Source organism: Callorhinchus milii, unplaced genomic scaffold, assembly GCF_018977255.1.
Source record: "Callorhinchus milii isolate IMCB2004 unplaced genomic scaffold, IMCB_Cmil_1.0 Scaffold47, whole genome shotgun sequence".
Classification (NCBI taxonomy): domain Eukaryota; kingdom Metazoa; phylum Chordata; class Chondrichthyes; order Chimaeriformes; family Callorhinchidae; genus Callorhinchus; species Callorhinchus milii.
In genome coordinates this window covers 133,385-205,473 of record NW_024704788.1, presented here as the reverse complement: position 1 = coordinate 205,473, position 72,089 = coordinate 133,385, and the positions used below count along the sequence as shown (strand labels likewise).

The window sequence follows — 72,089 nt, the reverse complement described above, 5'->3', positions numbered from 1 at the left end:
TGTCTCTATCCCCCACACAGCACATCCGTCCCCAACACTACACAGAGCACGTTTGTTCCTATCGCCACACACAGCACATCTGTCCCCACCCCCACACACAGCGCATCAGTCCCTACCCCTACACAAAGCTCAACTGTTACCATTGCCGCACACAGCATATCTGTCTCCTATTCTGAACTGCTTGTCATTTATAGTAATGACTGATGTTGCATCCCCTTCCCAGCTCTGTCCCAAGTTAGTACCACAAACAGTCACTCACTCAGTCGTTCAGTCACACAGTCATTAACTTACACAGTCACTAACACACACAGTCACTCACTCACACAGTCACTCCCTCACACAGTCACATGCAGAGTCACTCACTCAGTCACACACAGGCACTCACTCACAGTCGCTCATGCACACAATCACGCACTCACTCAGTGACTCACTTACAGAGTCACTCATTCACACAGTCACTCATGCACATAATCACTCACACAAACAGTCACTCACTCACACAGTCACTTACTCACACAGTCACTCACTCACACACAATATCACTCACGCACACAGCCACTCATACACAGTGACTCACTCACTCAGACACACAGTCACTCGCACAGTCACTCACTCACAGTCACACATGCACACCATCATTCACTCACACAGTCACTCACTCACACACTCACTCACTACACAGTCACGCACTCATCCTCAAACACACACTAGATATTCACCCAGCAGTTCACTCCCACTCACTCACACAGCCACTCACTTATACTGTCACTCACTGACAGTCGTTCATAGTCAGTCAGTCACTCACGCAGTTACTTACAATCACTCAGAGTGTGTGCCTGGCCCGGGCGGGGGGTGGTGTTATTACAGCGGGGGGGGGGGGGGGGGCGCGGCGGGGGAGTATGTGAGTGGGGGGGGAGTGTGGCGTTGGGGGCAGATGGTCAATAATTGACACTTCTGATCCTCACATTCCTGTCATTTGCTCCAACAGGTTAGTGTGCGGACCTGTAGGTTAGTGTGGGGACATATACGTTAGTGTGGGGACCTGTAGGTTTCTGTTGGGACCTTTAGGTTAGCGTGGGGGCCCGTCGGTGCGTATGGGGACCTGTAGGTTAGTGAGGAATGGGGCAGCTGGTCACCAATTGTCATTTCTGTTCCTCACCCACCTGTCATTTGCTCAAACAGATACAATGACAGATATTTTCTCCTCTTCCCAGCTGCACAGACCTTCCAATCCTCAGACAGAGAGTATCACAGGATCGACATGAACAGAAACTGGACTGAAGCCCGGGATCACTGCCGCAGTCACTACACGGATCTCGTCAGCATCCGGAGCCCAGAGGAGAAGAGTCTCATTGATACGCTGTCTGTTGGAGGTCAATGGTTCTGGATCGGGCTGTACAACAATGACCAGACTGAGACCGGCTGGAAATGGTCAAGTGGAGACAACGTCAATTATACACATTGGGGAGATGTAGATCCGAATGATTACACATCCGGATCAGTCTGTGTCCGGGTGTACATTGGTGGAGATGCTGCTCCTGTATGGTTTGATGTTCCATGCTATTACAAACGACCATTTATCTGTTACACAGGTAATGAGTGTGTGGCTAAAATGACAGAGTGAGATGTGATCTCAGCAGCGTCTCCTGCTGTGGGGGCGGTGGCGGTGAGTGTGGGGGTGGGTCACTGATATTCTGGGACACTGTAGAGAAGGAGTTTTACTCTGCCTCTAACCTGCGCTGTAACCAACATTGTTGTCCATCAGATGGGAATAACGTACAGCAGGATAATCTAGAAGTTGCCCTCGTGTTTGGTTTATTGCTGGTAGCCACAGAGGGTGAATGTGGGGTAACAGATTATAACTGTCCCCTCTACAGGGCCAGTAACTCCCCCGTGTTTATTTCCAGAGAGAAAGACACCAACAACAGCTTTGTCCACTGCAGTTCCAGAAACCACCCCATCCACAGCCGTCAGAGACACCTTCACCCCATCACAGAGCCCAGCATCCGAGCCCTCCTCCCGCTCAGAAACAGGTCAGTGTCCATGGGCTGCCCGTTATGCGCGGTGTTTCTGACGGTGGCTCCGAACAAAGTTCATCCATGACTTCAAAGCCTCTCGTTCATTCCCAATTCTGGTCTTTCAGATCCACCTGCCCTTCCCCAGAGCACGGACTCTTCTACTCCACCTTCCAGCTTCCCTCCTCCCAACATGCCAGCACCTACAGCGACTCCCGAGAACATCTTTACCGGGACCACCAGTGTGACAGGTAAGTGTCTACCAGTGGGTTCTGCTGCTGTTTGCCGACCGGTTAGTGGGTCAGACTGTAGCTCCTGGTGTGGAGCATTATTAACATCACAACCTGTCAGACACCTCAGATGCTGGTGCTCATTCGTCAGCTCAGTGTCCCTGGGCTGCCCGTTAGGGGCTGTGTTCCTGTCGATGACAATTCACAAATCGGGGCCTCCTGTTGGACTGTGGGGCTTTGCTCATTCAGTTCTACAACTGACCTCGTGGCCTCATAGGTGAATGGCAGCCGAGCAGGTGTCTGGTCTGGTTTACACAGCGACACCCCAATTTAACAGACTACATTGGGTTGACCTGTAGGTTAGTGTGGGGACTTGCAGGTTAGTGTGGGGCCTGTAGGTTAGTGTGGGGACATGTAGGTTAGTGTGGGGATCTGTAGGTTAGTGTGCGGACCTGTAGGTTAGTGTGGGGACCCGCAGGTTAGTGTGGGGACCCGCAGGTTAGTGTGGGGACCCGCAGGTTAGTGTGGGGACCCGCAGGTTAGTGTGCGGACCCGCAGGTTAGTGTGCGGACCCGCAGGTTAGTGTGCGGACCCGCAGGTTAGTGTGCGGACCCGCAGGTTAGTGTGCGGACCCGCAGGTTAGTGTGGGGACCCGCAGGTTAGTGTGGGGACCCGCAGGTTAGTGTGGGGACCCGCAGGTTAGTGTGGGGACCCGTAGGTTAGTGTGGGGACCTGTACTTTAGTGTGGGCACCTGTAGGTTCGTATGGGAACTGTAGGTCAGTGTGGGGACCTATACGTTTGTATAGGGTTGTTTAGGTTAGTGTGGAAACCTGTACGTTGGTATAGGGCTGTTTAGGTTAGTGTGGAGAGCTGCACGTTTGTATGGAGACCTGTAGGTTAGTGTGTGGAGCTGCAGGTTAGTGTGGGAAGCTGTAGGTTACTGTAGGGAGCTGTAGGTTAGTATGGCGTTGTGGAGGATAGTGTATTGACCTGTAGGTTTGTGTGGAGACCTGTAGGTTAGCGTGGGAAGCTGTAGTTTAGTGTGGGAAGCTATAGGACAGTGTGGGGTTGTTTCCGTTAGTGTGAGGACTTGTTGGTTAGTTTGATGCCCTGTAGGTCAATGCGGGGACCTGTACGTTAGTGCACGTTAGTATGGGAACTTATAGCTCCGTGGTTAGAGCACTGGCGTTGCAAAGGCACCTGGGTTCGATTCCCAGCAGCTGATCCATTGGGTGAGTTTCATTATTCCACACGCTGTGTTTACGGATCGGTTCGATCGGTGGTTTCCTTTTCCAGGGATAATAATACTCTCCACAATTTTTAATTTTTCAAAAATAATAATAATAATTCACGACTGTTTATGGGACGTTGCTCGGCACAATTGGCTGCCGCGTTTTGCGCACAAACTACACAGTCATAAGGCGCTGTATCAAATGCAACGATTATCATTCGTAGTACTATTATAATTATAGGAACATATCCCTTTCTGATTGTGGACAACATGAAAGATCATGTAACCTGGTGCTTGGCTGCTGGACTTTAGGCTTGAAGTAATATCTGGAGTGTGAGCAGAGACGAACTGGGTAATGCTTCTCCTGTCTCCACAGATAGACAACCAACACCCTCTTCCCTCCCAATGAGGACTTCGACCATCGAGTATCAAGATTTCTGTGATGCTAACCCTGGTCAGTGCACTTTGTGTCTCAGCAATTCTCAACCAGTCGACAGCTCTTTACGCGCTCTTTTTCTGTCACCTGGACTCTCTCCCCACCAACCCCCAAAACTCCCAATCCCCAAATCCCAGCACCCCAACCCACAACTCAACCAAATACCCGACCCCAAATAGCCCCAATACTCCAACCCCCCAACCACCAACAGCCCCAACTCACTCCAAATCCCAAACCCCCAAACCACAAAACCCAACACCCCCAACCCCCAATTCTCCAATCCCTCAACCCCACGAACCCAACCCCCGACCCCAACCACCGCCCAACCACCGAACCCGTCCCTACCGCAAACCCCGGACCTGCCAGACCCCCAACCCCGCCAACCCACCAACCAACCAACCACCAACCAACTTCCCACAACCAAACACCAAACCTCCAACACGCCAACCACCCGCAACACCCCCAAAGCCCGCACATCACCGTCCCACCACACCCCCCCCATCTCACCCCTCGACTCATCCCCTCCCTCACCAGCCCAACCCCGCACCTCACTTCACCCCCAGCTCACTTCACCCACAGCTCACCTCACCCCCACCTCACCTCAACCGCCCACCTCCCATTTGAGTCTCTACGACCTCATCCTCTAGAGGTACAACACTGGGGACAGAGAGACCATTCAGCGCAGGAAGCCTGTTCAGCCAGTTTGTTAAATTGTGGTAGATCTTTTCGTCCAATTCGCTGCCTTTTCTCCACAAACCCCTTTACTTCCCAAATGATTGTCTTACATTTGCGGTGTTGAGTTTAGATGATATCCCACCAATGCCGCTCGCATTCCTCTCTCTGATCAGGGCCAGTGCAACGGGAGCCAAAAGGTTCTCGGGACTGAGCCATTGTGTTTGTTTGTGTGTGTGTGTGGGGTGGGGGTGGGGGGGGGGGGGAGGGGATCCTCTCACTCGTTTTCAAATCCCTTCATGTCCTCACACCTCCACATTTCTCCCACCTGCTTCCCCTACATTCTAATACCCACTGCCTCCGCTCTCCTGTTTGCCCCTCGTGCCCTACGTTCAATGGCCGCGCTTTCACCCACTATGCCCCAAAACTTTGGAACACGCTTCCTCTTTTCCTCCCCCTTGTCCTCTCCTACCCCATTTCCAGGTCGTACCTGAAGACCTTCATACTTGACAGTGCCTACGGTCACCTCCCCCTGGCTCACCGTCGTGCTCTGTCACTATGAAACGTTCTGGGACGCTGCCGTGCGTGAAGGGCGCTGTGTAAAGGCGAGTTCATGTTGTTCTTGTAATTCACTGACGATGCCGTCAGTTTTGTCTCTGACTCCAGCTGTGGGTCAGCAATTGAAGAACCGGTGCCTAAAACTGAGATTAAGAAGCCGTTTGTTGTTTAGAATGCCATTTGGTGCCTTTAACGCTCCACATCACGTACAAGGGAAATCCTCCGACTCCTGAAGAAATTGAGCAACTGAAGGCGTCGGCTTGGGAGCAGGTGAGTCAGTGGACCTGAATTGACGCTACACTGTATGAAACATGGGCCCCAGCCCTGACCACCCACTGAGCTACAGCTCCCTGTAACCTTCCTCTTGTCGCTGTTTCCAGTCTCAGGTGGACGTCAAAGATCCCAAGGGACAGTTGGAAGAGAGAAGAGAGTTTCTCCCTGTGTCCTGGTCAACAATCCTCCAAATAAAATTGCTCGCTCACTCCTTGTGAGAACTTGCGGTGTGCAAATTGGCTGCCGCGTTCAGCCTTCNAAAAAACACACTTTACATTATTTCCCGTGAATCCCTTTGAGACATCCAACCAGCATGAAAGGCGCGATAGCAATCGCAAGGATTGTTATTATGATCATATTAAATGGGATTGTCCCTTCACAATCCCATCAGCTTTCTGTAAATGACTGACGTCTCTCTCTCTGTCCAACCTGTCCTCTGCACTGGTCTGATCTCCATGTCAATTGGTTATTTTATTCAGTTACACGAGAGGCTGAAGAAAGCATTCCCCAAGTTGACTTTCGGGAGAGTGAAGCCCAAGGATCCTTCTGCTAGCATGAATCCCTGAGGGATGAGGCGAACGAATTAAGGAAAGGCCGGCAATGCCTGGACACAGCTTGTGTCCTGTTCTCTCAGCAGTTGCTGCCTTGCCCCTGGCTTTAGAGGGTGTTGGGAAGGCTTGTGTTTCTGCCTCATGTTTTTGAGCCAATGGTGATGGGTTAACACTCTTGTGCTCAGCTTTACCCCAATGTTGTGACAAAGGGGTTTATTTTAACGCTTCTTTATTGTATTCCAATAGTTGTGATTTTACGCATTATTTTATTGTGTGGCTAAGAAATGAGTAACGTTTCATTTTATTTCCCGAGCGGAGACGGACCTTACTTCCTGTCCTGTGATTCCCATAATACATAGTTTAGAGATAAACGCTCCTTTGATGTGCAGTTTTGAGTAGATTGACTGGCATTAGGGGTGATGGCAATACATGGAATTTGAGTATGTTTTTTGTTGTTTGAGCCTATGGAGATGGGTTAACACTCTAGCGCTCAGCTTTACCCAACGTTGTGACAAAAGGGGTATATTTTACCACTTGTTTATTTTAATCCAATAGTTGTGGATAATCTGGGGATAAAAATGGGAATCTTTCACATTGTAACCATTTGTATTGCCTCATTTCAATTCCCAATAAAGCTTGAACACAAAGTGTGGAGGGAAAGTTGGGCACATACTTTGTAAGCTTTTGCTTGCCAGGCAGTTTCTGCTCCCTGTGTCCAGGTTGTGCTAAGGCTGGTGAGGGGAATCTGCACTGATACTGACCCGGGAGTGTGGACGCACAGTGTAGAGGGAGCCTTACCGTGTCTCTAGTCCTGACCTGAGAGTGTGGACGCACAGTGTAGAGGGAGCTTTACTGTGTCTTTAACGCTGACCCGGGAGTGTGGACGCACAGTGTAGAGGGAGCCTTACCGTGTCTCTAATCCTGACCTGAGAGTGTGGACGCACAGTGTAGAGGGAGCGCTACTGTGTCTGTAACCCTGACCTGGGAGTGTGGACGCACAGTGTAGAGGGAGCTTTACTGTGTCTCTATCCCTGACCTGGGAGTGTGGACACACAGTGTAGAGGGAGCTTTACTGTGTCTCTAACGCTGACCTGGGAATGTGGACGGACGCACAGTGTAGAGGGAGCATTACTGTGTCTCTATCCCTGAACTGGGGAGTGTGGACACACACAGTGTGGAGGGAGCTTTACTGTGTCTCATTCCTCCATGTGCCTCCGTTTTCCAGCTGTCAGCAGGAACATGGTTGTTTGTCGATTGGAGGATCGTTTTTCCGAGGGTAATAATCCCTTCAAAATAATATTGATAAATGGTTCACTTGAATCCAAGACTGTTTGTGGGGCGCTGCTGCACATAATTGGCTGCCACGTTTTGCCCATAATATACACACAGTCACTACACTGTACAGCATATTGTGTGAAGCGCTTAGAGACGTTTGGACGATGTGTGATTAGGCACCGTATCAAAAGCCAGGATTATTATTATTGTTATTATATTTATTGATATTAATGTTATTATTGTTATTATTATTGTTATTATTGTTATTGATATTAATGTTATTATTGTTGTTATTGTTGGCCTGCTCCAATTTCCCCGAGCCACCCGCCCCACCATTGGCAGGAGAGCCTTCAACCACTCTACCGCCAACCTCTGGAATTCCATCCATTCCATCACTCCGCCTCGACCCCTCCTTAGCCTCCTTCCAGTCCAGCCTCAAGTCCCTCCTCTTCGACCATGCCATCGGCCACCCCTCTTCCCCTGCCTTCCCTTCTCCCACCCTGACTCTAACTCAGGTCTGAAATGCTTTAATCTGTCCTGCGCCTTGGGACGTCCTCCCGACTTGAAAGCACAATACAAATATAATCTTGTTGTTTTGGGTGCTTGTGTGTGTTTCTGTGTGTGTGTTTGCGTGAGTTTGTTTACTTGTGTGTTTTTGTGTGTGATTTTGGGTGTTTCTCTGTGATCGTTTGTGTTTGTTTGTGTGTGATTGCACGTGTTAATTTGTGTTTTTGTTTGTATGTCTGCGTTGTTCTTGTGTTTCTGCAGTGTGTATTTGTGTGCGTCTGTGTTTTTGTGCGTTTGATTGTGTATGTGTGTGTATTTTTGTGATTGCGTATGCTTGTGTATGTTTCTCTGTGTGTAGGTTTGAAGTGTGTTTATTTGTGTGTGTTCCTGTGTTTACTTGTGTGTTTCTTTGTGTGCCTTTCTGTGTGTGTGGGTGTGTGTCTGTTTGTGTGCGTTTGTTTGTGTTTGTGTGTGGTTTGTGTTTGTGAGTTGATATTTGTGTGTTTCTGTGTGTATATGCCGGTGTGTACTTCTGCGTGTGTCTCTCTGTGTGTTTCTGTGTGAGTTTGTGTGATTGTGTGTGTTTGTGTTTTTGTTTGTGTGTGTGTGTCCCTGTGTCTGTTTTGGGGTTTCTGTGTGTGTGTATTTGTGTGTGTGTCTGTTTGTTTGCTTGTATGATTGTGTATGTGTGTGTTTGTATCCACTTGTGACACTGACTGAGGCAGTGACTGTCCACACAGTCTTTTTAATACGGAATATATTCTGGAGACTGTTGTGATTGATTATTAAAGATGTTAATCCCGATTATTATCACATAAATCATCACACACCGGGGTCTCTTTCTTTTTCTTTCTCGGTCTCAGTCTCTCTCTCCCTCTCTCACTGTCTGTCTGTCTGTCTCTCTCTCTCTCTCTCTCACTCTTTCTCAGTCTCTGTCTCTCGTTCTCAGACTCTCTCCCAGTCTCTCTCTCTGTCTTTATCTCTCACTCTTTCTCTTTCAGTCTCTCGCTTTGTCTCTCTGGCTCTCTCTCTCTCAGTGTCTCCCACAAAACACACGTTTTCATATATTTTCTCCCACAGTCTCAGATTTCTCTCTTTCTCTCCCTCGCAGTCTCGCTCTCTTTATCTCTCCCACTAAACACACAGTCACCACACGTTATGCTCAGTCGCTATCACTCTCAGGCTCTCTTACTCTCTTAGTCTCTCTCTCACTCAGTCTATCTCTCAGTCTCTCTCTCACACACATACACATATAGAGACACACAGACACACTCCCAGGAACAGACACTCACACAGATACACAAAGAAACACACATAGAAACACAGTCATACACACGTACAGTGATACACACAGAAACACACACAGAGACATACACATACAGACATACACAGACACACATACACATAGATACTGACACACACAATCACAGGCGCACACAGACCCACACAAACACACACACGCGCGCACACAGATAGACAGACACACATACACATAGATACAGACACACACAATCACAGGCGCACACAGACCCACACAAACACACACACACGCGCACACAGATAGACAGACACACATACACATTGATACAGACGCACACAGTCACAGGCACAAACAGACACACACACACACAAACACACACACAGACACAAACACAAAATGATACACAGATACACAAACACACAGATACACAAACACACAGATACACAAACACAAAATGATACACAGATACACAAACACACAGATACACAAACACAAAATGATACATACACAGATACACAAACACACAGATACACAAACACACAGATACACAAACACAGAGAACCCCAATGACATACACAAACACACACAGACGCACACACCGACAAACACATACACACAACCACAATTACACACAGACAGGTACACATACACATAGATACACACACAGACACACACATACAGGCACACGCCCACATAGACAAACCAAATGGAAACAGCAAATCTCTACAGCACAAAATCAGCTTCAAACCCCACAAATAAAGGCACATATTTTACTGTAAACCCATTGAAACATCGGCTTTACCAATAAAAAGGTTTAAAGTCACTCACTTTGTACAGAGCTGTGTGTGTGTCTGTCTGTGTCTCTCAGTGTATCTATGTCTGTGGCTCTGTTTATCTCTGTGTCTCTCTGTATCTGTGTTTGTCTGTCTGTCTGTCTGTGTCACTAAGTCTCCAATCCTCAGGGTTCAAAGTGCATCAGTGCAAAATATCCACAATTCTACATTAATATTAAGCAAATAAACCGCTTTTTGCATTAACTTTGTATTGTAGTAAATAAGTCCCTCTCTGGGTGACACACGGGGCACTGGTTTGCAAAGTCCCCACATTCCCAGGGTTTAAAGAGTAGCAGTTTATTAAACCCCAATGTATAAATACATGAAGCGGGTTATAACACCGCCCCCCCCCCCCCCCCCCCCCCAGATCCCCAGGAATTTAAGGGCATCAGTGTAAAACATTGCGAATTCTGCATTAATATCAAATTTTTGCATTAACTTGTATTTTGATTTTAACCCCAAACGCAGGAAAAACACTTGCAATGAGTTTTACAATCCCCGGATCCCGGAGTTCTCAGTGCATCAGTGCAAAATATTCATAATTCTGCTTTAATATTAAACGAATACACATAGATACACAGACACATGCACACAGACAGACAAACACACAGACACAAAGGCATACACACCCAGACACACACACAGAAACAGACACACACACACAGATACATACACACGCAAACATACAGACAATAACGCAGACACACACAAACGCACGCACAGGGACTCACATGGACACAGATACACACAGAGACAGACACAGACACACACACAGACATGCACACAGAAACACACAGACATATACATATAGACGCAGACACACACATCTGCACATAGAGACTCACACATACAGACACACATACACAAACAAACACACATAGACACAAACATACACATGCAGACACAAACAGACACACACAGACATACAAACACACACAGACACACACAGAACCACATATACATATACACACACAGACACACACATGCAATGACAGAAACACACACATACATACAACACATACATAGACACACACAGAAACACATATGCACACATACACAGCCAGACACACACATATACTCATGCACACAGATCTACACTGATACACACAAGCAAGACACAGACACAAACAGAAACACACAGAAACACACACACACACAAACACACACACAAACACACAGACACAGACGCACAGGCACACACACACAGACATAGAATGCACACACAGACACACACACATACAGACACACGCGCACACAGATATACAAACACACACGCACACACACATAGATTCACGTGTTCGCACAGACACACACAGGCACACAAATACATGAACACATACACACATACGGAAACACATATGCATACACAGGCACACACAAACACAGACACAAATAGACACAAACAGAGCCAACACAAACTCTGGGTTGCCCTCGCCTTGATTCCTGCCAACCTGTTCCTAATACTCTCTGGAATTAAGTAAGCGGGATGGTCCGTCCACAGGGAGGTGCTCGTTCCATTCCAACAAGCTAACTCTGGAGATTCCATGTGTAGGTGGGAGGTATGGAAATCTCAGATTTCGTTTGGATAGTGTTAGGTTTGTTGATCGATTTTCGTGTGCGACAGACACTCGGTTAACAAAAAAATTCAGCTAAGAAACCACACTGCTGCTTAAGTGCTCTGAGATGCTACTCACGTGAAGGGCACTATATGTTTGTTGCAGCTATTGATTTTATTGCCTCTTCTGGGAAGTCTCTTTTCAATGGTGAACCTCCCTAGATTATCTAACGGTAGTTTACAACTATCCCTCCAACTCAAGAGATCAGTCTGCTCCGAATATGGAGACGCTATAGAGAAGCTGGGATATTTCTGAATGCTTCTCACTTTCCTAAACCCTGAAGGAAATAAGACTCAATTATGTTTCAGTCTGCAATCTAACCGACTGAATGCCGCCATTTTCTTTCTCTTTCCCCACAAGTGGAAATGATTTTTGACAAAACGGTGCTCATCTTGTTGACTTTTAAAGACTTTCTTCCTTGTCCCAAGTCCGGAGCCCAACCCACAGTTACGTTAACTGAAAATGTCCATAAAAGGCAACATTGAATGTTGGCAATGATAACGTTTCACTGACTATTACAACAATGAGGTTCAAAGAGCAGGAACAGGAGATTAGATACAGAGCGCAGTGGAAGCTCTGAATTGGGCGGGTTGTTAAAATGATTCAAAGGTAAATTTGAAGTGGGAGGTGGCAAAGTCACGATGGTGTTGGTCTGATGATGGATGGGTAAACAGACTCCCAACTACTCTTGCTCTGTATCAGACTGTAATAATAATAAAAATAATAATCCTTGCATTTGATATAGCACTTTTCACAGAATATACTGTAAAGTGAATTGACTGTATATTTGTGGGCGAACGCGGCAGCCAATTGCGCACAGCAATGTCCCACAAACAGTCGTAGATTGAAAATGACCAATTTATTATTGTTTTGTTTCGGAGGGATTATTATTAGACTCTGTGTGGAGTAAGGAAACTTGCCCAAGGTTTCGCCCTGACCTGCCGGGAATTGAACTCAGGTCTCTCGCTTGCAAAGCTACTGGACTCCACACTTTACTGGTGACACTCTCTGAATAGGATAATGATCAGAACTCGTCACTCATCTTCTGGTTATATTAACTTTGAAAGCAACAAAACCTACATAGAATCATAGAACGCGTGACAGAATGGGTAAAGTGAAACAAAATAAATTGAGAAAGATTGAGAGGATAGAGGAGAGACAGTCCGATTTATAGAAATGGAGGAGAGTGTGTTACAAAGAATTTGCGCATGAGAGAAAGAAACAGATCCAGGGAGAGAGAGATGGAGACAGCAGTGAATGAGTTCTCACTGTGAGACGGAGTGTTTGTGAGAAGAGTGGAGAGGTGCAGTGAGGGAGAATGATTGTGAGAGAATGAGAGAAGAGAGTGTGTGTGGGTGAGTGTGAGTAAGATAAGAGAGAACAGTGGGGGAAGGAGTGTTTGATGGACATGGAGTAAAGATAGAGATAGAGTGGGTTGAGAAGATGAAACAGAGAAATTTGGAGTGTGGGAGAAAGCAAAGAGGTGAGAGAGGGGCAATGTGTTAGTGTTTGACAGAGGGGGAGACAGATTGATTGATAGAGAGAGTGATAGGAGAGAGAGTGATAGTCATTTTGTGACTGTTTGTGGGACGCTGCTCTGCGCAATTCGCTGCCGCTTTTCGCCCACAAAATACACAGTCAGTACACTTTAAGTGTATTCTGTGAAGTGCTTTGGGATGTCTTGAAGACATATATATACGGCGATATATCAAATTCAAGTATTATTATTATTTATAGACTGTGTGAGGGTTTGCGTGAAAAATGAGGGCGAGAATGATTGACAGAAAGGGTGGATGGAGTGATAGAGAAAGACGTGCGTTGTGGGGGGTAGTGGGTTGGTGTGGGGGAGGAGAGAAAGAAACAGAGACAGGGAGGGAGTTAGCAGAGACAGGGAGTTAAAGGGAAGGATTAGTGTGTGGAAGGAGAGAGTGTTTTCAAAAAAGGAGAGTGAAGAGGGGGAGTAAGTGATTATAGAGAGGGGAGATAGGGAGAGTGTGAGAGGGGAAAGAAAGTGTGATCGGTTATGTCGTGCGGGGAGAAGGGGTGTGTGAGACAGAGTAACTAAGAGAGGGAGGGAACGTGTGACAGAAACAAAGGGGGAGGAGGGAGAGAGTGATTGAAAGAAGACACAGAAAGAGTGTGAGAGAAAAGTGAGAAAATGCGCGAGAAAATCCACATTTAACACAAAAATTTGGCGTCTCCAATAAATTTATTTCTTCCATTACCCTTTATTTTTTCGAAAAACCCCTCTGAAGCCAAAATGTTGTACCACACTGACAAAGAACCATAGAGATGTACAGCACAGAAGAAGATTACTCAGCTTATGGTGGATGTGGTGGCCCTTTTTATAACAATCCTTTCAGGCTCATTTCGCTGATCTGTTCGCAAATCCATTTTTAAATAGTTGACTCCTTTTAGATCGATATGTAGACATGTTTTCAAAACCAATATGGATTCTGCCTCAAGCACGATTCCCGCCAGGGCTTTCCGTAACCCAACAACCAAATGTGCAGAACAACAGAGTCTCCAAACCTCCTCATTTGCTAATTTGCTATCTCTCTATCTTAAATTGATGCTTTGGGAACTGAACCCCAACCAGTGGAACTTTTATAGCAGGTAAACATTCAGTTTCTGTGGCAATCTCCTCGGGAACAGGGCTTGGCTGTGATTTAGTGCCAGATATTAGCTGTGGACTCTGACCAGGTGTGTTATTACCTGTATAGCCCAGAACACTGAAGCTCATCACTGAGAGGCTCAGGAACCAGAGGCAGGAACCGGAGCTCAGTCAGTGGGGAGACAAGACGGTGAGTCTCTGAAATTGTGGCTGAAATAAAGCAGTAAAGTTACTGCAGATTTTTAGCACTTGGAATCAGAGGAGAGGGAGAGAGAAATTGCCCGAGAAATGAGTGCGAGACGGAGTGTTGGAGGGTACAGTGGTTGACACAAATCGGGAGGGAATGATAGAGAGGGCGTGGGTGAGTGAATGAAACAGAGACCGGGAGAGAACGAGAGAGAGAAGACTGTGAGTGAGTGATTGAGAGTGTGGGAAAGACTGTGTGTGTGTTAGAGGGGTGGAGAGGCGTAGAGAGCGAATGGTGGAGAGAGGATGGGTTGAGAGAAAGAAGCAGAGACAGGGAGGGAGAGAGAGTGGGAGGAAGCAGAGCAGTGAGAGAGCGGCAGTGGGTGACTTTATGGCAGTAGGGGAGAGAAATTTGTTAAGAGTGAGAGTGAGAATGTGAGTGGGAAAGTGATTGACGGAAAGGGGTGAGAGAGTGAAAGTGTTGAGAGGAAGAAAGAGAGACGGAGAAAGCAGAGGCACAGAGTGAAAGAAAGTGACTGAGATTGTGGGAGGAGATGGAGTGTGAAGGAGAGGGGGGAGTGAGTGATCGAGAGAGTGGAGATAGAGAGACTGTGAGAGGGGAAAGAGAGTATGAGTGGAAGGAGGGCGTGTGTGGGAGAAGGGGGGATAGAGAGAGAGAGAGGGGAATTGAGAGAGCGAAAGTGTGTCTGAGACACAGCGAGAAGGGGGAGCCATAGATTGAGAGGACAGAGAGAGTGTGTGAGAGAAAAAAATAGGAAATGAGAGAGAAAATCCACAACATTTAAAACAACATAAAAAACGAATGTCCCCAATATGTTTTTTTCGGACCTTTCCCGATTAGTTTTTCGAAAAATCCCTGAAGCCAACATTTTGTACCACATTCACAAACAAAGAACCATAGAGATATACAGCACAGAAGAAGGTTATTCGGTTTATGGTTACATTGGTGGCACTTTTTATAACAATCCTTTCCTTCCCATTTCCCTGCAATGTTCGCAAATCGCTCTTGAGATAGCTCACTCCTTTCAGACCGATATCGAGACATGTTTTGAAAGCGAACATGGATTCTGTCTGAAACATCCCTCCCGCCAGGGCTTTCCATAACCAAAAAACCAGCTGTGCAGGAAAAAATAATCACCAAACCTCCCTATATGCTCGTTTGTTAACAATCTTAAATTGGTGCTTTAGGTACTTAATCCCGAACAGAGGAACTTTTATAGCTGATAAGCATTTATTTTCTGTGGAAATCTCCTTGGGAACAGGGCGAGGCTATGGTTTACAGCCAGACATTAGCTGCTGGACTCTGACCAGGTGGGTTTCTTAACTGTACAGCCCAGAGCACTGATCCGGCATCACTGAGAGGCTCGGGAACCAGAAGGAGGAACCGCGGCTCAGTCAGCGGGGAGACAAGACGGTAACTCTCTCATTTGCACTGATTGCTATTGAAATAAAGCAGGAAAGTTACTGTAGGTTTTAAACGCTGGGAGATAGCACTCCATGCGAACAGCGTAAGATAACTGCAACTTGTTGTTTTGTAGTTAGTGAAAGTTTATTTCTATTAAATAAACCCGGAGCCAGCGATCATGGAATAATTTAAATATTTTTTGCTTAAAATTACCATCATGACATCGTTTAAGCTAGAAATGTTCTTTAACATCTACTCATCAACTTAATTGATCCGAAATATTGTTGATCAACGATGGGCCCTCTTGTGGAATATTAGCACCAGCCAGACTGAACGGGCTGAATGGCTTTATCCTGAGCTTGTTTAATCCTTGCTCGTAGCTGGTTCCCCTAAAACTAGCCATGATCCTGCTTGCTCTCCTCTGCACTGCTTAAAGGAGTAGAGTAGACGCTGTTTCAGCCATTGCCTCAATCCTTCCATCTTGCTCTTTGTGTACATAGACTCCAGCTATTACCCCAACACGCACCCTGGGCTCCCAAAAGCCTTGGCTCTTGCCAACCTGCTCCTAGTACTTTCCGGCAGTAGTTAAGCAGGATGGACACTCCAGAGTGAGGTTGCTTGTTCCATCTACAACCTATCGCTGTAGTGTCCACTATAGGTGGGACGCATGCACATCTCAGCTTTGTTTGGTTTGGTGATGGGTTTTCGAAGATGTTAGACCCTCAGCTGATAAAAATAATATTCAGTTCGGCAACTACACTGCTGTTTAGTTGCTCTGACATGCCATCCACGTGAAGGAGGCTATACTGTTGTTTTTTTGACTTCTGTGAGATGTCCCTTTTCGTGGCTGAAGCTCCACAGCATATCTAATGCTGGTTTAAAATTCATCCCTGTAACTCAGAGTCTATTGTGGATGTGGAGATGGTGAAGAGAAGCTGGAACTTTCTGAATATTGCTCACTAGCTTTCACTATGTGGGAAATCAGATATAATGCTTAATCTTAATCTTCCCGACTGAATTGCCTCCATTTTCTTTCTCTTTCCCCAAAAGTAGATATGAATGTGTTAAGATGGCTCTCATGGCATTGACGTTTCAGGAGTTGAATGTAGCTCGCCCGATCGTATTGGTCCCAAGTCTAGAGTCCAACACCCTGTTATATTACCTGAAAATATCCATAAAAGTCAACATTGCCTGTTTACATTGATAACGTTTCACTGACTGTTACATAAATGAGGGTTCAAAGAGCACGAAAAGGAGATTGGAGCACTGAACACAGGGAACTGAGGCTGTTTACTGAAATACATATAAGGGAAGGTTGAAGTTGTAGGTGGTACTCTCACACTGGTGTTTGTCTGATGATGGATAGGAAGCCGAGTGATTGGGGAAGAGAAATAGATACAAACATTTGGCTTTATATAGCACCCTCGTGCAGGGCAGCATCCCACAGCGCTTAAATGATAAGTGGCTATAAAAGATATATATTTAAGAGGAGGTGTATAGGGAGGAGTGAATTGTTTTATTGCTCAAATAAAGAGATTAATAAAGAAATTCAGCACCAACTGCACGTTACAGGGCAATGTCCAGCATGTGACAGCCTGGCTCAGTGCTCTCTCTCTCATCTGTAACAGAAGAGTGGGATTAACCACAAGTCTGGACCTGAAATAACATGGTCTAAGATGAGAATCCAATGCAATACTTGAGGTGTTTTGCATTATCAGAGGTGCAATACCAAAGAACTCCGGAGCAGAGTTCCAGAACTGGGAAAGAGGAGATGAAAGTTTGTCCACTGATGTTCGGGAGCATCAGGCATGGGACAAAAAGTATACATGAGCCAGAATGCACATAGCAGCTGGTGCAGTGGGGTTGAAAAATGTCACTGAGATAGAATGGGCGAGCCATGCAGAGATGTAAACAAGGGGACACGGATCCGAATTGAATCTGCAAGAGAAGCTTTCAGAACAGTGTTCCAAAGGCAAGCCACACATTTTGAGCTGGGTAAACTCCATCAATGTCTCCTATCCATAACCATACCCAATGAGGTCCCCACGCTTTGACTCTTGCCAATTTGTGCCTAATGCTTTCAGGGATAATGTTAAAAGTAGATATGCCTCTGGTACTTTCCACTCTTAAGCACAGCGTGTTTGATGTGTTGGTGGGTGGAAGCATTCTCAGTGTGGTTTGGATAATCCTTAACAAATTCTGCAGGATCGAGTGGAGCGAGAGGATGATGGTAATACAATACAACATCACATTTGTATAGCGCCATTCATGACGGGAGGACATAATGATAGAGATATGGAGACTGGTGTAGGATCGCAAACAAGCTGCAGCTTTGTATGGTCTACAGTTTGAGTAGAGAGCGCGGTTGAGTGCCATTGAGTAAGGGATTCATATAGTTTGGCCCCAATATAATAAAGATGTGTATATGTTTTTGGACACCCCAGGGGAAGGGGTGTAAGACGTGCAGCTGCAGGTAAGCAATATTATAGAGGTGAGCGAAAGCCAAGAGGGAGTGAGAGCCAGGTTACATGGATTAAAAGACAGTTCAGGTGGAATAAGACAATGATCTTCTCATTGGCACAGAAACGTGAATGTAGCTTTGATGCAGTTTGATGCCGTCAATACCGAGGGTGAGTAAATACTGTCAGGAATCAAACAGGTGAGCCTCCGTCTTGTCTACATTCAACTGAAGATAGACGGAGATCAATCAGCATTTGATGCCACCAACGCTGACACACATACTTCAACTCAGCCCCATGACACCAGCACTGACAAACACACATTTGAAGTGTGTGTTTGTCAGTGCTGGTGTCATGGGGCTGAGTTGAAGTATGTGTGTGTCGGCGTTGGTGGCGTGGGGCTGAGCTGGTGAAGTGTTTGTGTGTGTCAGTGTTGTGACTTGGGGGTTAGTTGTGGAAGTATATGTGTGTCATTGTTGGTGGCGTGCAGCTGAGATGGTGTATCAGTGTTGGTAACATGGAGCTGAGCTGGTTGTGTGTGTCTGTGTCAGTGTTGGTGAGGACACCATGGGGCTGAGCTTGTGAAATATGTTGGTGTCCTAGTGCTGAGCTGGTGAAGTGTGTGTGGCTCAGTGTTGTTGAGGACACTATGGGGCTTAATAATAATAATCCTTGCATTTGATATAGCGCTTTTAACGTCAGGAGGACGTCCCAAAGCGCTTCAAAGGCTTTGCTGGTGAAGTGTGTGTCAGTGTCTGTGGCTGGGTTGGGGAATTGGGTGTGTCAGATTTGGTTACATGGGGCTGAGCTAGAGAAGTCTGCGTGTGTCAGTGTTGGTGGCATAGGGCTGAGCTGGTAAAGTGTGTGTGTGTCAGTGTTGGTGGCAAGATGCTGGGTTGTAGATGTGTATCAGTGTTGATGACGTGGTGCTCAGTTGGGGAAGTATGTGATGGTGGCATGGAGCTGATTTGGGGATGTGTGTGCGTCAGTCTTGGTGAGGACACCATGGGCCTGATCTGGAGAAGTGTGTGTTTTTGTCTCTGTTGGTGGCGTGGAGCTGGGCAAGCGTGAATGCCAGGATAAACCCGGGAAAGAATGGTGAAACAAGGCCAGTCACACTGACGTCATTGGGAGGGAAACGTTTAGAGAATATAATCCCGGATAATATAAAGTTTCACTCAGTAAAATATAGGTTAATAAAAGACAGTCAACATTGGTTTATTAAAGACAAATCAGGCCTGAAGAACCCGATAGAGCCTTTTGATGAAGGATTGGAGAGTATGGATGAAGGTAGTGCAGTTGATGTAGTTTATATGGATTCTCAAAAGGTGTTTGGTAAAGTGCCATATAAGAAACTTGTAAGCAAACTAGAACCCCATGGTATCAAATGCACAGTAGTAGCATGGATACAGAACTGGCTGGGAGACAGAAAGCAGAGAGGGATATGTACACTGGTGTCCCCAAGGGATCATTATTGGCTCCACTGCTGTTTCTGATCTACATAAATAATCTGGACTTTGGTATAGGAGTAGAATTTCCAAATTTTCCAGTTGAGACATATCTAGGAAAAGTAGCAAACAGTGAGGAGGATTGTAGCAGAATGCAAGGGGACATAGACAAAGGTGAACCCGTCATGACACTCATCCAAACAGCTCACTGGATCCATAAAAAGCCCAGACATTTGGGCGTCAGACAAATATATTACCCATAAAATATACAGTCAGTTCCCTTCACAATATATCATATGAAGCACTTTGAGACATCTGGAACACGTGATGAGACGCCACATCAAATGCAAGAATCATCATTACTATCACTCAAATGACAATTGATTGCATCGACTACTGCACTACAGGACTCAACATATTAAATCGCTCCATACAAGTAACATCCCCGCAAACCATAAGGAAACACATATTCAAAATTTGGAAATAAATGAATAGATGTGGAAGAATGTTGTTGGAAGCTTTAGTCACTCTCGACCTTTGAACTAGAAAAAGGTTCCAGCCTGATCCAACAGGTATAAAATAGGCAAATGAGACAGGAATATTAGCAATCCCAAAACCTCTAAATATTCTACAATAAAGCATCACAGAAGTCTGATCAGTTGGGATCATATCATTTAATAATTTAATAATCATATTTGTCTTTGATACAGTGCCTTATCACGTCTTCGAGATGTCCAAAAGTGTTTCACGGATTATATTGTTAAGTGAATTGACTGTGTGGTGCAGGCAGCCAATTGCAAAAAGCGACATCCCACAAGCAGTCCTGGATCGATTGAGCAAATTATTATTAGAATAATATTTTGGGGGGAACTATTACTCCCGGAAAGTGATCCAACAATCGACTAACAAGTGGATTCGTATTTACTGCAAGTAAACAGAGGTGTATGTGTGGAGTCAGGAAACTTGCCTATGGTTTTTGCTCTGACTCACCAGGGAATCAAATCCAGGTCCTCTAGCTTGCGAGATGAGCGCTCTAATGACTGAGCGGGAGGGCTCCACGTGAAGTCCGAGTTGCAGGCAAACTGTATAATTGGAAAATCATATATAATAAATGATCCATAAATGATTGTGGAGTCCTGTAGCTCAGTGGTTAGAGCACCTGCTTTGCAAATGAGAGACCTGAGTTCAATTCCAGGCAGAGGGCGAAACCTTGGGCAAGTTTCCTTACTCCACACAGAGCCTAATAATAATGCCTCCAAAAACCAAAAACAATAATAAATTGGTCATTTTCAATCTACGACTGTTTGTGGGACATTGCTGTGCGCAATTGGCTGCCGCGTTCGCCCACAAATATACAGTCAATTCACTTTACAGTATGTTCTGTGAAGCGCTTTGGGACGTCCTCCCGACTATATCAAATGCAAGGATTATTATTATTATTATCTGCACTGTGCATGTGTAATTTAATGCAGCAAGTAAGCCCAAAGCGTGACAGGTTAAAACTACAGTTCCCCTCATTCATTGCATCTTGACCCGTCACCACATGCGCACTGACAGCCAAGAACTGGAAAGGCATTGAATCGCGGGTTTATTGGGGCTTCCAGTTTTTATGTTAGGTTCATTGTGAAGTATAAATATCTTGTGGAGTCAGTTCCTAATCATCTCCTTTCTTTGTTAGCTTTTGAGAAGAAAGAAACCAGTGAAACCCTAAACATCTCAAGGTTAGCTTTTGCAACAACAAAAACAAAGTTATATTTGTATAGCGCCTTTCAACAACAACAACAAGATTCCATTTATAGAGCGCCTTTCACGTCCAAGGCGCTGTACAGTTGGGTCAGGACCCGAGCAGGGGGGAAATGTTCAGGGTGAGGGGAGGGAAGGGAGGGGTCGAGGAGGGGGTAGAGAGTCGAGAGGGGAGCTGAAGGCACGGTCAAAGAGAAAGGAATTGAGACCGGCCTTGAAGGAGGAAAGGGAGGAAGCGGCGAAGGCACTGGGGATGGATTTCCAGAGCTTAGGGGCTGAGAGGCTGAAGGCCACTGATGGTAGGGCGGTTGGGACGGGGGATGTGGAGCCGACCGGAGCCAGAGGAACGGAGGGTACGGGCAGGTAAGTAGGGGGATAGCAGGTCTGAGAGGTAGGAGGAAGCAAAGCCGTGAATGGCCTTGTAGGCGAGGATGAGCATCTTGAATTCGAAAGGAGGACATCCAGAGGCGCTGGACAGTCAGTGTTTTGGACCTGAGATTGGCGTCGGGATTGGGGATGGTGGAGAGCAATGGGGGAAGGAGTGTTATCAAAATATGGTCGAAGTGGAGGGTTTTGAGATGGGTCTTGAAGAGCCAAGGGAGGGGGCGAGGCGGAGGTACTGCGGGCTGGAGCTCCAGAGCGTGTGGCAGAGTGGCTGAAGGCCTCCTCAAAAATTCCTCCACAAAAACCCATCCTCGATGCCTCTAATGCCTCATCCCATTTCCAACGTACCCTTCTTTGCCAAACGCATTATTGCAGGTCAATTTTGGTCAAACTTCTCCCTCCATTTCCTCCTCGAGTCCCTTCAGTCTGTTTTTCTGTCTGAGTGCCCACAGCACAGAAAAAATGTTTGTGAAATCCAAAATCGACGTCCTCCTTATGCGTGACCAGGGATGCCTTTGCCTCCCTGTCCTCCTGGATCACTTTACCTCGTTACATACGGTCAAATACGCTATGCTCCTCCAACAACTGGTTGCTTCTCGCTACCCGAAACACCCCATCCCCCCACCCCCGGTCACCTGCGGTGTGCCGCCGGGCTCCATTCCTAGGCTACCCATGTGCACATCCTGGGGTACCCCTTTTCTTTTCCTTATCTGTGTGTTCCCTCTGGGCGATGTCATCTGCAGATATGATGCAAACTTCCACATGTATGTGGACGACACGCAAATCTAATTTGTCTTCGGCAATACCAACTCCACGTCTTCCAATCTGCTATGGGATTGTCTGGCAAATATCAGGGCCTGGGTGAGTGTGGACATCCTGCAGCTGAATATGGACAAGACGGAAGCCATACTCTTTGGCTCCCGTCAACGTCTTCATTCCCGTGTATGTGAGCTCCTCAACCACCCTGGGCTCTCCCTCAGTCTCACCGAATCAGTGCACAATCCAAGCATGCGGTTCAACCCCCAGCTGTGTAAGACTATATTGTGATGTTTTTACGCTTTTAATTAACCGTCATGTATGTTTAGAAAGTAACCTAACCACAATCATTTAATAAGGTTGTTTGATTTAATAACTCGCTTAGCAGTTGGTTTGCTAAACCAGTTGAAATCTGTTTCTGATTACAATCCATATTTTGCTGGGAAGCTGTTCACGCCTCTGAGATTATGAGCAATCGGATCGTTAAGCACATATAATAATAATCCTTAATAATAATCCTTGCATTTGATATAGCGCTTTTCACGTCGGGAGGACGTCCCAAAGCGCTTCACAGAACACACTGTAAAGTGAATTGACTGTATATTTGTGGGCGAACGCGGCAGCCAATTGCGCACAGCAATAATAATAATAATAATCCTTGCATTTGATATAGCGCTTTTCACGTCGGGAGGACGTCCCAAAGCGCTTCACAGAACACACTGTAAAGTGAATTGACTGTATATTTGTGGGCGAACGCGGCAGCCAATTGCGCACAGCAATGTCCCACAAACAGTCGTAGATTGAAAATGACCAATTTAATTATTGTTTTTGGTTTTTGGAGGGATTATTGTTAGGCTCTATGTGGAGTAAGGAAACTTGCCCAAGGTTTCGCCCTCTGCCTGGAATTGAACTCAGGTCTCTCACTTGCAAAGCGAGTGCTCTAACCACTGAGCTACAGGACTCCATATGTAAGAACAATGGACCACAGACAGAAAAGGCTAACTCACAGACACCTACTCAGAATCACTGTCATTTTGCAAAGCGTGGCAGCTATTTCTGTGACCAGGGGAGGCGAAGTTAGATACTCTTATGAAACTATGATATAGTTGGAGTGGACGTGATAGTCGATGCTTCTTCCCAGTTGGACCGGTTTTATATGGTTGTTACTGTATCTGTTGTCTCAGTTGGATCACGTGTGACTTACTTAATAAACTTTGGATTATTATACAACCATATTGGTCGTATCCATCCATATCGGTTACAGTAAGTGGAAGCGGGCTACTCTGGCTTTGATGAGAGAGATAAAGGGCTAGACTGGCTGTGGAAAGAGAGAGAGAGAAAGGGCTAGTATAGCTGTGATGAGAGAGACAGAGGGTTAGACAGATCGTAATGAGAGAGATAGAGAGAGTGAGAGAAAGCGGGTTAGACCTAATGTAATAAAAGCGATGGAGAAATACAGGGTGAGACTGGCTGAGATGAGCGAGAGGGCAAGCGAGAGATGGTTAGACTGGCTGTCCTTAGAGAAAGGATTACGTTGGCTTTGATGAGAAAAAAAAGCGATACAATGGCTGTGATGGGAGAGAGAGGGGATTAGACTGGCTGGGATGAGAGAGAGAATTAGATTGGTTGGGATGAGAGAGAGAGGGTTAGAGTGGCTGGGATGAGAAAGAGAGCGTTAGGCTGTCCAGGATGAAAGAGTGAGAAAGGTAGAATGGCTAAAATGAAAGACAGAATGTTTGAATGTCTGGGATGCTGAGGTCTTGTAAGGAGACCGCTCAGAGGAGACACTGTTTGGGGGTAGAATATTCATAATTGGGATTTAAACGTTAAAGAAAATAGAACAAGAGGATATAGCTTGGGAGCTGAATAGGAAATTTCTGGACCCATCATTATGGTAATATTTCTTTTGCAAACTGCAACAAAGGTAAATGTCGAGAATCCCAGATTCGGTATCTGGTCAGTGTGAACTTTTATGTTTCATACCGATTAAAACAGTTTCTTGTTACCAACCTTTCGTTTATATGGAAATCTCCTGTGGAACAAGGTGTGGCTATGATTTACTGGCAGATATTAACTGCTGGACTCTGACCTGTACTGCCCAGAACACTGAAGCTCATCACTGAGAGGCTCGGGAACCAGAGGCAGGAACCGCAGCTCAGTCAGTGGGGAGACAAGACGGTGAGTCTCTCATTAGCTCTGATTGTGGCTGAAATAATATCGTCTTGTTATTCCAGGTTTTAATCGTACGGAGAGGCCACTCCATGTAAATTGTCTTGTTGTTTATGCAAAGTTTAATGTTACTAAAGAAACGAGGGGCAACTGAATGATAAAGAGGGAAAATAGTATTTGGTTCATTAACTGAAGATCTTCCTCTTCGATCGTGCTTACGGTTACTTTCTCACTCCCTCACGCAGTGTGTTCCACCACTGCGATATCCTCCGTCACCAGGTCCCTTCGTGACACCGTAAATGTTTTAAGGAATAAAGGAAAATGTAACATGTATCAACATAAAATGCTTCAAGGAATAAATGAAATCCATTGGGGAACTTGATTGATCTGAACCATTGTTATCCATTGTGGAGTCCTGTAGCTCAGTGGTTAGAGCACTCGTTTTGCAAGTGAGAGACCTGAGTTCAATTCCAGGCAGAGGGCGAAACCTTGGGCAAGTTTCTTTACTCCACACAGAGCCTAATAATAATCCCTCCAAAAAACAAAAGCAATAATAAATTGGTCACTTTCAATCTACGACTCTTTGTGGGACACTGCTGTGCGCAATTGGCTGCCGCGTTCGCCCACAAATATATAGTCAATTCACTTTACAGTATATTCTGTGAAGCGCTTTGAGACGTCTAGAAGTCGCGAAAAGCGCTATATCAAATGCAAGCATTATTATTATTATAACACACTGATGTTTACTGGAGTGGATTATAAGCAACAGCCAGACCAGACGGGCCGAATGGCTTGTACCTGAACTGTAATTTCTCGGCATCTATGAATCTAGGAGCCTTGGGTTATCTAAGCCTTGCGAAGAGTTCATTCCTTTAACTCTGGCCATCACCTGGTTGCTGTCCTCTACGCTGCCTTAAGGACCTGGGCAGACATCAGTTACACCAACACACACACTGAGCTCTTGCCAATCTGCTGCTAATACTCTTTGTAATTAGTTAAGCAGTCTGTTCCCTTAAGGGAGAGTGTGCATTCCATTCCAACAACATCACTCTGAAATTTCCATGTGTAGATGGGATGTGTTGAAATCTCATTTTGATTTGGATAGTGTTCAGCGTGGTGACGGATTTCCGCATGTGTCAGACACAAGGCTGAACTTCTGCCCCCACAAAAAAAAATCAGCTAAGAAACGAACCACTCGACTGGTTAGTGCTCCAAGACACTGTCCACATGAAAGGTTCTTTACCATTGTTGTTGTCACTGCTATTGCTGTCTTTTTCTCCTCTAAAACTTAAGTTTTTGTGGCTGAAGGTCCCTAACTTATCTAATACGGCCTCATAGCTTATCTGTCAAACTCGTGTTTCAGTCTAATGTGAATCTGAAGAAAGTGTAGAGAAACCAGGATCTTTCTGAATGCTGCTCGTTAGCTTTCACAAGGTTGGAAATCAGACTCAATTGCGGTAACGCTGATTCTTGCCGACTGAATGCCACCATTTTTTCACTCTTTCCCCACAAATAGAAATGATTTTAGACAAGATCATTCTTATATTATTGACTTTTAAGGAGTGAAACTTTGAGTATATTGAGGTTCAACCGAAACTGCTGCTCCCAAGTCTGCAGCCCAACCCATATTTACGTTATCCGAAAATATCCAACAAAGGCAACATTGCATGTTGGCCTTCATAACGTCTCGCTGACTGTTACACAAATTAGGTTCAAATATCAGCATCAAGAGACTAGAGACAGAGCACAGAGGATGTGCTGAATTCGGCAGGTGATAGAAATGGAACAAAGGGGAGTTGAAGTGGGAGGTGGTAATATCACACTGGTTTTAGTCTGATGATGGATGGGAAGCCCAGGAATTGTGCACAGTTCCCCAGCTATACTTGTTCTGCAGCAGACTGTACAGTTTCTGGAGAGGAGCTTTATTGGTGACACTGTATGAAATATACATTGACCAGACCGTGATCTGGTTATATGAAGTTACACGACAACAAGAACTTTATAAAGTGCAACTCAGACAGTAGATTCTTGTCAGAATAGATAGCTTGTCAGAATGTGTGAGATGGGGCAAGAGAGAGAATGTGTGGATAGAGGATAGAATCTGCCTGAGAAGTGAGATAGAGAGAGATAGGGGTGGGGAGAGTTAGGAGGACAGTGATTGACAGAAATGGGGGCGAAATTGGTACACAGAGTGTAAATGAGAGAAAGAAACAACTTCATGGAAGGAGAGAGATGGAGAAAACATAGAGTTAGTAATTGATTCAGAGTGTGAGAGGGAGAGTGTACGTGTGAGAGGGAGAGTGTATGTGAGAGTGGTGGAGAGAGGGGGTGGGGGGGAGAGGTGATAGAGAGTGATTGAGTGAGAGAAGCGAGTGCATGTCGGTGAGAGTGTGACTAATAAATAAAGAGACAGTGGGGGGAAAAATGATTAATGTACAGCTAGGAGAGACAGTGATAGAAAAAGTGTGGCATGAGAGAAAGAAACAGACAGGGAGAGCGCGAAAGCAAAGTAGTGAGAGATGGGCATTGAGCGATTGTATGACAGAGGGGGAGAGATAATGATTGAGAGAGAGAGAGAGAGTGACAGGAGAGAGGAATGTAAGAGTCTGAGTGAGAAGTGAGGGGAAGGGTGATTGACAGAAAGTGGGGAGAAAGAATGAAAGCGAATTATTAAGAGTGCGGGAGGAGAGAGCGTTTGTGACAGAAGATGGTGAGGAGGGAGAGTGAGTGTTTGATAGAGGGGAGCTGGAGAGATTGTGAGAGGGGAAAGAAAGAGGAAGAGTAAATGAGTTAGGAGGACAGTGATTGACAGAAATGGGGGAGAAAATGAGTATGAAAATCCACAGCATTTTCATACTCATGAAAGAGAAAATGAGTATGAAAATCCACAGCATTTCACACAATATAAAAATGCTAGCGTCTACACAACATCATATTCTTCATTTTCCGTTTAGTTTTTCGAAAAAAAAACTAAAGCCAAACTTTTGCACCACACCTACAAACAAACAACCACAGTGATTTAGAGCACAGAATAAGGTTACACGGGTTACGATGACTGAGGTGGTAGTTTTTATTACAATACTTTCAGTCTATTTCCTTGCTCTATTCCTAAATCCCTTTTAAGATAGTTAGTACATTTTAGATTAGTATCTAAATATATTTTGAAAGCCAATTCTGTCTCACTCCCACCAGGACTTTCTATAACCCAACAACCAACTCTGCAGGTAAACAAATTATCCAAACCTCCTCATTTGCGAATTTGCTAACTATGCATCTTAAGTTGATGCTTTAGGAACTGAACCTCGACCAGTGGAATTTTTATAGCAGGTACATATTGAGTTTCTGTGGAAATCTCCAAGGGAACAGGGCGAGGCGATGACTTACTGCCAGACATTAGCTGTGGACTCTGACCAGGTGTGTTATTACCTGTTCAGCCCAGAACACTGAAGCGACATCACTGAGAGTCTCGGGAACCAGAGGCAGGAACCGCAGCTCAGTCAGTGGGGAGACAAGAAGGTGAGTCTCTTATTAGATCTGATTGTGGCTGAAATAAAACAGTAAAGCTACTCCTGGTTTATGCGCTTGGAGATGCCACTTTTTGCGAACAGCGCAAGATAAATGCAACTTGTTGTGGTTTAGCAGTTAGTGAAAGTTTACTGCTATTAAAGAAACCTGGAGACAGTGACCAAGGAAGAGCTTAACTGTAATTTGTTTCATTCATTTTCTTATATATCGATTAAGCATTGTATAAAGTAGAATTGGTGTCCAAAATGTGCCCAAGAGCTTGAGTAATCCGAAATATTGTTGATCAACGATGGGCCCTCGTGTGGAGGTCATGCTCGATCATAGCTCATTCCACTAACACTGGTCATTATCCTGGTTGCTCTCCTCTGTACAGCCTTAAGGCTCTGTGCAGACGCTTGTGTCAGCTATTGCCTCAATCCTTCCACGTTGCGGTTTAGCCTTGGCTCTTGCCAACCTGCTCCTCATACTCTCCGGCATTAGGTAAGCAGGATGCAACCCTCCAGAGAGTGGATGTTTATTCCATTTCAACAATCTATCCCTGGGATTTCCATGTGTAGGAGGGATGCATGGAAATCTCAGCTTTGTTTGGATACTGTTAGGTTTGCTGATGGATTTTCGAGTGTGTCAGATGGTGTAGAAAAGCTGGATCCTTCTGAAGGTTTCTCCCCAGCTTTCACCGTGTGGGATATCATATTTAATGCTCAATCTGATTCTTCCCAACTGAATGCCGCCATATTCTTTCACTTTACGCACAAGAAGAAATTATTTTTGTCATGATGGCTCTTTTATTATTGACTCTTAAGCAGCTGAAAGGAACTCGCCCAAACATCCGTGTCCTAAGTCCATAGCCGAACCCACAGTTACATTGTCTGAAAATACCCATAGAAGGCAACATTGCTTGCTAGTGCTGATAAAGTTTCACTAATTATTACACAAAGAGCGGGACCAGGAGATTAGATACAGAGCACAGTGGATGCTCTGAATTGGGCAGGTTAGTGAAATAAAGCAAAAGGAAGGTTGAATTGGAGGTGGCAATATCACACTGCTGGACGTCTGATGATGGGTAGGAAGCTGAATGATTGGGGAGAAGTAACTGCAAAAATACCTTGCTTTTATATAGCGACCCTTACAGAGGGCAGCTTCCCAGAATGCTTACACTTTAACCGACTTTGCAGGATGCTAGTTGTGAAAGGAACTGTAAAGGATGCAGCCAGTTGTTTTATGGCTTGAGGGAAGAGTGTAATAAAGAGACTCATCACCATCTGCACGTCGCAGGACATTGTGCTACATGTGACAACATGGCTCAGTGCTCGCACACTCTCACCTGTGTAAGAAGACGGTGGGTTCAACCCCAAGCCGAGGCCTTGAACTCACATTGTCCAGGATGAGACTATAAGGCAGTTCTTGGTGTGTGTTACACTGTCAGATGACTAAAAAGAGGTGTAATTGTTTTGCTCATTGTAATGCCTTTATGTTCTGGAGTTTTCACAACATTGATAGTTTACAATATATTTGGGTACAACATGAAACCCGTGGTATTTATGTTGTGGAAAAAGCAGTAACAACAACAATTTTACATTTAAACAGCACCCCTCACATTAGGAGAAAGGGAGTCAAACAACTGGTTTGGTTGGGTGGGGAAGATGACAATGATGACTCTGAAACTTACTGTAAGTGCATTCAGATGGAGAGGTCTTCAGGTGGATTTACTGATGAGTTACGAGGCAGAGCGACTCTAGGATAGATTTCTAGAACTGTGATAGAGGGGATGAAAGCTCGTTCACTGATGCTTGCGAGGGTCGGGCATGGGATATACAGCAAAACTGTACCAGAAGGAAAAAAGTTCTCCTGATTTATACCAATCTTCCTATCTATTAAATACATCACTTTCACTGGTTACCTCTGGTAGCTGTTGATTCCCCTGCTGGGCCTTTCCTAACTACACTTTACAGCTTGAGTGTGTGTTACTTGTCTATGATGGTAGCACTCTGGCCTCTCAGTCAGAAGGTTGTGGTTCTAAGCCCCACAACCTATGAGGAAATCATGAGGAAATCTAAGAGCTCCTGTGGACACAAGCGAATATGATAGGAAGCACCAGCAAAACAAGGATAGTGAACACTTTAGCTGAAGATTTGTGTCACCACATGAACAAACGTTAATGCGCTCCATTTAATACTGATTTCCGTTACAGGATGGAAGGCTCCAGTTATACAGAAGCCCCTGTAGAGAGCAGCAGAGGGCAAAGCAGCCAGGCCTCAGCTTGTCTCACTGCAGGGTCTGTGGAACGGGACAGAAATCGGCCAACAGAGGACGCTACCCATGATGTTAACCGGCCAAAAGGTGGGTAAATTTATATAACCATACCTGCTTTTCAATCCAGGTTTTGCTCCTTAACATACCGCTTTTCCTCCAGCCCCTGCACTCTCTTAGGCAGCGTTCCTCGGGGCTCTGTCCTTGGTCCTCTCCTCCAATATCTACACGCTCCCTTCTTGGTGATATCTTCCATAAACATAGCAACATAAGAAGTGATAATACAAGCTCCATCTGGCTCACCTTCGAGTCGTGTGCCCTGAATTACCTCTTACTATATCCCTTATTTCCTGCTTTTGAAGGAATCAACATTTGCTGCTTCAACCTTCGCCCCAGGAAGCCTATTCCACAGGTTCACTCTTCACTCACTGGAAGAGGCTTCATAGATTCGTTCTGACTTGAACCCCATTCCATCGCAGGCCCTGTCTGTCCTCTGGTTTTACTATTCTGGACAAATTGAAGCAGCCTGCCATGATCTATATTGTTTTTCCCCTTTTGGAGATTTAAAGATAGCAATCCGTTCGCTTCTCACTCTTCTCTTTTCCACCGTGAACATGCCCAATTTACTGAGTCAATGCTTATAATCCAGGTCCTCCATTCTCTCACCATTTTCAATGGCCTTCTCTGTATCCTCTCGATTTCGCCAATATCCTTTTTCTATTGCGGTGAACAGAACCGTATACAGTACTCTAAGTACAGTCTCACCAATGATTGATACAGTGGCACGATTAATCCACGATTTAGTCTTGTTGTTGATCTTTTGATACATCCCAACATCTGGTTTGCTTTACTCACTGTCACAGAGCATTGTTGGGAGAGCTTCAATTTATTTTTGAACCACCAGATCCTTTTAATTTTTCGTATATACTATTTTCCTTCCATTCAAATAATAGTAATTTTCTGGATATTCTGCCAAATGTAAATTAGTTTACATTTCTTACATATAATTTCACCTGGAACATAGAACATAGGAACAGGAAGACTTTCGAGCCTGTTCCGACATATAGTTAGATCTTGGCTGATGTGTGCCTCAAGTCATATTTTCAATTCCAATTTTCCGCTTTCTCCTGATATACATTAATACCCTTAATAAGGCTTACTCAATACCAATAAATTTACTGTTGAAGATGTTGATGCATCCATCATCTATAGCCATTTGGTGGGAGAGAATTCCAGATTCCTACCACCCTTTGAATGGAAAAAATTCTCCATGATTTCACTCCTAAATGGCCTGTTACTAATTTTAGGGCTATACTCCCTTGTTTTGTATTCCACCACCAGAGGAAATAACTTTTCTGTATCTACCCGATCGAATCACTTTATCATCCAAAATCAATCAATCAAATAACTCCTCAAGTTTCTGAACTCAAGAGAATACAATCCAAGTTTAAGCAGTCTTTCCTCGTAACTTAACCCTTTTAGTCCTGGTAGCATTCTGGTGAAACTGCGCTGCACCCCTCCAGGGCCAAAACTGAACGCACTCACCAGATGGGTTCTGGCTAACGCTCTATACAGCTGAGGCATCATTTCTTCCCCTTTTGATTCCAGGCATCTTGAGATAAAGCCAACATTCCATTCGCCTTTTTGGTTACTTTTTGTATCTGGGAACTAGTTTTTTTTCATTTGTGGATACGGATACCTAAATCTTTTTGCTCCTCCAGAGTTCTAAATTTCTCCCCATTCAGAAAATATTCTGCTTTTCCTTTTCTCGGTCCATAGTGGATGATCTTGCAATTCCCTACATTGAACTCATCTGCCACAACTTTACCCCCTCACTTAATCTATCTAATTTGCTTTGTAACTCCTACTCCATCACCACAACTTACTGAGCCTTCTGACTTAGTGTCGTCCTCCATATCGGATATAACACTTTCTACTCCTTCTCCCAAGTCATTTATATATTATGTGTGGACAACAACAACCACAAAATTACTTTTATAGAGTGCCTTAAACGTTCTGTATATGGTGATTAGCTGGGTTATATATGGGTTATATATGGTGAATAGCTGAGGTCCCAGTACAGACCCCTGCGAGACACCAGCTGTCAGGTCTCGTCCATCAGAGAACGTCTCCTTTATCCCTACGCTCCCTGCCTCCCAATCAATTACCAAGCCACGACAGAAGGTTGCATTGAACACCACGAGCTTCATTTTTCGGTAACAGTCTTTTGTGGGGATCCTTATCAAATAACTTCTGAAAGTCCATATGAACAAAATCCATATACAATCTTTTATCCAGCGTTTTAGCGACCTCCTGAAAAAGTCGACTAATTAGTTAGATACCTACCCTTCACAAATCCAAGCTGACTCTCTTTGACTAGCTCATATCTGTCCAACTGTTCAGTCACTCTGTCCCTGATGATGGATTCCCGTATTTTTCCTACAACTTACGTTAAGCTGACAGGCTTGTAGGTTGCTGGTTTCTCCCGCCCTCTCTCCTCCCCACCTTCCTTCTTAAATAAAGGGGTGACATTCACAATGTTCCAATCTAAGGGAACAATTCGTGAATCTAATGATTTTTTGAAAAGTATGACGATTGACTGCAATTTTTTCTCCTATTTCCTTTAAAATCCTGGGTGGAAATTATCAGGTCCTGGAAATTTGTCTATCTTGGGTCCCATTGTTTTCTCTATTGCCATTTTTATTTATATTAATTTTATTAAGCACTTCACTTTGACTTGTGTTTGGGTTTCCCTGTACGGCTGGGACTTTGTCCTCATTCTCTACTGTAAATCCGGTATTAAAGTACCTATTTAACAATCCGTTTCATTATTTTCCATTAGTCTCACCTACATCTGTCTTTAGCGGTCCCACATTAACATTGACCACTTGTAAGAAAATAAAATCAGCTAAATTTGTAAGGAAATAACACTAATTCCTCTAATCAGATATTAGACTGTTTTATTGTTATTCGTTCGTTATTCCCCAATATCCCGATGGGTCAGACCAAAGGCCGGTACAATCAACAGATCTTATAACAGAATGACACCACTATAGATATCTCGAGTTCAAGAGTTCAACACTGTGTCTTTCCAGCACACAAGTTTGATTCTTCGTGCTTTCAGTCTTCTTGCTTACAGCTTTCAATCTTCCATCTGATATCCTCAGTCTTAGTGTTTCCAGCTCTCAGTCTTCCATCTCCGTACCCTTGTCTGAGTACCCTTTTTAAGTGACTGATTGTTTCTTATCAGTATCCCGGGATGGTACCAAGGTCCTCTAGTTTAAGCAACTCGCTCATTAATTGCTATTCTTGAGGGTTAGAATCTAGCGACTTATTGCTCAGTCGAGATCCTGTGTCGACTGGTACCTTGGACCGTTACATCTGTGGCTTGTTGTCATTTACTGATAAGAGGTGACCCCCGGCCCCTGTCCTTTATTCATTCAAAAACAGAGAAAACCAGATGTGTCCTATCCCATGACTGTCTGTCCAGTTGTCCCCCACACTTAACTTAAAAGTTAACCCATTCACAACATCTGTTATGATTCTAGCTGTATACAAATAGTGTATATTCTAACACTCTCTTTCTCTTAATTATATTTATGAAAGCTTTTACTATTAGTTTTAATATCCATTGACAGTTTATTTTCATATTCCCTTATTGCTCCTCTTATTACTTTCTTTCTATCACTTTTGTTGCCTTTTGTAGTTCTCCCAGTCCTCTGTCTTCCCACTTTGTCCTGCGTTTGAGTTGCCTTTCCTTTTAGCTTGATACAGTCTCTATTCTCTTTGTCCACCATAGTTGCTTAACTACACGATGTGTCTTTTGCATTTTAGGGCTACGTACCTGTACTGTATTGTTTCTTTTCTTTGAAAATAGTTTTTCCAAAACAATTCTACTCCCCGCGCTCTCCCCATAGCCCTGATCAACCCCACTCCCACGCTCTCTCCTCATAGCCCTGATCAACCCCACTCGTACGCTCTCTCCTCATAGCCCTGATCAACCCCAGTTCCCCGCTCTCTCCCCATAGACCTGATCAACCCCATTCCCCCATTTTCTCTCCCCATAGCCCTGATCAACCACACTCCGTGCTCTCTCTCCCCAAAGCCCTGCAATTTCTCCTCCGGAAAAAAATATCGACAACTCTCTTAAAAGTTGTTATGGATTCGGCTTCCACTCCTTTTCAGCACCTTGGGAAGTACTCCTGAAGTGAAAGGTGCTACACAAATGTAATCTTGTTGTTTTTGTTTCAGGCAATGCCTTCCAGATCCGAACAACTCGCTGCTTGTGTAACTCAAATTTAAAATCTTGGGTTGGGACTCTTCCTACTCCCTCTCAAATCTAATGTCGAATTCAATCATATTATGATCACTATTTGCAAGATGTTTCCTTGCTGTCAGATTGTTAACTAGTTTTGGCTCATTTCACATCACCGAATCCAGTGGCATGTTAGCACGTGGCCCGTTTAGCCATCCGGAGATTGTCCTTTTTCTTAGTTTGACCCCTAGCTCTTAATACTCCCTTAGCAGGACCTCCTACTTCCTTTCCTATGTCACTGGACAACTGGTTCTGTCCCCTCCCTTTGCATGTTCCTTTCCAGCTGCTTTGAAATATCCCTAACCGTGGAGTCCTGTAGCTCAGTGGTTAGAGCACTCGCTTTGCAAGTGAGAGACCTGAGTTCAATTCCAGGCAGAGGGCGAAACCTTGGGCAAGTTTCCTTACTCCACACAGAGCCTAATAATAATCCCTCCAAAAACCAAAAACAATAATAAATTGGTCATTTACAATCCACAACTGTTTGTGGGACATTGCTGTGCGCAATTGGCTGCCGCGTTCGTCCACAAATATACAGTCAGTTCACTTTACACCATGTTCTGTGAAGTACTTTGGACGTCCTCCCGACGTGAAAAGCGCGATATCAAATGCAAGGATTATTATTAATAACCCTATCACTGGGAAGACAACACCCTCCTGGCCTCCGACAGCAGAGTATACACTCGATCCCTTAAAGAATGCATCTCCTGTGACAACAACGTTCCTATTCACTCCTCCCCCCCTTGCACCTGCTGCTCTACGGTGCTTTGGGTAGTATTCAGGCCTCCTTCCCCACAGACTTCTCCCTCATGCAATCTAGTGATGTTATTCAATGCTCTCATGTCCTTCACGTGTACCTTGTATATTGACAGTTGATGACAAAGCTACAGTTCGGCAAATTCTGGATTGTTACAGCGACTCTGAGTTGCACATGGTGACCGTCTTCTACAGGCAGAGGCTGAAGGAGGTGACGGATGATCGTGTGGAGGACTTGACATCGATGCTGGAGAAGCTAGTAAAACTCAAAGAGTTTGCGGTAGGTTGCGCAACATTAAAATTAACTTGTGTTCTTGGTGAAAGTTCAGGCTTCACATTGATTAGGGAAATTGATTCCAACCCTGCAATCAAGTGTTCTCAATGAACATTTCACCAGACCAGAAGCCCGAATGCGACACGAACAACAATTTCTAATGATAGATTTAGCCACATTTGCTGACTATATACACCATAAGCACATAAAATATCCACATTTTATAATCGTTAATGTGAAGTGTACTGCAGTGTTTCAATGATGTGACGAACTGTAATATCAAATGGCAGGATTACTGTTTGTATAACTAAGCTATCCATGTAATAATGGATCACATTAATATGTAAGCGATTAAGATGGATACGACTGTGTAATAATCAAAAGTTTACTAAGTAAGGCGCACAAGCCCCAACTGACAGAACAGATACAGTAAAATCCATATTACCCGCCCAACTGGGAAGAAGCGTCGACTCCCACTTCAACTACAACTATTTCATGGTAACATCTGTATTTCAATAGTTTCTAACTCCGCCTCCCCTTGCTAAAGGGTTAGCCACCACACTGTGCAAGCTGCTGGTGTCCCTCAGCAGGCTCTTTCCCCTGATAGGGAGGAAGACAGATAGACAACTTTTCTTTTCCATCCTTCCTGGCCTTCTTATTTCTCAGCCTTGAGATAGGCAGGTGTCTGAGGCTGAAACCTTTTCTTTCTGAGGTCTATTGATCTTCCATCTGTGTTTAACGCCCTGGTTGTTCGTTATCCAGAGGAGTGAACATCTTCCCATTAAAATACGATCGAATCAGCAGCTGATTTTAAATGGCAAGCATCGTCCCTGCTAAGCTCGTCCTTAAATAAAACCCACCTTCATAAAGGATTATGAGTAAGTGACATGCTAGAGAGAGAGAGAGAGAGATCATATTCCATTCCCATGATCTACTTTGTGGTTTGTATGTGTAGTTGGGAAACATAGATTTCTCAACTTGTTCTGAATATTCCTAAACAATGGGGAAGGGTTTACACATGTGTCAGACAAGCGTTTAATCCCAAAAAATATTTCACATTCACCTAAACAGCTGGATGGGGCCTCCGTGTGCCTGTTATTCTAGAGAGCAACTTCCACAATTTGCAGCATATCCTCAGCCTTGCACTGGAGCGGCGAATTAGATTGTGACTTCAGTGTCTAGACATTATTCTTGAACCCATAAGTTTCAGATTCAGAGGCAAGAATCCTACTAAATAAGCCAGGCTAATATGCAGCAGAAGGCTGATAAATTGGGCAGATTGAGAGAGTTCTGACTCCAAAACTGGATCATTGAATAACGCCATTCATATCATAGCAGCGTGGGTGCAGCTAACCATTTTTGATTCTGTTTTTCTAGCACATCAGAGAGCTGGTAAACAGAAATCAGAGACAGGAAGCATCCAGATATCTTCTGGATTTAGTGACTGGAGCGAGAAGCCGGGTGCAAAGAGGGTTCTGGGAAGCTTTTGTGAAAATGGAGGACAGTAACCCACAGCTGAAGGGAATCCTGAGAGAGATCCAGGAAAAGGGTAGGATACATCATAAATAACGGAAGTTTTTTACGAGTGGGGCTGGTGGAGTTGTCGGATTTTGACACATTCGAATGCAAGCAGCTAGAAACGCAGCACTCTCAGACTAGTAGCTATGGATCACGGGAAGATGGGGTGTAGTGACAGCCAAAATATAACGCGCAACATGTATCAGGTGAATCCGATCTGAGGCAGTGTCTGGAATAAAGGCTGGCAAATAACAAGTATCGTAGGCATGAAATTGGCAGTAAAGTAAAGGAGTGGGTTAGACAAGGCTCCATTGACACTGACACTTTGACCAAGGTTTGTGAGGAGGTGGTAGCAAGCCAGCAAGAGATATCTGTCATGGAAACAACCATCAGTTGCCTGGATAAGAACATAAGAATTGCTACATGAAGAAAGAGCAAATGTCCATCTTGTTCACCGTCCACCTTCCTGGTGGTAACATACAATATCAGTGGAGTCATACAACGCTGGAAAATATAAGCTCAGAATCTGGGGTAGGAGAGAGAAGCGGCTGCAAATTTGTGGAAAATCCGGAGCTTGTGCAGGGAAGAGTGGTGGGGGAACCAGGGAGCAAAGTGTGGTGGCATGAATGTATGTATTAGTACCTGTGGGTTTTGGGAGAGGGGGGCAATATTGCTGATGTGAGGGAAAGCCAAATGAGGGACAACAACAACGTGCATTTCCATAGCAACCTCTCATGTAAGGTAGCCTCCTAGAGCAGTTAGCATTGGCAGAGCACGATCCTGACACCGAGGGTGATCATAGGGATCGTGGAAGAAGAAGGTCTTCATAAGCGAGCTGAAGATGAGGAAGGAGGGGGCGAGGCAGAGGAATAGAGGAAGAAAATTCTAGAGCTTCGGGCCGCAGTGGATGTGCACGACCAACGATGGTGGAACAGAGGGCACAGGGCGAAAGTAGGAGGCCCGAGCCAGTGGGAGGCAGCGGGTTGGGGAGTAAGCAGATCAAACATGACATAGAGGGTTATCACCATCTCTATTATGTGGAGTTTGCTTCCAGCAGGTAACTTCCTGAGGTGCTGATGGAAGTCCAGGCAAGAGAGCTTTGTCTTGTTATCTAGAGAAAGTTAGAGCTAAATCGGATCTTGATGTCTGACAGGCAATTGGTCAAAACATGCTATTGCAGTCCGGTGTAAAGGCTAAAGGGAAAGAGTTAAGTGACATCCCCCCACACATGGAAGTGGAAAGTCTTCCATACTGACATTAATAAACACCCCAAAATAAAGGCTTCAACTTCTGTCAGGCTCATTTCACTACTAATTGATATTAAACATCTTCAGGTAACAGGCTTCCCACTGAGATATTTCAGCGCTGGTGTGAAGAAAAGGTGCCAGAAGAACTTAGACGTAAGTGTAACGGATGATAAAGTCCTTCATAGCAACAATATCAAACTGATATTAAATATGAAAATATTTTGTTTTTAATAAAACATGTTTCTCCTAGGATGGAAGTCGACAGGCAGTTAGCAAGACAATTTGGAAACTAAGCAGGGAGGAGAGGGAGGGAACTTGGGGCACTTGACCGAAGGCTCTGCTGTGAAATGGTGGAAACAGGGCCCAAGACAACAGGAATTAGTCGGAGAATTCCACTCGCATGTGAAAGACGGTGGATGGAGGGAATGTAGAACCAGTGGGAAGATGAGGGGTGGGCATGAGCAGCAGAATAGAACTGCAGAATGTGGCAGAGTTCGGGAGAGCTGAGAACATGAAGGTATTCTAATTTCAGACCATGGATCTGGAAATCAACCAACTGGGGAACTGGAGTAAGTGGATCCGGGAGAGGTTGGGATACAATTCAGGCCGTTGGGATACACCATGTCAAATGAAGCCAATTGTATTTAATTTATTTTAATTCTATGAGACATAACGGCTTCGATATACTTAAAATGGCTTTGAGACTGCTCTGGTCTGAAATGCTGTCCTCTGTCCAGCACCTTGGGACGCCCTCCCGACGTAAAAGGCGCCATACAAATGCAATCTTGTTGTGGTTTAAACTGGAGAAAACTATTTCACAAATTAACAAAGTAAATATCGTATGTGTAAATGAGAAAGAAGGAAGTCGAGGGGTCCAGAGGTTGATGGGGTATATGGATTGGGGCGACTCGTGTACAATATACACACTGTGAAAGACTGGTTGGGTGAATAATACCTTTCAGCATTGTACATTCTCATGGGGAAACCAGAGGACATAGGTTTGCTTCGCAGTCAGGATGAAACGTTGGGCAAGTTTCCTCAGTCCACATGCCTCTGTTTACCCAGAAATAAGTGAAATCCCTTGTCAGTCAATTGGCGGATTGCTTTCTGCGGTTAATAATACTTTCAAAAACAAACAATAATAATTTGGTCACTCAATCCACGGCTCTTTGTAGGAAACTGCTGTGAAAAATTTAATGCCGCATTTTGCGCATAGAATATATTCATATATATATATGTATGTATGCATGTATGCATCTATGTATCTATGTGTGTAAGAGTGTGTGCATGCATGTATCAAAAGGAATGTATGCACTTGTTTTACTGGCTTATTGTAATAAATCTGCGGCAATATTGATGGGATCTGATTTTCAATTTTAAGACGTTCAGAAACAGCACAAAGCAACCCTCCATTCCCAGAATGAGAAGCTGTTAGTAAACACCCTGCGAGGACGGGAGAAAACCAAGACATTTCCGCTGCGTGATCGCTACATAGAATTAATAGTCACTTCATCTCCCCGTGACCGGAGGCTGGTGGAGCATGAACTGGTGGCGAGAGGCAGAGAACATATCATGTGGCAAGAGAGGAATGTCAGGAGGCAGCGGAAGAAAATACGACCTGATGAGCTGTTCGGATCTACTTTCGGAACAACCATCCTGAGTGGAATCGCAGGGATTGGGAAAACCACGATGGTGCAGAACATTCTGTATCGCTGGGCCACAGGGAAGATCTATCCCCAGATCCACTTTGTCTTTCATTTCAAATTCCGTGACCTGAACGTGATAAAAGGGGAAACCAGTCTGAAAACCATGGTCCTGGAATCATATCCTTATCTTCAGGATGTTCTGGACAAGATCTGGGAAAAGCCGGAATATTTGCTGTTTGTGTTTGATGGTTTGGACGAGTTCAAGGGCAAGATTGAGTTCACAGACAGTGACAGAAACCCAGTACCTCGGGTCAGCTGCCCGGGGCCAGAAGGCCTCTGTGCCATGGCTGACATTGTGCGCTCTCTGGTTCAGCAGGAAGTACTGAAAGGCTGTTCAGTGCTGATCACAAGCCGCCCAACTGCTCTGGAGTCTTTAGATCACATCCACACCAACCTCTGGGCGGAAATCCTGGGATTCTTCGCTGAGGGAAGGGAAGATTACATCAGACGCTTCTTTCCAGATGAGAAGATTGCAGCTGAAGTGCTGAGATATGTGAAGGAGAATGACATCCTCTACACCATGTGCTTCAACCCTTCCTACTGCTGGATCCTCTGCTATACATTGGAGCCAATCTTCAAACATCCAGAACACAAACAGCCTCCCCCCAAAACCATCACACAGCTGTACTCCAGTTATATTTACAACATCATGAAGAACCATCCCCGAGCTACTGAGAGCCCTCGGGAGGTGATGCTGAGAGCCGGGGAGATGGCCTATGAGGGGATCTGTAACAGGACCATTGTGTTCGATGATGACCATTTCTCTCACCATCAGCTTGAACCCTCAACCTTCATCTCAGGGTTTATGATGGAGATTCTGGAGAAGGATGATGGTGGGAGACGAGTTGTGTACACATTCCCTCACCTCACCGTCCAGGAGTTTGTGGCTGCTCTCGCTCAGTACCTCAGTCCCGTCCGCAGAGATCTGCATAAGCTGCTTCACCAGGTTCACAAGGAGAGCGACGGGCGCTTTGAGATCTTCCTGCGGTTTGTTTTCGGCCTCTCCTGGCCACACACAGCATGGCAGCTGGAGGAGATCCTGGGGCCGTTAACTCACGTGTCAGTCTGTGAAGCCATCTCTTGGCTGAAGGTGAATGTTGAGGCAGCGATTAAACAGTCAGGGAGTAAATATGGTAAAAGGAAGCTGCTTAACATGATGTACTATCTGTTTGAGTCTCAGAACAACAGACTGGCCCAGATCACACTCGGAGCTGTGGAGAGATTGGACTTTAGTGGGTTTGCATTGAACCCTCTGGACTGTGCTGTGCTATCTCGTGTGTTACAGCTCTGTGACACCATAAATAAGCTTGATCTCACCAGCTGTTACATTGGAGATGAAGAGATCCAGCGTCTGGGGCCCGCACTGCACAAGTGCCGACATCTCAGGTTTGTTCTTATTGATGGTTGCAGTCAGAAACCTGGAAAATATTACACAGTGAGTGAGGTGTGTGAGCGCTGGGAGTATATACTAGTATACAGACGGTCTCGTTGGGGAATAATTCCTAAACACATTCTGTCTGTAAATGAGCCTCGATGTTAAAAGCCTGACTTGTGTGTACTGGCTAGACCTCGCTGGGGTGTGAGAGAGGGAGGAAAGGATGTTTACCAAAGTTGCCAACCCGTCCATTCCCTCTGCTCGGCAAACACTGGCTTCCTCCCTATCTCCCGCCCCGCCCACTCCATCATCAGCGTTCAGATCTTCAGCATCTCTGCCCACACCATCTGGAACTCCTTCCTGGAGCCCCTCCACCTTGGCCCACCATTACCTGCTTCAAAGCCCATCACAAAGAACGCCCTTTTTCATGTGATTTCCGTCATCCTCCCTCCCCAATTTTCTGCCCTCCTCTCCTCTGCTGATCACAACTGCCAGTTCGTGTGCAATCACCTCATTGTACATCGCCTTTGGACTTACTCCTAATGTGGAAGGGGCTGCAAATACCATGTTTTGTTGTTGTTGCCGTAGAGACTGCGTGCCACTCGAATCTTGCAACCCCTCCCCTGTCAAGCTCTAAGACATTACCATTCGGTCTGGTCCAACTTTTTGGCCCCCGTGGGCTTCTTTCAGATTTGGTAAAGGTCCGTGGGCTTCAACCAGCTTGGCCAACTGGCGGCCCGTGCGCCACATCAGGCACTCTTGTGATTTATCATTACCCGAGATCATAGGGAGACGCAGTGAGGAGAGTGGAAATAATACACGCCATTACTGCAGTCTGTCAGGAAACACGAATCTTACTAACCGCATTCTGAGCACCAGGGAGGGAGGGGCTGGAGGGGGGAAGGGGAAGGAGGGAGAGAATAAGGAATTGGTGAGGAAAGGAGGGCAAGGATGGGAGGCAGAGAGGGCTAGGAAGCGGGAAGGAAGGAGGGAAGGAGGGGAAGAATCTGAGGGAGGAAAAGGAAAAGGAAAAGGAATGAGGGAGGGAAAGAAAGGAGTGGAATGAGGGAGGGAAAGGAAGGAGTGGAATGAAGGAGGGAAGGAGGGATAGGATGGGAAGCAGGGAGGGAGTGGAAGGAGTGAGTGGTTTGGAGGGAAGGGAAGGACAGAGGAGGTGTGAACGGGGGGAGGGGAAGAAGGGAGTGCAAGAAGGGAATGAAGGATTTAGGAGCGAGTGATGAGAAGGAGGAAGCGAGGAACAAGAAAACCAAGAGGGGCAGCGTGGGGGGTGTGGGGGTCTAGGGAGTGAAAAGAGGGTGGGAAACAGTGGAAAGAGGGCGGAGAGCAGGGCAGGGAGAGTGGGAAGGAGGGATAGAACGAGGCTAAGGAGCGAGAGGGGTAGGCCGGGAAATGAGTGAGGGAGAGGAAAACAAGGCGTGAGACGGGAAGGGAGGGGATGGAGGATGGCAGATGGAGGGAAAGAACACAGGGAGTGGGAAGGGAGTGGAAAGAGTGAGTGAGGAGGGGAGGGGAATGAGTGAGAGGAGGAGGGAGGTGAAGCAGGGAAGAAACGCATGAGTGGAAGGAGCGAGAGGTCGGAGTGGAAAGATGGAGGGTAGGAGACGAAGGTTGGAGGAGATACAGAGGGAGGAATGAGGCAGGGGAAAGAGAGGGGGAGGAGGAAGGGAGAGGCAGGAGGGAGTGAGAGGAAGGAGGGAGGGGGAGGAAGGAGGGAGAGGAATGAATAAGGGAGAGAAATGAGTGAGAGGATACAGGGAGCGAGAGGATGGAGTAAGGGAGAGGAAGGAGGCAGGGAAAGGAAGGAGGGAGAGAGAGGAAGGAGGGAGATAGACGAAGGATGGAGGGAGAGGAACGAGGGAGGGAGAGGAACGAGGGAGGGAGAGAAAGGTGGGAGGCAGACGAAGTATGGAGGCAGAGAAGGAGGGAGGGAGACAAGGAGGAAATGAGAAGAAGGAGGGAGTAGGAGCGAGGAACGGAGGGGGAGGGAAAGCAAGGAAGGAGGGAGGGGAAAGGAGGTGAGGAAGAAGGGAGAAAAGGGGTGAACGTGAGGAATCAGGGAGGGGGGGAGAGAGGAATGACTGAGGGGAAGGATAGAGGTAGTTGAGGAAGGAGGGAGTGAAGGTAGGCAGGGAGAGGTAGGAGGGAGAGTAAGGAGGTAGGGAAAGAAAACAGGGAAGGAAGAAGGAGGGAGGGAGATAAAAGAGGGAGAACAATGAGTTATGGAAGGGAAGGGGGGAAAGAAGAGGGGAGGTAAGGAGTGAGGTGGTAGGGAGTGTAGGAGGGGGGAGGGAAGGAGGGAGGGGATGGAGGTAGGGAGGGAGGCGGAGGGAATCAGGGAGTGTAATAAGGGAAGGGTGGAAGTGAGGGGAAGAAGGAGAGAAAGGAGGGAGGTAGAGGAAGGATGGGGAGCAAGGAGGAAGGGAGAGGAAGGAGGGAGTGAAAGGAAGGATGAAGAGGAAGTAGGGAGAGGAAGGAAGATGTGAGAAGAAGGAGGGAGTGAGAGAACGGAGGGAAGGAGAAGGAGGAAGGAGAGAGGGAGCAGAAGTAGTGAGGGAGGTCGGGAGGGAGGAAGGGAGTGGTGAAGGTGAAGTTGGAATGATCAAAATGGTTGCGGAGCGGGAATAATTCATCACCCATCACCCCAACCCCCTCCCGGGCAGACCCATCCCGGCACCACCCCACGGGTCACCTGTTGGACAACACGTGAATTAATAAAAATATCAGCTGTGCAGATGTGTTTGTCACTGATCTCAGCGCCTTGGGACTTGCTCCCCTCGTGAAAGGCTCCTGTATATACACGTCAATGTGTATTGTGTTGTTACACCATATTCCCTGTGTTTGTGTCCCTGTGTCCAGGTTGGGGAGCAATAATCTGGGAGATTGTGGAGTGAATCGACTGTGTGAGGCTCTGAGGAACACGGAGTGTAAAATACAGAGTCTGAAGTAAGCAAAACACTGTCTCCGGAGTCTGAATGACTCAATATCTCAATGTGTTTATTGTGACTGTCTGATCAGTGCGGCTGAATATTGTGACAGGAATCGGTGTGACAGTGTGAGGCCACAGCCATCTTTAGCATCAAACTCTCAACATGTATTAATAAGAAACCATGTGCTGGAAACCCCAACTCTAATGACATGTGGACAGTCACAGCTCTGACCCCTAAACTGGCTCCAAGCCCCAAACCCGCTCCCATTGTATCTAATCCCGAAGCTCCTGCCCTGGTCCCGTCAATCCCTCCACACACTGTGGGTTTGTAGCTCTCTACTATTGTCAGCCGTGTATCTGACACACACACAAACCTGTCCTCAGGCTTCAAACTCTCCAAACCAACCCCCTGACAGTTCCACATCTGACTGGAGATTTGTGCGTGTGGAATGGAGTGGAATGGAATCACATTTTCTCCAGGGCAGTGGGAAGCTTTCGATCTGCTGAGCGACTTTCAAGATAAATTGTGTGCAAATCTAGATGCATCCTCCAAGGGAATCTATTTTTGCATTTGTGTTTATGCATGTCTGTGTTTCTGTGAACATGTGTGTGTGTGTTTTTGTGGATGTGTCTGTGTGGCTTTTCTGTGTAAGTTCCTGTGTGTGGTGTGTGTCGGTGTGGGTTTGTGCGTTTTTTTTCTGTGTGTATCTGTGTCTGCTTCTCTGTATGTGTTTCTGTGTGTATGTTTGCACGTTTGTAGGTGTGTGCTGTGTGCAAGTGTTTGCGTGTGTGTTTATCTGTGTTTGTGTGCGGTGTTTTATAGGTGTTTGTTTGTAGGTATGTATATGTATGTGTAGGTTTGTTTGCTTGTAAGTGTGTGTGTATAAGTGTGTGAATGTGTCTGTCTGTGTGTATGCGTATGCATGTCTGTACGTATAAGTGTGATGTTTGTTTTTTATTTGTTTGTACATGCGTGTCTGTTTGTGTGCTCTGTGTATGTATTTGTGCATTTGTGTGGGTGTTTGTGTATACGTATGTGTATGGGTGTTTGCATGTATATGTGTGTATCGTTGTTATTGTATGTCTGTCTTCATGCGCGTGTCTGTTTGTGTGTTGTGTATGTATGTGTGTACGTTTGTGTGTGTATGTGTGTTTGTGTGTAGGCGTATGTGTGTATGAATATGTGTATGTTTGCTCTTATATATGTGTGTTCCTGCGTGATTGTGAGCGTGTCTGTTTGTGTGTGTGTTTGTGAGTGTGTGTGTGTGCGTGCGTGCACTGATCCAACCTGTCCGGCTCAGACATGCATAATGTTGGGCTTCCAAGAGAGAGAGACTGAGCGAGAGAATATGTTGTAACGTGTAGTGACTGTGTGGTTTGTGAGAGAGGCAGAGATAGACTCAGAGAGAGAGAGAGAGAAGACTGAGAGAGAATGATAGACACTAGGAGAGAGAGAGAGACTGCGAAAGAGAGTGAAAGACGCAGAAGGGGAATGAGAGAGATAGCGAAAGACAATATATTATAAAATATGCTGAATGTTTTGTGGGAGACAGACGGCGAGAGAGACAGACTGAGAGAGAGGTTGAGAGACTGAGAGAGAGTTTGAAAGAAAGACAGAACGACAAAGTTAGGGAGAGAGATTGAGAGGACAGAGAGATTGGGAGACGGAAGAAAGAGAGACTGATAGAGTATATATTATAAAGGAGAGTGACTGTGTTTTGCGGAAGAGACAGAAAGACACTCTGACAAAGTGATTGGGAAATACTGAGAGAGAGACAGTGGAGAGAATACATTAAATGTAGTGACTGTATTTTGCGGAAGATATAGCGAAAGAGACTGAGAGAGAGTATCTGAGAGAGAGAGCGAGAGAGAGAGAACGTCGGGTAGAGAGAGAGAAATAAAGAGATAGACTGTGATGTGTGTACACGTGGGCTCTCTGACACTGGTCCCAGCGCCTTACGACTTGCTCCCCACATGAAAGGCTCCTGAAAATACATGTCAATGTGTATTGTGTTGTTACACTATATTCCCTGTGTTTGTGTCTCTGTGTCCAGGTTGGGGAGCAATAATCTGGGAGATTGTGGAGTGAAGCGACTGTGTGAGGCTCTGAGGAACCCGCAGTGTAAAATACAGAGTCTGTGGTAAGTACCGCACTGTGTCTCCAGAGTGTGAACGACTCCAATATCTCAATGTGTTTATTGTGACTGTCTGATCAGTGCGGCTGAATATTGTGACAGGAATCGGTGTGACAGTGTGAGGCCACAAACCATCGTTTACATCAAACTCTCAACATGTATTAATGTGTGTGTGTGTGTCTCTGTCTATGTGTGTGTGTCTGTGTGCACGCGTCTGTGTGTGTGTGTATGTGTGTTGGTGGATGTGTGTGTTTGTGTGTGTCTGTGTGTTTGTGTCGTGTGTGTGTCCGCGTGTGTCTGCGTGTGTGTTTGTGTATATGTGTTTGTGTCTTTGATTCTGTGATTGTTGCTGTGTGTGTTTCTGTACATTTGTGATTGTGTGTTTTGGAGTGTTTTTGTGTGTGTTGTGTGTTTCTGATTGTGTGTGTGTCTTTGTGTGTGTTTATGTGTGTGTCTGTGTGTCTCTAATTCTGTGTGTGTGTGTTTCTGTTTGAGTGCTTCTTTTTTTTATGTGTGTGTGTATGTGTGTGTGCCTGTGTGGGTTTTTGTGTATTTATGTTTGCTGTGTTTGTGTGTTTCTGTGTGTATTTATGTACGTGGGCATCTGTGTTTGTTTCTGTGTATACGTGTATATATGCGTGTTTGTATGTGTGCTTCGATGTATTTCTCTATGTGCGCGTTTGTGCGTCTCTGTGTGTGATTTTGTGTTAGTTTGTGTGTGCTTGCGTTTGTATGTGTGTGGTTTTGTGCGTGTGCTTTTTTGTGTGTGTATTTTTTGTGCTTTGGGGTTTGTTGGTGTGATTTGTGTTTGTGTCTGTTTATCTGTTTTTAAGTGTTGTTTGTGTTTCTTTATGTGTGTTTCTTGTGTTTGTTTCGTGTGTGTTTCTGTGATTGTTTGTGGGTTTCTGTGTGAGTGTGATTGGATGTGTCTGTGTGTGAATGTGTATTTATGTTTGTGAATTTGTTTTTGTGCATGTTTGCGTGTATGGCTGTGTATGTGTGTATGTGTGCACTTGCGTATGTGCTTGTGTATGTCTGTGTATACGTGTATGTTTGCATGGCTGTGATGGAGTACGTTTGTCTGTGTTCTTGCGTTTCTTAGTGTTTGTATGTTTATATGTGTATTTGTGTGTTTTCCTGTGTGTGTTTCTGTTTGTGTTTGCGTTTGTGTGTGCGTTTGTGCGTATATGTTTGTGTGTGCGCATTTGTATGTGTGTCTGTTTGTTTGTATGTTTGTTTGCTTGTGTCCTGACCCAACTGTACAGCGCCTTGGGACGTCCTCCCGACGTGAAATGCGCTCTATAAATGTGTTGAAAAATAAAATCTTCTTTTCGAGTTCCAATCAAACACAACCACTGGTTGCACCAGAGTAGTGTTTATTAAACTCCAGGATCCGTCCAAGTTCCCGATGGGCGTGGACAAGTAAGCACAATCAATCAATTTACTAACAGAACAATACTATCGCGTAATTCCTCCTCGTGGTCGTCTACTTCTGTCTTCTCGCTCTCAGTCTTCCATCCACGGTAGGTACTGTCCTGGGCGCCGATCTTGGTCTGGCACGGTGTCTTGAGCTTGTGTCCATCCAATCATGGTGCGGACATTAGGTCACCTGGCCAATATCATGCTGGGTTCAAGTGAACATCTCATGGGGTGTATGTGCCTCAACACACAAACACACTGTCCTTGAGACAGTCTGTTATCTCGTGTACGTGTAGGGAGTTTCAGTCCCGCTGCCCACAACACACTTAACTTAAAAGTTAACCCGTTCGCAACATCTATTATGATTCTAACATTATACAAAAAGTGTAAATTCTAACAAATGGAATGTTGTTGTTGTTGTGTCTATGTGCGTGTACATATATCTATGTGTGTGTTTGCGTGTGTGTTTGTGTGTGGATGTGTTTGCACGTGTGTGTTTGTGCTTGTGTTTGTTTGTGTGTGTTTTTGCGTATCTGTGTGTGTGCGTTTGAGTGTGTATTTCTGTGTATGTTTGTTGGTTTGTGTTTCGTATGTGTCTGTGTGCTTGTGCGTATGTGTGCTTGTGTTCTTGTGAGTGTGTTTGCACGCGTGTGTTTGTGTGTGCGTTTATGAATGTCTGTGTGTGTTTTTTGTGTGCATTTTGTGTGGGCGTTTGTATGTGTATTTGTGGGTTTTTAAGTGTGACTGTATATCTTTATATGCGATTCTGTGTGTGTTTCTGTGTGTTTGTGTGTGCATGTGTATTTGTGAATTTGTTTTTGTGTATGCTTATGTATTTCTCTATGTGGTTATTTGTGTTCTTGTGTCTGTTTGTTTGTGCATGTGTGTTTGTGTATGTATGTTTGCATGTGTGTGATTGTGTGAGCGTTTGTGAGTGTGTTTATATCTGCGTACATGTGTGTTCATGCGTGAATGCTTATGTTTTTGTTTTGGGATGTGTATTTGTGAATATGAGTCTATTTGTTTGTTTGTTTGTTTGTTTGTTTGTTTGTGCATATTTGTGTGTGCACGCATGTGTGTATTTGTTTGTGTGTGCGTGTATGTTTGTGTATGCGTGGGTGTTTATGTGTATTTTTGCGCGCTTGTTTGTCCTTGGGTGTGTGTTTGAGTGTTTGCTTGTACCTGTGTTTGCGTGTTTATTTGTATGTTTGTGTGCATGTGTGTGCATTTGTATGCATATTTGTGTGTTCGCACATGTGTGTGTAAGCTTGATAGTGTGTATGTTTGTGTTTTTGTGTGTGGGCTTCGGTGTGATTGTGTGTTTGGATATGTCTGTGGATTTTTGTATTTTTTTTTGTGTGCGTCTGCCTGTCTGTTTTACATTTTGTGTTTGTGTGTGTGCATGTCTATTTGTGTGTGTATGTGTTTTTATTTGTGTGGAAGTGTGTTTGTGTGTTTGCATGTCTGTGGTTCTGTGTTTGTGTTTGTTTTGGTGCGTGCATGTGTGTATGATTGTGTGTGTTTGGGTGTGCGTGTGTGTTTCTGTGTATGTGTTTGCACGTGTGGTGTGTGTTTGTGTGTGCTATTGTTTTGTGCATATTTATGCGCTCGTGTGTATATGTTTGTGTATCTGTGCATGTGTTTTTGAATGAGTGTACTATTGGTGTGTTTGTGTGTGCGCGTTTGTGTGCACTTGTGTGTGTAAATGTGTCTGTGTGTGTGTATGTGTCTGTGGGTCAGGTGTCACTTCCCCTCCAACATCCATCCACCCCCCACCCCCTCCCTCCCACACTCCGACACCTACCCATCGTCCGCTATACACTTTCGTACCCGTTTCCCCACCCTCGGTCAACAAACTCATCCTATCTCTGAAACCCACCACCTGCTCCCTTGACCCCATCCCCACTCCACTCCTTATCTCCCAGCGCCACCTCCTTGCCCCACATATCACAGACATCGTCAACCTGTCCCTCTCCTCTGGCTCTGTTCCCATTCCCTTAAAAACAGCCACCATCACACCCACCTTGAAAAAACCCTCCCTTGATGCGTCGCAGCTATCAAGCTACCGGCCCATCTCCAACCTCCCCTTCCTGTCCAAGGTCCTGGAACGAGTTGTCGCCTCCCAGCTGCGCTCTTTCCTCTCCAACCATTCACTATTCGAACCCCTTCAGTCGGGTTTCCGTGCTGCCCATAGCACAGAAACTGCCCTGGTCAAGGTCACCAATGACATCCTGACCATCTGTGACCAGGGCTCCCTCTGCCTCCTCGTCCTCCTCGACCTATTGGCAGCATTCGATACGGTCGACCACTCTATCCTCCTCCACCGCTTGTCCTCCCACCTCAACCCTGTCCTTGAGTGGTTTAGGTCGTACCTCTCCCACCGTCTTCACTTTGTTTCCACGAATGGCTTCTCCTCCACCCCCCATACTGTCTCGTGTGGTGTCCCTCAGGACTCTGTCCTTGGTCCCCTCCTCTTCACCCTCTTTATGCTCCCTCTGTGGTGACATCATCCGCAGATATGGGGTTAACTTCCACATATATGCGGATGACATCCAACTCTACCTTTCCTCCTCTACCCTCAACTCGACGACCCCCCGATGTCCTGACAGCTGCCTGTCCGACATCGAGTCCTGCACTAGAGACAACTTTCTTCAGCTCAACGTGCGTAAAACTGAGGCCCTCCTGATTGGCTCAAGTCAGCGCCTCTGCACCTCAGGTGCTGACACCATCAGCATCTACGGCTGCACTCTCCACCTCTCAAAGCCAGTCAGAAACCTCGGTGTTCTGTTCGACCCTGAGCTGTCCTTTCTCCCTCATATCCGCAGCACAACTGGCACCGCCTTCCATCACCTCCGGAATATCGCCAGACTACGGCACTACCTCACCCCTCACGCGGCTGAAACCCTGGTCCACGCCTTTATCACCTCAAGGCTGGACTATGAACTCTCTCCTCGTGGCCTTCCCGCCACCTCCCTCCACACTGCAGGTCATTCAGAACTCTGCAGCTCGTGTACTGTCCCGCACCAGACACCGCGACCACATCACTCCCACCCTCGCTCGCCTCCACTGGCTCCCCATCCCCCAGAGGATAGATTTCAAGATCCTCATCCTCATCCATAAGGCCATCCACGGCCTCGCTCCCTCCTACCTCTCTGACCTACTATCCCCCTACCTAACAGCCCGTACCCTCTGTTCCTCCGGCTCCGGTCTGCTCAACGTCCCCCGCCCCAATCGCCCTACCATCGGTGGTCGGGCCTTCAGCCTCTCAGCCCCCAGGCTCTGGAACTCCATCCCCCAGTGCCTTCGCCTTGCTTCCTCCCTCTCCTCCTTCAAGGCCGGTCTCAAAACCTTTCTCTTTGACCGAGCCTTCAGCTCCCCTCTCGACTCTCTTCCCCCTCCTCGCTCCCTCCCTTCCCTCCCCTCATCCTGACCATTTCCCCCATTGCTCGGCTTCTGACCCAACTGTACAGCGCCTTGGGACGTCCTCCTGACGTGAAAGGCGCTCTATAAATGGAATATTTTTGTTGTTGTTGTTTGTGCGCATGTGTATATGTGCGGTTGAGTGTGTTTGTGAAGTTGTGTGTGCGCGTCTGTGTAGGCATGCGTGTTTGTGTATGTGTGCATTCTGCTGCAACCTGTCCGGCATCAAACAAACCGTGAGTGAGAGTGGGTTATACTCACTGTGTTTACTCTGATCCCTGTTATGTCTCTGTGTCTCTGATCTCCAGGTTCGACAGTAACTATCTGACAGCGGATTGTACCGAGGATCTGACCTCCGCTCTCAGCACAAACCACTCACTGACGGAGCTGAACCTGACTTATAATAATCTGGGAGATTGTGGAGTGAAACGACTGTGTGAGGCTCTGAGGAATCCGGAGTGTAAAATACAGAGTCTGTGGTAAGTACCGCACTGTGTCTCCAGAGTCTGAATGACTCCAATATCTCAATGTGTTTATTGTAACTGTCTGGATCAGTGCGGCTGAATATTGTAACAGGAATCGGTGTGTCGTGTGAGTCCTCAAGCCATCGTTTACATCAAACTCTCAACATGTATTAATAAGAAACCATAGAGTCATATAATCGTACAACACAAAAAGGCCATTCGGCCCATCGAGTCTCTTTGAGAAGAGCCATGTATTGTCAATCTCACTCCCCAGCCCTTTCCGCATAACCATGCAAATCCATCCTCCTCAAATACCCGTCCACCACATTTTTAAAAGTTGTTGCCGATCGGCATCCACCACCCTTTCAGGCAATGAGTTCCAGATTCGAACTCGCTTCGTAAAAAACAAATGCAACGATTATTATATTGCTATATTGTACAACTGCAAGATCAACTTGCATTCTTATAAATCCTAACAAAGGGTAATAAGTTATATTTTTTCACGATGACGGGAGAGGGAGAGAAGGACTTGACTATAAGTCAGATGGAATAGGGATCCTTAATGTAGGTTGTACATATATAAAGAAGAGCTAAGTAGAGGGTTACGGAAATGGAGAGGGTTGCAGAAGTTTGATGCATAGTACTTGTATTCATCTAACCATGTGCTGGAAACCTCAGCTCTAGTGAGACTGTCACAGCTCCGACCCCTAAACTGGCTCCAAGCCCCAAACCCACTCCCATTGTGTATAATCCCGAAGCTCCGGCCCTGGTCCCATCAAGCCCTCCACACACTGTGGGTTTGTAGTTCTCTACTATTGTCAGCCGTGTGTCTGACACACACACAAACCTGTCATCAGGCTTCAAACTCTCTAAACGAACCTACTGACAGTTCCACATCTGACTGGAGATTTGTGTGTGTGGAATGGAAGCCATTCTCTCCAGGGCAGTGGGAAGGTTTTGATCCACTGGATGACTTTCAAGATGAAGTCTGTGTGAATCTAGAAGCAGTCTCACTGGGAGCTCGGAGCAGCACTGAACATTGTATGTTTGTGTATTGGTATCTGTGTTTATGCACATTGTGTTTCTGGGTTTGTGTTTGTCAGTTTTTATGTGTTTGTCTATTTGTGTGTTTTTGTATGTATTCTGTGTGTGCTTTTGTATGTGCAAGTCTGTGATGTATGTGTGTGGTGTTTGTATGTGTTTCTGTGTGAGTGTGTTGCTGTGTATGTGTGTGTGTTTGTGCGTTTGTATATGTGTGACTGTTTGTGGTGTGTTTGGTTATGTTTTTGTGTGTGTATATGCATGTGTTTGTGCCTGTGTGTGTTGTGTGTGTTTGTGCGTCTATATGTTTGACTGTTGCGTATTTGTCTTATGGATGTTTGTTTTTCTGTGTGTATGTGTGTATATGTATGTGTATGCATGCACATGTGTTTGTGTATGATTGTGTATTTGTGTGTGTTTGTAAGTTTCTGCAAATATGTGTTTAGGTATGTGTATTTGTTTATTTTTGTATGTGTGTCTACATACGTCTATTTGGTGTGTTTGTCCATCATGTGTGAGTGTGTGCGCATTCCTGCAACCTGTCTGGCTTCCTCCCTAATCCTTGGAATTTTAACTCACTCAGCTCAATGATTCCATCCATATTTCCAACTGGCTTTGTCTCCCGAATGCAAAGTTTTTGGGGAAAAATTTATGTCCTGAGGTAGTTTTTTGTAGGTATCGTTACAGTCAAAACATCTGTGCAAAACCTCACCCAGAATAAAGTATACACAGCTTCAGCCCTGAGTTAGCCTGTGTCTGCTCACACACTGCAGTCTGAGCCCTGTAGCTCAGCGGTTAGAACCCTCGCCTCGCTAGCGAGAGGGCCTGGGGGTGATTCCGGGCAGAGCAAAACCTTACGGATGTTTCCTTACTCCACTAGTGGCTGTCTGTCTCGCAGTCAGTGACAATACGGTTGTTAGACGGTTTGCAGTTCACTTTTCAGAGTTAATAATTCCTTCAAAAAAATATTTCGCACGAAATATATACAATCGATTCACTTTACAGTGTATCCTGTGAAGAGCTGTGTGGCATCTCCAAGACATGATGAGGCGCGGTATCAAATGCCAGGATTATTATTATATTATATATTATATCTGGATATCGGGGAAACCTTCTGAGGCCCCCTCGCTGGGGGCAGGGACTGTCTGAGGCTCGTTTCCATCTCTGTATCCGCTTGTGGGCTCTAACGCCTCTTCCTTCCGTGGGTGACGGCCTGTAGTAAGTTACAGTGGGTTATACACACTGTGTTTTCTCTGATCCCTGTGATTTCTCTGTGTCTCTGATCTCCAGGTTGGACAGTAACAGTCTGACCAATGGCTGCACTGATGATCTGGTCTCCGCTCTCAGTACAAACCGCTCACTGAAGTTCCTGGAACTGGGGTCTAACTCCTTCACAGACGGCTCTGTACCCGCTCTCCGCCGCCTCATGAAGACCTGCACCAGTCTGGAGGACATTAGGTGAGTGTTTGTGTCAGTGTTTAATGTGATAAACACACAGAGAAAGGGCTGCGTATCAGAATGGGAACAGTTTGAAGGGATGAAGTTATTTATTAAACTGCAATATGAGCAGTTTACAGTTTGTACCATTATCCCATGGGTTTATTTCCTGTTTAATGTGTTTCAGGCTGTTGGAGAATATGTTCAGTTCAGACGGAGAGAATCAGTTGAAGTCACTGCGGGGAATCAGAGCTGAGCTGAGAGTAACAGTGTGACATGACTGAGGCAGTGACTGTCCACACAGTCTGTGTAACATGGAATATATTCTGTGCACTGTAGTGACTGATTATTAAAGATGTTGATCCTGATTCCTCTCTCATCTCTGCTCTGGGGACCGTTATTGACACACACCGCCTACGGCCGTGCGGGCGGCTGGAGAGCCCCGACCCTCAGTCTCTGCTAAACTATTGTAAGCGACCACAACTAATGTATTTTCTCTCACAGTCTATCTCTCTCTCTCCAGTCTCTCTCAGTTTATATATCTCCGTCTCTCTATTTCAGTCTCTCTTTTTCACTGTCTCTCTTAGTCGCCGGCTGGCTCTCTCTCTCTCTCTCTCTCTGTGCCTCAGCAGCCAGTGTGTGTTTTTGTGAGATCTTGATAAAGAGATCAGTCAGTGTGTTTGTGTGTGTGTGTGTGTGTGAGTGAGAGGGAGTGGGAGCAGTCAGTGAGTTTGCGGGAGAGGGAGAGCAATCAAAGTGCGTGTGATTCAGAGAGAACAGTTAGTGTGTGAGAGAGAGAATGAGAACAGTCAGTGTGTGAGAGAGCAGTCAGTGTGTGTGTGAGAGAGATAGAGAGAGAAAGCAGTCAGTCTGTATGAGAGAGATAACAGTTAGTGTTTAAGAGAGCAGTCAGTGTGTGTTTGTGAGACAGAGAGAGTGAGAGAGCAGTCAGTGTTTTTGTGTGTGAGAAGGAGAGATAGAGATAGTGAGCAGTCAGGTCCGGCCGTCCATTCAACCCATTCGATTGTTATTTCAAGCCAGAAAATGCACCGTCGATAGACAATGAAAGAAACTTTTTCTGAAAATATGTATATTTTATTTAACGGGGTGTAGGAATTATACAAAGGATCCATCCAGATGGTTTGTCTTTCACAAAATAAATAGGGCTCTCGAAGGTCTAATTGCCTCAGTGAACGATGGCTTAGCCTGACTCCCCCCATAATAGGAGGTCCAAACATCCCGACTCCCTCCAGAATAGGGGGACCCAACATCCTGACTCCTTCCATAGCAGAGGGATCCAAATTATGAGCATGTGATCACCAGCCCCCCCACCCCCAGAGATTGTTGGTCTGCAGATAATAAACCACTTACACATCTTAACATGTTGTTCCACCTTTGGAACGCACTTCAAGAGTGAACCGCACCTCTCCATATTGGTAAGGTAAAGGCACACTCCTCTACCCATCATCATATTCTGGTAATAATCAGGCTGATCGAGCTGCGAAAAAGCAGCACAAACGGACAGATGGCCTCTGCTCCTATCGTGATGGCACACAGTGCCATATACCGATGGTCCCACCTCCTGGGCTGGGGATCCTACACTCATTCACAGTGACTTCCCAATCCTACACCTATTCTGTGTTGTACTCACTAGATCTTCGGTTGTGCGCGTACCCCCTGATTTATCTGACGATTTCTTCCCTTCTTTGCCCGTCTTCAGAACACCTGACCGTTATTTGTCCGTATCTGCACTCACTTGCTCTTTCTCCGCTGCTCAGCTTCGATGTCTGCGTCTTGGCTACAATACCCCGCATGATGTGCGCTGCGTAAACACAAGTTTTTGTTGACGAGATAGACATCGGAACAAGGAGTGAATCTATACCCAGAGCACAACGCAAAAAGTGACATGGAGCGTTTTGAATCAATACAAACTGTATAACAGTAGCTCCCGATCAAAATGTCTCAGTAAGTGATTCGAAATGATAATAAAATGATAATAATGATAATCCTTGCAATTGAAATAGCTCCTCATAACGCTGTCAACTTCAGAAACGCTCACAGTATAAGATGTAAAGTGGAATGTCTGTGTATTTTGGGTGAAGTACAGCAGTCAGTTTGTGCACAGCATTGACTAAGAAACAGCCACAAAGTGCGTGATAAATTTTATCTGGGGGATCGTTGGCCAGGACTGGGAAAAAACATCCTGCTCTTTTTCAATAGAGCTACGGGATATTAGATCATCCACCTGAACAGACAGAGAGAACCTCAGTTTAATGTCTCATCCAAAAGCCAACTCCGACAGTCAATACATCCCCAGCAATGCACCAGAGAGACCTTCGTTGGGTTTTGAACCCATAATCATTCGACTCATTGGCGAGAATCCTATCACTGAGCCAGACTGACAACCTTCCGGCTGATACCGCAACTTATAGCCAGATGTATGGAATATAAGTAAGTCGTATTGGAATTGTATGGAGTATTATTCTCTGCGGCAAGTATTTCACATTTAGTTGGCTAAACTTCACAAGTAACCTCAGAATTCAAACTGGGATGCCAACGCCATGTTTCATCCCCTAGTCAGGTCTGGTAGAGTGAAAACAAAGTTGAAAACAATCGTTTCGCAAATGAGAGAACCTGGGTTTGACTCCCGAGGAGGGCAAGACCTTAGGTAAATTTCTTTATTCTGCACACACAAAGCTCTGTTTATTTGGCTGTAAGTAGGAACCAACTGTTTGTGGGGCATTGCTGTGCGCAAACGGCTGCTGGTTTCGCTCACAAATATAGTCAATTCAATTTATAATATATTCTACGAAGCAGTTTGAGACATTATGAAGACATGAAAAGCGCTATATCAAATGTAAGGATTATTATTGTTATTATTATTATTATTACGTGTCCCTACAGCGAGAACAAGCCTTCAATTTCAGTCTTAGGAATTCCATTTGCAAGTGGGGAATATGCGGATTGCTTAGGTGATTGAGATTCGTTGCATTTAAGATGCATTTATTCTGGGATACAGTAGGCAGTAAATAGTAAATAATCCTTGCATTTGCTTTAGTGCTTTTCATTTCTTCTCCAAGTCTCAAAGTGCTTCGCGGAATATACAGTAAAGTGATTTTGACTGTTTATTAAGGAGTGAAAAGCAGCAACCAATTGCTCACGAAAGTGTCCCACAAACAGTCGTGTATTTAAGTGGCCAATTTTTATCAATGTTTTTTCTTGAGGTCTTATTATCAGGCGTGTGGAGCAAACTTGCCTGAGGTTTTGCCTTGGCCGGGAATTGTATCTCTCACTTGCGAGGGGAGTTCTCTAACCACTGAGCATGGATGAGACAACCAACTTCCCAAAACTGAATCCTTGAGGTAAATTGCGTAACTCAGGAAGTGTAAATATTTTCCACACGGCTGAAGCATCTCTAGGATCATGTGGTAAAATTGCTTAACGAAAGATTCCCCTTTCATTTAAATAAGACTCTGTTTATGTTCTTGATCATCATCTTTTTATCTTGAGCCTTTACGAAGAGGAGGAATTTTTTTTTCTCCATGAAGATGGCATATCCGATAACTTATAGGATAGAAGTCATTTACTATCCGGTTCTCGCTGTTGTTGGAGGACTTGGCAAGTGATTTAACCAATTCATTATTTAGGATAATATGCAGTAAAGTTTGCCGTCTAACTCAGTTGAGCACTTTCCACTCGGAATCAGGAAGCTGTGCGCTTTAGCCCTATTTAGGGACACAAAGACTGGTGACTGCCATTCAAATAACGCTCGAATTTCGGTGTATAATGACTGAATGCGTGACTTCCAATGGTGGAACGGATGGTGCGAGTGTCAAGCAGGAGGCAGGTTCAGTCTTACAGTGGCACCGGGTGGTGCAGTGATATGTGAGGAGTTCGGAGAGGTAGGGAGGTGCCAGGGAGTGAAGGGAAAAAGTACTTCATAAGAAAACACAGTCTCGTCTCTTCTGATGTTTGAGATCTTATGGCACTATTCGAAAAGAGAAACATTTTTTTTGTGGTATCCTGGGGAACAATCTCCGAAATAATATTGGTCACTCATATTGCTCTGTTTGCACACAAATACCTTATTTGCTGTAAAGTCCTCTCTTGTGCTTTGAGATGTTTGCACAAGGCCAAATGGCACTATATCACATGCAAGTCGATATATTGCTAATATTATCGGTCTATCAGTAAAATGTGATAATGTTCTCATCCGTTGCAAATGAGAAATTTGTGTCCAATAAGATCCACGCGAACCTATGTGATGAGTAATCTGATAATGCAATTCAAACTAAATTATTATCTGAATGTGAGTTAAGGAAGAGGAGCCATTTATCTTTAATGCAAGATACAGAGCAGTGATTTCTCTTGTGGTTGACAGCCTGTGGTTTATAATGTGATTAAAAACGTGCTTTAACATTCAAAAGCTTGAATTGATGTGTATGTAAGGCAGTAAATCACAGCTTGTCTTAGATTTACACATGTATGTGTGTGTGTGTCAACCTGGCTCAGTGGGTTGAAATATCGCTTTTGAGTCAGAAGGTTAGTCCTGCAGAGTCCAGTATTGTAGTGGTTGGAACAACTGTCTCACAAGCGAGAGAAATTGGGTTTTGGGCGCCATGCAATGTTGGCACGTTTCCTTATTCCACACAAATGCCTATTTTTACCAATCAGTAAGCATGAACCTGGTTGTTTGTGGATTGGTGGATCGCTTTTCCTGGGATAATAATCCGTCCAAAATAAACATATACAAATCAAGAAAAAATAATAATTTGGTCACACAATTTTGACTGTTTGAGTAACCGCTGTGCGTAATTGGCTGCCGCGTTTTGGCCACCTAATTCGTAATTTAAAGTATACTCTGTGATTCGTTTTAAGATGTGTCGAAGTCGTGAAAAGACAGTATATCAAATGCAAGGATTATATCTTTAAGGTATTAGGATGAAGCCCATATCACTACTTTGAGCTGACAGGCTTTTCAGCGCGGTCCATCGTTTTTTGGCAACTGAGGGCATGAAGTTACATTTAAGAAAGGTCCGGGGGCCACATAAGCAATATTTTGTGGTTCCCAAAACAAAGCATTTTGGAACCAATAACATAGAAATCTTATGTTTTAAATTTTGTAACTTCATTACTCAGTTTCATCTAATTTAGTTACGCATCAATGGGCAATGTAAAAATTCCTACGAATTTTCAAACAATTTGGGTGACGAGGATTTTGACTCTGAGTGTCTTTTTGTGTGAGCCAATTGCACGTGTTCTCCCACCTAAAATCGCACAGGTTGTCATTGATGGCGCTGTATGGCAGGACGTTCCACTGTTGATCCAACTAAGAGCACCGTACCCATTAGATATTTGGCTTGCAGTGTTAACAGGAGCTGAGTGGAAGGATTCACTGTCCCCAGTGACTTGTCTGCCCTTCGAAATCCTACTGATAAGCCAGGCTGTGCTGTGCTGTGATCAGCAGTGTCTGGAATAGTTTGGACCTGGCTCAGGAACCGGATTGGAGACCGTCACTGAGGGCCTGGCTCGATTATCAAATTCCTATGCCGGGTGTATCAGCTCAGAGCCCGTTCAGCTTCAAGCAGACCCGGTGGGAGGGAAGCGTTTACATCGTGTTAAATAGGAAGCCGGTTAATAATAATAATAATAATAATAATAATAATAATAATAATCCTTGCATTTGATATAGCGCTTTTCACGTCGGGAGGACGTCCCAAAGCGCTTCACAGAACACACTGTAAAGTGAATTGACTGTATATTTTAAACGTCGATTGGCTGATTATAAGGCGCTGTATCAAATGCAAGGACAATTATGTTATCTCACTTTATATTTCTCTGTTTCTGTGTGTATCTCACTATCCTCCTTTGTATTTGGTGTGGAGGTAAGCAGGTCTCCATGGAGCTGAACTGGCTCCCAGGTGAAATGTTTGGCAAAAGAATGTCGGAATCGGGCCAGTCCACTCCAGCGATCTCTGTTGTACATGTCCTGAGCCAGACGTGTCCTCAATATTCAAGGACACTGAAGACAGCAGAGACAAGCCTGGCTCATCGGCAGGAAATGATAGGGCAGAATGATCCCTGGGTCAGTGAATCAATCCATTCAGCTCATGTTAACCCTGTAAGCCAAATTCCTGATGGCTCGGTTGGTTCTAGCTGGACATGCAACCGGAAAACTTAAGTGATGGCGCAATCGACAGCAAACTAGGCGGGATTAGTTGGTTAGACTCCAGCTGTTACCCCAATAGAAGAACATAATTATTTCCTCGCTGGAAGAAGATCAAGATCCATCCAGTTTACCTTCCATGGTCCTATAAGTCGCACTGCATATGGTATCCCAAGCTATGTATTGTATCCCCAGATATTATTTCCTAAAACAAATCTATTCGATTTGCTTTGGAAAGAATCATCACTTTCTGCTTGAACCATATCCCCAGAGAGCCTGTCACTTTCGTTTCCTGCTCACTCACAAATTTGCTCCGTAGATTTGTTCTGAACGCAAAGACTGTGTTCCCCAAACCTATTTGCACATAATTCTTGCCTGAATTAAGTAAGCATAATGCGTTCTTCCAGTGAGAGGGTGCACATTCCTTTCCAACAATCTATCGCTGGGATTTTCACTGATAGGTTTAATTAAAATCTCAGTTTAGTTTGGTTATTGCTTATCATGGTAAATGTTTTTTGCATATATCATGGCTGATTCCCCCAAATTATGTGTCTCTCTCACATTTTTGGCTGTGTGTGTGTCTCTCACTTTCTCTCTACCTGTTTTTATGGCTTTGTCTATCTATAAGTACATTTATATATATATATATGGTAGAGTGTATGTGTGTCACTCCCTATCTTTGTGTATCCGTTTAGGTGTATCTCTCTCTGTGTCTGAGTCTCAGTCTTCCTGTCGGTCTGTCTATCTATCTGTCTTTCTCTCTCTCTCTGATTCTCTCTTTGTGTTTGTGCCGGGCTCACCGTGGCACTCAGCGTTGGCTGTCCAGCAGCAGCCACACCGACTGCCCCATTCCCCACCACACTCGCCCTCCTGCTCCATCTCCACAGACTTCTCTTCCCTGCTCTCCTCACTCAACCTCTTCTTACACATAAACTCCCCCACTCACAGTCACGACCACCCACTCGATTTGGTGATCACCCGGGGCCTCAGTGTCTCGGATGTCACTATTACCGACAAGGCCATCTCTGACCACTACTTCATCTCCTTCACCACCTCCACCCCCTCCCCACCTCCACCAGACCCACCACCATCTTCTACCGCCCTTGGAAGAAGTTACCCCCACAATCCCTAACCGATGCCTTGGAGTCCTCTGAACTCCTCTCCCTCTGGCCTTCAACCCTCACTGACCCCTCTTCTCCTCTCTCCCTCCTCCACAATACCCTCTCCTCCACACTCGATACTCTTGCCCCCATCACTTCCCGCACTGTCTCCTACTCCCGCTCCTCCCCCTGGTACACCACCCACCTCCGCTCACTGAAAAGCCAGGTGCGGGCTGCTGAACGCACCTGTGTCAAATCTGGCCTAACGGTCCACCGACAAATCTGGCTGGACCTCCTCAAAATTTACCGCTCCACTCTAGCCTCGGCCAAGTCGTCCTTCTACTCCAGGATAATCCTGGAGGCGAAGAACAACCCCAGGCTACTGTTTTCCACCACAACCCGACTCCTCCGTCCCCCCCGCCACCCCGCGCAGGTCATCTCCTCCAACCTTCACTGCGAGGAGATGCTGGATTTCCTTGAATCCAAGATCAAGGGAATTCGCTCCGCGGTCACTTCCCCTCCAACATCCACCAACCCCACCCCTCACTCCCACACTCCGACTGCTACCCATCCTCCCCTACTCACTTTCGTACCCGTTTCCCCACCCTCTGTCACTGAACTCATCCTATCCCTAAAACCAACCACCTGCTCCCTTGACCCCATCCCCACTCCACTCCTTATCTCCCAGCTCCACTTTCTTGCCCCACATATCACTGACATCATCAACCTGTCCCTCTCCTCTGGCTCTGTCCCCATTCCTTTAAAAACTGCCACCATCACGCCCACCCTGAAAAAACCCTCCCTTGATGCGTCGCAGCTATCAAGCTACCGGCCCATCTCCAACCTCCCCTTTCTCTCCAAGGTCTTGGAAAGAGTTGTCGCCTCCCAACTGCGCTCTTTCCTTTCCACCCATTCTCTTTTCGAACCCCTTCAGTCAGGTTTCCGTGCTGCCCATAGCACAGAAACTGCCCTGGTCAAGGTCACCAATGATATCCTGACCATCTGTGACCAGGGCTCCCTCTGTCTCCTCGTCCTCCTCGACCTATCGGCAGCATTCGATACGGTCGACCACGCTATCCTACTCCACCGCTTGTCCTCCCACCTCAACCTTCAAGGCACTGTCCTTGAATGGTTTAGGTCGTACCTTTCTCACCGTCTTCACTTTGTCTCGAATGGCTTCTCCTCCACCCCCCGTACTGTCTCATGTGGTGTCCCTCAGGGCTCTGTCCTCGGTCCCCTCCTCTTCACCCTCTATATGCTCCCCCTGTGGTGACATCATCCGCAGACATGGGGTTAACTTCCACATGTATGCGGATGACACCCAACTCTACCTTTCCTCCTCTACTCTCAACTCCACGACCACCGATGTCCTGACAGCTGCCTGTCCGACATCGAGTCCTGGACGAGAGACAACTTTCTTCAGCTCAACGTGCGAAAAACCGAGGCCCTCCTGATTGGCTCACGTCAGCGCCTCCGCACCTCAGGCGCTGACACCATCAGCATCCAAGGCTGCACTCTCCACCTCTCAAAGCCAGTCAGGAACCTCGGCGTTTTGTTCGACCCTGAGCTGTCCTTTCTCCCTCACATCCGCACCACAACTGGCACCGCCTTCCATCACCTCCGGAACATCGCCAGACTACGGCATTACCTCACCCCTCACGCTGCTGAAACCCTGGTTCACGCCTTTGTCACCTCAAGGCTGGACTATGGGAACTCTCTCCTCGCCGGCCTTCCCGCCACCTCCCTCCACAAGCTGCAGGTCATTCAGAACTCTGCAGCTCGTGTACTGTCCCGCACCAGGCTTCGGGACCACATCACTCCCACCCTCGCTCGCCTCCACTGGCTCCCCATCCCCCAGAGGATTGATTTCAAGATCCTCATCCTCACCTACAAGGCCATTCACGGCCTTGCTCCCTCCTACCTCTCCAACCTACTATCCCCCTACCTACCTGCCCGTACCCTCCGTTCCTCTGGCTCCGGTCTGCTCCACACCCCCCGCCCCAACCGCCCTACCATCGGTGGTCGGGCCTTCAGCCTCTCAGCCCCGAGGCTCTGGAACTCTATCCCCCAGTGCCTTCGCCGCTTCCTCCCTTTCCTCCTTCAAGGCCGGTCTCAAAACCTTTCTCTTTGACCGAGCCTTCAGCTCCCCTCTCGACTCTCTTCCCTCTCGCTCCCTCCCATCCCTCCCCTCACCCTGACCATTTCCCCCCTCCTCGCTCCCTCCCCTCCCCTCACCCTGACCATTTCCCCCCTCCTCCCTCCCTCCCTCCCCTCACCCTGACCATTTCCCCCTGCTCGGGTCATGACCCAACTGTGCAGCGCCTTGGGACGTCCTCCTGACGTGAAAGGCGCTTTATAAATGGAATCTTGTTGTTGTTGTTGTTGTTGTTTGTTGCCATGTCTTACTTCTCTCCGTCTGTGTATCTCTCTCTCCCTCTCTCACTGTGTCTGTTCCTCGAGCTCGTCTCTTCTCTCCCTCTGTATCTATCTGGCTGTCTGCCACTCTGTCTTTCTCTCTCTCGCTACCTGTCTGTCTGTCTCTATCTCTCTCTCTGTCTGTCTCTATCTGTCTGTGTGTATGTTTCTCTCTGGCGCTCTCTGTGTCTCTATCTCTGTATGCCAGGGCCGGTTGGGAACGGACAGCAAAGCATGTTTTGCTCCATCTCCCTTCGAATGCGTAAAATTGGGGATTGACGTGGGAAGGGCCACAGTTTGTAGGAAACAGATCAACAACAAAAACAACAAGATTGCATTTATTGAGCTCCTTTCACGTCGGTAGGACGTCCCAGGGCACTGGACAGTTGGGTCGGGACCCGAGCAAGGGGGAAATGTTCAGGATGAGGGGAGGGAAGGGAGGGAGCGAGGAGGGGGTAGAGAGTCGAGAGGAGCTGAAGGCACGGTCGAAGAAAAAGGTCTTGAGACCGGCCTTCAAGGAGGAAAGGGAGGAAGCGGCGAAGGCACTGGAGGATGGAGTTCCAGAGCCTCAGGGCTGAGAGGCTGAAGGCCCGGCCATCGATGGTAGGGCGGTTAGGGCGGGGTATGAGGATCAGACCGCAGCCAGAGGAACGGAGGGTACGGGCAGGTAAGTAGGGGGATAGTAGGTCGGCGAGGTAGGAGGGAGCAAGGCCGTGGATGGCCTTGTAGGTGAGGATGAGGATCTTGAATTCGATCCTCTGGGGGATGGGGAGCCAGTGGAGGCGAGCGAGGGTGGGAGTGATGTGGTCGCGGTGTCTGGTGCGGGACAGTACACGAGCTGCAGAGTTCTGAATGACCTGCAGCTTGTGGAGGGAGGGCCGGAAAGGCCGGCGAGGAGAGAGTTCCCATAGTCCAGCCTTCAGGTGATAAAGGCGTGGACCAGTTTCAGCCACGTGAGGGGTGAGGTAGTGCCGTAGTCTGGCAATGTTCCAGAGGTGATGGAAGGCGGTGCCAGTTGTGGCGCAGATATGAGGGAGAAAGGACAGCTCAGGGTCGAACAGAACACCGAGGTTCCTGATGGCTTTGAGAGGTGGAGAGTACAGCCTTAGATGCTAATGCTCTCAGCGCATGAGGTGTGGAGGCGCTGACGCGAGCCAATCAGGAGGGCCTCAGTTTTGCGCACGTTGAGCTAAAGAAAGTTGTCTCTCATCCAGGACTCGATGTCGGACAGACAGCTGTCAGGACATCGGGGGTCGTGGAGTTGAGGGTAGCGGAGGAAAGGTAGAGTTGGGTGTCATCCGCATACATGTGGAAGTTAACCCCATGTTTGCGGATGATGTCACCACAGGGGGAGCATATAGAGGGTGAAGAGGAGAAGACCGAGGACAGAGCCCAGAGGAACACCGCACGAGACAGTGCGGGGGGTGGAGGAAAAGCCGTTTGTGGAAACAAAATGAAGACAGTGGGAGAGATACGACCTAAACCACTCAAGGACAGGGCCTTGAAGGTTGGGGTGGGAGGACAAGCGGTGGAGGAGGATAGCGTGGTCGACCGTGTTGAATGCTGCCGATAGGTCGAGGAGGACGAGAAGGCAGAGGGAGCCCTGGTCGCAGATGGTCAAGGTGTCATTGGTGACCTTGACCAGGGCAGTTTCTGTGCTATGGGCAGCACGGAAACCTGACTGACGGGGTTCGAATAATGCATGGGTGGAGAGGAAAGAGCGCAGCTGTGAGGCGACAACTCTTTCAAGGACCTTGTACAGGAAGTGATGATAATAATAATAATAATAATAATAATAATAATCCTTGCATTTCATATAGCGCTTTTCACGTCGGGAGGACGTCCCAAAGCGCTTCACAGAACATACTGTAAAGTTAATTGACTGTATATTTGTGGGCGAACGCGGCAGTCAATTGCGCACAGCAATGTCCCACAAACAGTCGTAGATTGAAAATGACTAATTTATTATTGTTTTTTGGGTTTTGGAGGGATTATTATTAGGCTCTGTGTGGAGTAAGGAAACTTGCCCAAGGTTTCGCCCTCTGCCTGGAATTGAACTCAGGTCTCTCACTTGCAAAGCGAGTGCTCTAACCACTGAGGTACAGGACTCCACAACCCCTATCCCTCACCACAGTCACGTCTGGCGTCCCCCAGGGCTCAGTCCTTGACCATCTCCTTTTTAATATCTACCTGCTCCCGCTTGGTGACATCATCCCCAGACATGGAATCATCTTCCATATGTATGCAGACGCCATATGTTAATGACAGCCAACTTTATCTTTTTGCAAACACCCTCAACTCCAGGACCACTGCTGTCCTGACAGATTGTCTGTCGGACATCAATTTATGGATGAAGGCAAATTTTCTACATTTCAATGTGAAACAAGGCTGATGCCCTCCTGATTGGCTCGCGCCAGCGCCTCTGCACCTCAGGTTCTGGCAGCATCAACCTCCATGATTGAACTCTAAATCTCAACAAGCCAGTCAGGAAACTACATGTCTTGTTTGACCTTCAACTGTCTTTTATTCCCCACATCCAAGACATGACCCGCTCTGCCTTCAATCACCTCCGTAACATCATCCAACTCCACCATTACCTCATCTCTCAGACCGCTGAAAGTCTTCTTCATTTCTTTATCACCTCCAGTCTCGACTGTGCTAATGCCCTGCTTATCCGTCTTCCCAACTCCTTCCTCCACAGGCTGCAGATAATCCAGAACTCTGCAGCCCCTGTCCTCTCCCGCACCAAACTCCATGACCCCATCTCCCCAATCTCGTGCATTAACTACCTGTCCTTCAGAAAATCCAGTTCAAGATCATGGTCCTCATCTACAAAGCTCTCCATGGTCTCGCCCCGCCCTAAATCTGTTATCTCCTAACCCTCTACCAAACAGCCCACTCCCTCCGCTCAGGCCTGCCCAATTCCGCCTATCCACCCACCACAATATTGGCAGAAGAACCTTCAGCCGCTCTGCTGCCGAACTCTGGAATTCCATCCCCAAATCACTCCGCCTCGCCCCCTCCTTAGCCAAATTCATGTCCCTCTTCAAATCCCTCCTTTCGGCCATGCCATTGGTCACCTTCTTTCCTCTCCCTCCCTTCTCCTCCCCTGACCACAGATAGGGTCTGAAATAGTGTAAACTTTTCAGCGCCTCGGAATGTCCTCCCGACGTGAAAGGCGCTGCACAAATGTAATCTTGTTATTGCTGTTGCTTGGTCAAATATAATCTCCATTTACTCTCTGTCAATGAACTCTCTGTGGCCGTGACATCTTATGCTTACTGCACTTCACTGACACATAGTAGCACAAAAACTAATTAACAGAGAATCAAAGTAACACAGAGACAGAGGAACACAGTAACATGGAAAGATACCTTGATCCTCTGACTTAACAAACATCTCAGCTCAATCCAGACACCACAAATATGTGGAGCTCTGTAGCTCAGTGGTTAGAGCACTTGCCTTGCAAGCGAGACACCAGGGTTCAAATCCAGGCAGGGCGAAACCCTGGGCAAATTTCCTTATCACACACGCCTAATATTAATCCCTCCAAATCAAACAATAATAAATTGGTCATTTTTAAACCAAGCCTCTTTGTGGGACGCTGCAGTGCACAATTGGCTGCCGCATTTCGCCCACAAATATACGATCAATTCGCTTAACAGACTATTGTTTAAATCGCACTGAGACATCTAGAAGAAGTGAAAAGTGATATGACACATGCAAGGATTATTAATATTGTTACATCTCCACCTCAGTCTTGACAATGTGAATGGATCGAGACACAATGCACAGATATTGAAGGTAGGGGGGAAGATTTTCACTGGCCATTGTGTGACTGTTGACCAGTCCCGCAGCAAAGAATCTGCCTTCTTTTTTCCTAAAGTTAAAGAGGTGTCTTTAAACACTCGATTGAGCTGAGCCAAGAAACGAATGTGATTTCCTGGTTGGTGAGTTTGCTGCCAGGTCTGTGATGGGGCAGAGAGACAGTTTCCATTTTCCTTTCCTTCATTTGAATGTCATTCCATATATTTTGAATGTTTAGAAAAAAAATTCCAGTTCCTTGTTGAGGAGCTGCTGTGTTTGGGGTTCTTAGACATAGGTGTTTGGTTCAAAGCTAATGTCCATCACCGTCTGACAATGACTTCTCGGAGGCTCAAAGTAACAGAGTGATATACAGTAACACAGAAACAGAGTAACACAGAAACAAAGTAACAGATATTACAACTTGCGGGAGAAACCAAAACCAGGGGCCAGCAATATGAAAACAAACAGATTATATAGGAAAGTTAGAAGAAATTTCGTTACACAGAGAGTTGTAAGAATGGTGAAAATGCTTTCACAAGGAGCAGTTGAGGTAAATAGCATAGATGTAATTAAGTTGAAGCTTGATATGTTCATGAGGGAGAAAGGAAACAGAGAAACAGAGGCACACAGAAACAGAGAAACTCAGAAGCAGAGAAATACAGAAAGAGTGCAACACAGCAACATAGAAACACAGCAACATGGAAAGATCCCTTGACTTAACAAACATCTCTCCACCTCAGTCTGGACAATGTGAATGGATGGAGCCATATTCCACAGCCTTTTGGGGGAGGGATGGAGAGAGAGCGAGAGAGATTCCCACTGGCCTTTGGGTGAGAAACTGGCCCTGATTTCAATCCTAAATGGCCCGGCTCTTATTTAAGATGTTGCCCCTAGTTCTGGATTCCCCGCCACCACCACCCACCAGAGGAAATTGTTTTCCTGCCGCTACCCTCTTGAATCGCTTTATTACTTTAAACACTTCAATCAGATCAGCCCTCACTCAACCTGTCAAACTCAAGGGAATAGAGAACAAGTTTATACAACTGGCCTAGCGATTTAACACTTTAAATCCTTGTGTCATTCTGGTCATGCTGTGCTGCACCCCCTCCCATCAGAATCAATATATCCTTCCTGAGGTGCGGGTCCCAAAACTCAACGCAGTCTCCAGATGGGACCTGACTCGGGTGCTATACATTTCCTCTCTTTACATTCCAACCCTGGAGATAAAGGTCTATATCCCATCAGCCTCTTCAATAACGTTGTGTGGTTGTGAGGTTGTTTTTGTGATTGTGGACGTGGACTCTCAAATCCCTTTACTTCTCCACAATTCTTAGTTTCTCACAATTTAGAAAATATTTTCTTTTGTTATTTTGGATCCACAGTGGATAAGCTCACACTTACCTGCTTTAAATTTCATATGCCACAGTTTTGCCCACCCACGTAATTTATCTAAGTCCCCTTGTTATTTCCTGCTCCAATCTGCACAATATGTGTAACTCCTAAATTAGTGTCACCTGCAAATTTTTGACATAAAACTCTCTATTCCTTCATCTAAGACATTTGTATACACACTGGAGACCTGTAGCTCAATGGTGAGAGGGACCTGGATTCCCAGCAGGGCAAAACCTTGGCCAAATTTCCTTACTCCACTCGTCCGATAAGAATCCCTCAAGAAAAAACAAGAACAATTTTGTCACTCAATCCACATCTATGTGTATGACGCTGCTGTGCGCAATTGTCTGCCGCGTTTCACCCACAACTATGAGGTCAATTCACTTTATATTTATATTCTGTGAAGCGCTTTGAGACGTCTGAAAGATGAAAGATGTGAAAATGCTGTATCAAATGCAAGGATTACTACGATTACTATGATTTTTGTTATATGGTGAATAGCTGAGGTCCCACTACAGACCCTTGGGGACTCTTGTCACAACCACCAATCAGAGAACTTTTCTTTTTCCGTACTGTCTGCTTCCTGCCTCCAAATGTATCCCCAAGCCATGTCGCAAGTTTACCTCTGTTTCCATGTGCTTAACCTCATTTGCCGAAGATTATCAAATAGCTCTGGAAGTCCATGTAGACGACGTCCATATACACTTTCTTGTCTACCATGTTAGCGAACTTCTTAAAAAATGTAATCAGATTCGTCAGACATGACCTACCCTCATACATCCTGGCTGACTCTCTTTGATTAGTGCATACCTGACTAATTGCACAGTCACTCTATCCCCGATGAGAGATTTCAGTCCCTTCCTTACAACTGAATTGAGGCTGACAACTCTGTAGTTACCTGGTTTGCCTCCCTAACTCCCTCCCTCCTTCTTTCTTCCTTTCCTCCCTACCACACTCCTTCATTCGCTCCCTGCATTCCTTCTTAAATAATGGAGTGATATTTGTATTTCTCCAATCCAAAGGCACAATTGCTGAATATGCAACTTTGGAAAATGATGCCGAACGCAACTGCAATTCCTTCCGCAACTTGTATTAATACCCTGGGGTGGAATCTCTCAGGACCTGGAGATTTGTCTATATATAGTCCCATTGTTTTCTGCATTATCTTTCTTTATTCATATTAAATCCATTGAGTAAATCTCTTTGGCTTATTTTTAGATTGCCTGAAAGCGTGGTATTCTGTCCTCTTCCTCGTCTGTGAAAATGGAAGCAAATTATTCATTCAACATAGTGTCACCGACATCAGCCTTTAATTGGCCCACATTCCCCTTTACTGCTATCTTTCCTTTAATATATTGATAAAAATGGTTACTGTTGCCCTTGATATCTCTTGCAGGTTGTTTTACATATTCCCTTTTATTACTTTCTTTGTATCTTTGTTTTTATTTAGAAGTCTCGCAGGCCGCTGGCTTTAAATTTTTGTTGTATTCGTGTAAGCCTTTTCTTTTAGTTTGTTGTGGTCTATCACCTCATTTGTCCACTATGGTTGTTGAACTTCACCAGCTGAGCTTTTTGTGGTTAGAGGATGGACTGGTTTGATATGGTACCAAATTCTTCTTTGAATACTTCCCATTGTGGGTCTGTGGGTTTATTCATTAACAGTTCAGACCAGTTTACTGTAGTTCATTTATTTCTCATCCCTTCAAAGTTTGCCTCCCTTCAATTTAAAATCCCTGATTGCGACTCTCCTTCACTCTTGCAAACCTTATATCTAATTCAATCATATTATGGTCACTATTTGCAAAATGTTCCCTGATAGTTAGGTTAGAAGGAGACATTCACATCTGGAGGACGTCCCAAGGTTCTGGATGGTCAGGGATTTGGACCCGAACTGGAGGGGGTGGATTCCAAGGAGGAATGGGGTAGGAGGGTGATCGAAGGCTTGGTCGAAGAGTAGGGTCTTGAGACCTGCCTTGAAGGAGGCCAGAGAGTAGGAGGAGATGCGGCGGGACTATGGGCTGGAGTTCCATAGGGTGGGGGCAGAGAGGCTGAAGGCCTGACCGCTGATGTTTGGTTGGGAAGGTGGAACAAAAGCAAAGGCTCTCAGATTCTTTCCAGGAAACAATTGCTGATGATTTGCTTAGGAGGAAACAAACAGCTAGATTTGGTGTGTAGGTAGCTGGAGTACTGCGGTTTCAGAGTTACTGTCGTTGCCGGATATCTCACAGCCTCCACAGGAGCAGCCACACTGGCACCAGGATGAAGGAGCGACAGGACGTCTGGAGGGTGAGTCTGTGAAGTGATGCCCACAAATTATAAAGTCAACTCACTTTACAGATTATTCTGATATTGTCCTGATATGCCTCTGTGTAAAAAGAATTGTTTTACCTCTCGTCTCCCTCAGTCTGATCTGGTGATGATTTGAAGTTGCTCTATGTCCAAGTTGTTGTTGTTGTTGTTGCCTCAGGTTTAGCATTCACTGACCAGTGGAACTAGGCAGTTGTCTTTGGTGTTGGCTTAAGTGAGACAGACAGGGCTGTGAGTTCAAGCCCTACATCGGAGGCTTTGAGCTCCCAGTCCTGGCTGCCACTCTAATGATGTTCTGGGGTGGGGGAGGCATTGTTATTGGTCCTGTCCTTCAGGTGAGGAGTTAGACTGAGCTGCTGTCTGTCTGTTCAGGTGGACACTAAATATTCTGCAGCATAATTTGGAAAGAGAATTTCACCCAATGTCTTGGGC

The 72,089-nt window shown here is 45.8% G+C and overlaps 1 protein-coding gene across 1 annotated transcript; it reads left to right on the top strand.

The window, feature by feature from the left end:
- The first annotated feature begins 27,458 nt into the window (after window positions 1-27,458).
- LOC103191358 (NACHT, LRR and PYD domains-containing protein 3-like) lies at window positions 27,459-54,745 on the top strand. The gene is made up of 11 exons (XM_042345442.1): window positions 27,459-27,519; window positions 28,079-28,160; window positions 30,361-30,509; window positions 35,604-35,767; window positions 37,139-37,310; window positions 38,614-38,679; window positions 39,908-41,618; window positions 44,485-44,515; window positions 51,837-51,844; window positions 54,324-54,491; window positions 54,658-54,745. Exons 1-11 carry the CDS (start codon window positions 27,459-27,461, stop codon window positions 54,743-54,745), a joined length of 2,700 nt encoding a protein of 899 aa, XP_042201376.1.
- Window positions 54,746-72,089: the final 17,344 nt, after the last annotated feature.

Coding starts and splice junctions, on each gene's coding strand:
- LOC103191358 (XM_042345442.1), top strand. CDS start 27,459: ATGGGGGAGAAAATGAGTATGAAAATCCACAGCATTTTCATACTCATG. Junction 27,520..28,078: donor ACTCATGAAAGAGAAAATGA/GTATGAAAATCC, acceptor TTACCTGTTCAG/CCCAGAACACTGAAGCGACA. Junction 38,680..39,907: donor GGTGCCAGAAGAACTTAGAC/GTAAGTGTAACG, acceptor TTCAATTTTAAG/ACGTTCAGAAACAGCACAAA.